This window comes from Pempheris klunzingeri, chromosome 8, assembly GCF_042242105.1.
Source record: "Pempheris klunzingeri isolate RE-2024b chromosome 8, fPemKlu1.hap1, whole genome shotgun sequence".
NCBI classification, from domain to species: Eukaryota; Metazoa; Chordata; class Actinopteri; order Acropomatiformes; family Pempheridae; genus Pempheris; species Pempheris klunzingeri.
Window position 1 is genome coordinate 24659657 of NC_092019.1, and position 72089 is coordinate 24731745.

Consider the following 72089-nt stretch of genomic DNA (forward strand, 5'->3'; position numbering starts at 1 on the left):
ACAAACACATCAGTTATGGGGGGGGGTTTAGAGGGGCTGGCTAAGTGGACGGAGACAACACACACATATCTGTGCGAGGCGTGGTCGGGTTACCAGGTGGTGTGAGGGAGAAGTGAGGGAGCAGTAAAAATGGATGGAGACATGCTCGGTCGTCACACCTGAGCAGCCAGGGAGTCTGATAAAGGTTGGATAAAGGATGAAGTGTTCCTTTATGAGACTTCTCCTCCTTCGTGAGCTAAATAAACTACTTCAAACCCTCTCGGATCAGCCGGAAAAAGCATCGTCACGAGGCTGAAAACGCGCCGTCGACTTTTTGTTCTCACAGGACAGAAGGCACCAATATATGAAATACAATGATCTTGTAGACCATGATGCATTGCTGTAAGCTGCACGACTGTATATAAAGTAGTTAAAATGAGATTCACCTTAAACAGCTACAGCAGAAAAATGGAACACACACATGAATGCAGCAGTAATATTAATCACACAGAGTAATGAAACTCTGACAGAGCCGCCTCTTGTGGGCCGAGTGCCTTCACTTATTCTGATACTTTCACTCTAGAGATGAAGTAGACAGCGTTTTTGCTTTAACGTATCATTATGAAGTTAACGTTGTGTGATGGCTGTAGGATTCTGGCACCATCAGCGTTTAGATTGGTTCCCTACATGCTTGGCTTTCACTGTGCAGTTCTGTCTGCAAGGCTCCATTTATGACACCAAGGAAGTGGGTCACCACACACACACACACACACACACACACACACACGGTCCGAAATTAACATAAGATAGTATATAAAAAATTATATTTTGGTGCCTTTGTAGGAGTGGCCCAAAGATACTTAGTTTGAGGCTTAATTAAAATCTTGGCCTATGAAAATACAACCAAATGATTCTTCTTGCAACTAATAAACGTGGACTGAACAGGACAGGCTGGGCCTCTTCCACTGGTTCAGACTTGGTAATATGGTTGTCTCTTGCTTAGTTAGACACCAGTCAGGCTGCTGGCGGTAGCGTTGGCCTGGTTGTCTTCGCGATAGTGTAATTACTGCTTGGAAACACTGGAGGGAAAGAGTCGAAAAACCATCCGCTTTCACGTTAAATACATTGATTTAAAGTAAATGTATGTGATGTGTTACTTAAATGCAGCTCTGAATGCAGGGCTTTTACTTGCAGTGGTGTGCCAGCGATCATACTTTTCCTTCTGAGTCCTATGACGTCCTTCGGGTGACGCACTGAACTCGATTCCACGTGCTGTGTGTGTTTTAAAGCCGACTGCCCGCTGCTGATGGAGCTGACTAATCAGACGTGCATTAATATGGAAATGCTGTAGATCATTCCGTTACAGGCTGTTTTGTACTGCATGGGTGTGAGCGGTAATGGATGGGCGTCCTGTCTCTCGCCTGCTGGAGGTGGGCTTGATTGAATGGCGCCGGAGGAGTTGAGGAGCGAAGAGAGCAGCCAGGATGGATGCAGAGAGGAGTCGCTGAGCTCTGCTGAGATTTCATCGTCTGAATCACGAACAGAGCTGCAACATGGCTGTCAGCATGATGGAGGTCCTGTCGAGGGGGGTGGGGGGGGTGTTCACTGGACCAACGGCCAGATCCACAGCTGCTTCCAACTAACTGCCCTCCTCCCATTCAATGAACTTTACTGGCATCAAAGTAAAGCGAATATTTCACAATTCAAGATGAGACAACAGTGATTTTTTTACTAAATCTCATCCTCCTCTTCATCAGCGGGTGACTCAGTAGCTGAGCAGTGCAGGACCTTCGTTCTTCCTTCCTTCCCTCATCCCTGTTTTATTACTTTCCATTTTCACATTCTTATTCTTCCTTCTTTCAATATCTTTCTTCATCCTTCCTTCCCTCTTTTTCCATCCATCTTTTTAGCTTCCTTTTGTTTTTATGGTTCTTTCATTCCCTCCTTCCTTCTTTCTATTTTTTCCTGTCTTCCTCCATACCTCTATTTTTTCTACACTCCCCGATCCTCTCTTATTTAAGTCCTTCCTTCCTACCTTTTTTTTTTTCCACCACTTCCATTGTTTTAATCCCTTCTTCCTTTCATCATGCCTCCCCCTCTTGTCTCTCCTCAGGTCCCAGTCATCCACTGTAAAGAAATGCTTTTCACATTCTTTCCTCACTTCACCTAATGTGACCACTTTAACTTTCCACACTGTCCTGTGTTACTGCGTGTGCTCCCGCGTTGGGACATCCTCGTTTCTAAAGACCGTTGCGGCGAAAACACAGAAAAAGACATAGACACACATTCACATCCACAGCAGATGAGTCATTCCCTCCTGTTCTCCACCGATGATGGAGCACCCATTAACCCTCAGCACCCAGCCGCCTCCAAACACAAATAATCAGCTCTGATGTGCCATCGCGTCCTCCCTACGCCATAATTGAAGAAAATTGTCGGGCCTAATTTGGACCAATTCACCCCATTACTAAACTCTCTCTTACATCTAATCCAGCCGCTTGGCACTGGTAATGTAGACAAGGTTTGGATCTCGGTCCTGCTGAGTGAGGGAGTCTGTAAAGATTACAAGACCAGAAAGATTCGTAGCTTCTGATGTCGGACGTCGTATGTAGTGGTTCGCTGGTTTGATTCTGTTTCAGTAATCAGTCCTGTTTGCAGCTGCTGTTTCGTAGCAGCCAAGCTTTGATAAACTCACTGTACTGTACTTGGCCAGCACCAAGCAGCAGACAAACTAGCTGCTACAGAGCTGGATATTCCCCCTCAGGGGTAGGTGGAGACCAAAAACAAAGCAAAAAGAGGAGTGATTATTGGACTTATGTTCATCACTTGGAGACGAACACATCTGCAAATGAATGATAATGTTGCTCTGTAACTGCTGGGAGTGTCAATATGTGACTGTTTGACAACATTTCAGCTTCAATGACTTCACACAGAGAAATGACATCCGGTCTGTGTTTCTGTAATCTTGTTGTGGAGTTCCGCTGCCCTCTTGTGGCCAAAAATCAATGAATGCAGCTTTAAGTACAGCTTTTAGGTGCGGAACTTTGTACTTTGAGAGACTTTCTACCTCAAACTTTACCTCCATTATATACTTTAGCATGGGAGGTCATTTTCGCTTTGTACTATACTTGCTGTTCTAGTTTTTACCTCTTATATTTGTCTGGTGCTGCAGTTACATCAGACAAAACATTTTTAATATCTTTCTACCTTTCACCTGATCTGGGGGAAAGTTAAACTTGCCAAAGTGGACTTCTGGTTTGCACGTAAAACGTAAAAAAGGAACTCTGTGGATGTTTGAGGTGCTTTTTACTATGAAACAATGGATGCACAACTTTTACATGTAACAGAGTTATACTTCCACTGATAGTATGATATTATGATCTTTCTTTCTTTCTTTCTTTCTTCACTGGATTTGAGTCTCGCTGCAGCTCACAGGCATTACTACCTCTGTGGTAAAGAAAAACTTTTATTTCGGACTGCTGAACGAAACCCTGTTTTCATCTGCAGTGAGCTGCGGCAGATCTTCACAACATTGCCACTCAACACCAGGTTGCTCGCCTCACGGTTGTGGTTGACCACAGCTCCACCGTGGGCCCCCGGCCCGTCCACATTTGCAGAGGCTGCAGCAGGCAGATGCCGCTTCACACTGGCTTACTGACCGACTTGAATCTCCAGCAGGTTGTTTCAGACGTCGCTGTCAGCGAGAGATCCCACGTCCTGCTGAGTCTCATTTATAAGGCGAGCCTCAGCTGTGTGTGGACCACTGACAGCTCAGGAGGGGTGAAATGTGGAATTCATTTGGCCCTCAGGAGCGGTCAGCTTGTGGGGATGTTGGAAATATGTGGGAGTGGGTACGGGGGCCAGAGAAGACAGAACAATTTGTATGGTATTCAAACACCACCACACAAGCCCGAATTAGTTATTCCCCAACAGTGTTCATCTCTGTCATCTTTTCCTAATGCCGTGTTTATCCAGCAACATTTGGTTTCCAGAGCTCACAGGATTTGTCTGTTGCCTTCAAGTGCTGTGGGAAGTTCTATAATTATGCAATAAAAGCACATTAAAGATGCACACCTGGACTTTGTTAGGTGTCCAAAAGTCCCTCCAGCTTTCTGACTGATGTTTTGGAACTCAGCTGCGTGGAAAATTTTGGATTTGGGGACAAAAGCCACAGAGAAGAAAATAACAATACATGACTATTTGTAGTATCATTTGCTTGTTGTTGGATCTTATTTAGTTGGAAGCAGTGCACTGGCATTCTGGGCATGCTCAGGATGGCACCTCACCAGAACACAGATGTGTTTCCCCTCAGTGATTCATAAGTTGATATTAACCAAATGGGATATGAAAGTTCAAGTCGTTTTTACACCAGCATTTTACAGGGAGCACATGAAGGCAGCATAAAACCTTATCTGTATCCTCATCAGTAAAATCACCTCTCCGTTACAAACCACTGAGGTTTTTCATTTTCTAACAAGTGAAGTGCTTTTCTCAAACGCATTACAGTGTTGGATGCTTTACAAGAGGAGCATGTGTCATAAAATTTCCCCCTCTTGGATTTTCCCAGGCCGACTTGGTCTCTAAACCTCCTCCAGACCACCAAAATCACAGCCTAAACCCCCAAATCCTGTGTAAAGTCAGTTTTCTACACACTGACATCACCCCCAACGTGTTTACACTGCAGCTGTGATCTCACAACAATCAATTCAACGTCCATCTGTTGCTGTAATATGATGACGCGTAATCTGAGCATTGCAGTAATTGTGGCTGTATGGAGAAGGAAAACGTACACATACGATGGCTTAGATTTGAGTATTTGTTTTAAATCCGCCATGAAATGCAAAAGCGATCTCCACCAGGTGGCACTGCTGTTCACAGATGGTCCCTCTCTGAGTTCAGGTGCAAGTAAAAAGAAAATCTTAGGTGACGTCCGGTGCTGCCAACATTTACATTACATTTATGTTTATTCTGTTAGCGTTGATGGGGATAAATTGAAATCCAACCCCGACAGCATTTGCGTTGTGGTTTTAACTGCCGTGACACAAACAGATGCTGAATCCCGCTGAACAAATCCCAGTGAGCTTCATGCAGCGGGAACCAGACGTTGTGGTTTGCAATGACTTCATGAGGTCACATTCCTGAACACCTTCCCTCCTGATTCATGACTGCGTTATTGTGCTTGGCATCCCACCTCGTGGAGCCTCCTGACCCGTCCAAAGTCCTCATATTCTTAGTCTGCTCTCTTGACCCCCTCGCTGTGTTTGTTTTGTAGTCTCCAGGAAGAAGTGCTTTCTTGTGGTGTCTCTCCGTGTGCCCCTATGTTCGGCGCTGCTGGCACGGACGTGCTGCTTTTATGGGGATCCAGATTTGGGAATCCTTTGGCCAGGATGGACGAGGACGCTGGAATCTAAATGTAGGGTTGTCACATTCGTGCACATTCATTTCCAAACCCAGGAACACTTTGCAGACACCACAGAGAACGTATGTAAGGAAAGGCGCACACACCTAGTTGGGAGCACAGAGGCCAGACTCTCAGACTTTATTTGAGCATCGCCATTTTATCCTACTTCACACTGAACACAGAGGCAAATGTTGTACTTTGTCATCTGCAAAGTAACTAGTATCTCCAGCTGTGGTGATTCTGAAGAAGATGAAATGTTCCTTTACTGGTTGAGAACACTTCTCCTCCTTCTTAAGCTAAATAAACTGTTTCAGTTTCCTCTTGGATCAGCTGGGAAAGGCATCGTCACAGAGCTGGAAACAGGCTGTTTTTCTGAGCGCGTGACAGGTTGACAAATATATGTGATGATCCAATAGACCATGATGCATTGCAGTAGATTAAACTACGCAATAGGTTGCAATGCAGTCCAGCACAAACATTCATGCAGCATATTACTAAACCAAAATCTATCACATATAGTATGTATAGTATAGTACCATCATGCATAGTAGTAAATTCTAGAAAACCGACTTCTACCTTTGACACTTTAAGTACAGTGTGCTGATAATACTCCATACTTTTGCTGACGTCCGCTTTTGACCGCAGGACTCGTACTTGTAGTGGAGTATTATCACAGAGTGGTACGAGTACTTTTACTAAAGTAAAGGATCGGAATATTTTCCGCCACTGAATACCAAAGCTGTAATCAGAGCTGAGCTTGGCTGGTCGAGGGGGCGACATTCTGTCTGAGTCTGGCAGACCTACAGACAGTCAAAGTGTGGGATCTGGCTTTGGTCTCCCTCCATGCAGCACCAGCAGTGGCGCTATCTAAACAGGACCTGGTCTGAGGCATCAGCCAAGGCCCGTGGCTCTGGTTAGCTTTAAGCTAGCAGAAACACATTACAGCAGCTACAACAACCAAGACTGAGGCATCTGGCAGCACCCACGACCACAGGTTAATCACTGGCCTAGGAAATTAAATGTTATTTTTTTCTTTTAAAGATGACAATCAGAGGTCAGAGGGTTTCGTGTCTTTATTAGAGGTTTGCCGGCGGAGAGATGACTGGAGGAGACAGATGGGGAAAAACATACAACAAAGGTCTCCATGTGGACCCAAACTGTGGACACAGCAACTTCAACTCAATAGGCCACTGCAGCAGCACACGGCAGGAGTTTTAAAAAGCTCTGTTCTCCCTGTCAACGCTCAAACCCAAGACAGATCTTTCCTCTTCAAAAGGCTGACTGCGGATGACTTTTTTTGATTATGAAGGACACAAAATCATCCAATCTGAGAGTCAGACACAACTGAAACTATTAAATCAAAAATGTGTTTTCCTCTTGATGCTGTAATTTCTACCTCGTCCTCGGTTTTATTCCTTGTTTACAGCCGCGTTTGAGAAGAAGCACTAAAATCAAACTTAATTATTTTTGTTATATATTTTACATTATAAACTGTATTTGTTATTCTCTTCGGTCTTTTATTGTGAAGAGTACTGAGACACTGATTTTATTCTCACAATAAACTTCCTCACAAAATGTCTAGAATAGAATAGATAAAGCCTAACTTACTAACTATTATTCCTCACCCCAATCCCCCAAATACAAACCTAAAGGACAGTCAGTGATGAATGGTTTTTACATTAATGATCACTTGTGGATTCAAAAAGGGTTGTAAAAAGTTGTATTAAACTTGCCAAAGTAGCAGGTAAACTATGAAGTGCTTGTGCAGACAAGTCCAATATGGCCCCCCAGTGGAGACACGATGTCCAGCAATCACACCAGGTCTGACTTATTAACCATGATGTCCACCAGGTGACACTGTACTCAAAGAAATACATCGTGTACGCTTCTTTCCTCTAATTAATCCACCTCCCTCCTCTGTAACCAGAATAATAAGACATTTACTTTGGAAGGTATCCACTTTATTTAACTACCTCAGGCTGCTGAAGCCTCATCTGAACTTCAGATAAACAAGCAGGGCGGTGGCTTTTGCCCCCCCCCCAATCACCTCCACAGGAAACATGTCAGGTGAGGATCTCTGAATGGCCCGAATGAACAGGACGAATAACCATAGTAAGCAGAAACTGTCCCAGTGTCCTTTAACATCCAGTGGCGTCAGGTCTGTGTCAGCATGACCCCACACACTGTAGTTTATTTGGAACCAATCCCACATGCTCCATCCTGCTCTTTAATGCACAAAATGTGTCTTAACCTGCTGCTGAAAATAGTCCCAAACAAAAGCACTACTTCTGTAGGAATGGATGCCAAAGGCAGGACAGGAGAGTCAGAGGGCACTGGACAGACTGACAGGCTGGTGCGGCTTTTTCTATGGGATCTGTTGAAATGAACATAACAGAACATACCCGGAGGTTCAGTGAAGAGTGAAAATATACAGGAGAGAAGAGCAGGTGGAGGAAACATTCAGCTGAGTAACAAATCAAAAGGAAAACCCTGAAGGAGAAACTAAACTTTCACACACTTTACATCATTTGTCACTGGGGGTTACGATCTGCAGAGAAGTCCCTGAAACACAAGCACACGTTGTGTGGAGTTCTTTACAGGAATCTGAATCTGAAGATGGAGCTGCTCTCGCCCGAGGCGGCTCTCTATCAACAGTTGGAATTCCACTGAGCTGCAGAGGACGGAGGAACGCAGGAAACTGGAGATGCCCTGGAAGTGAGAGAGGCGTACACAAAGCAACAGGGCCTTTGTGGCCGTCTTAGGAATGTTCCGGCATCAACACTTTTAAAGACTCTTTGATGTGCAACACTGTTTTTCCCCCTCCTGTGACAAATACATGATCCTGGGGGCGGCTGCAGTCAAACACAAGCATTAATGCTGATATTCCCAGACTGTTTGTGGTGTTTTACCTGAGATGGAACAGCCCTGTTGTTGGTGCAACTTAACCATGATCTAACTCAATAAGTGATACAGAGGAACATACAGTGAGTGTGACAGACAGCTGCCCTCCACATGTAACAAATGAGAGTGATTTGTGGTCAGGTGATCTGCAGAGGAGGAAAGATGCAGCATGACCGCCAAAGTCCGGGGCCTTGTTTTCCAAAAGCATCTTACAAACGTCCTTCAGCTTAAGAAGTCCAGAGCACAAACACAACACAAGACACAAAGTTGAATGATGAACTTTGAAAACGTTTCTGTGAGACTGACACAGCAGTCACGTTTTTAGACAGCAGAGGCTGCGACGAGGAAATGTTTGTTATCTGTGTGCCGGCTCTCTGGCCCGTCTGGTTGTGCGCTCCCAGTCACTGTAAAAGCTGCCACCTTAGTCCTCAGGGAGAGGCTCCACAACATGTGCTTTGTTTGGCACTACACATTTTCCACACATTATTTTCCATGGCCTTCTGAATTGCCAACTACTGCCTTCACTGCAAAGCAACCCAAGAAGCAGAAGACATATTCATCAAGAGGAGAGAGCAAAAGAGGGGCTGAGGATGGACGCGATGAAACACAAGTCGACATCTGCAGAGGCTTTCAGAGAAAATGAAGCTGCTCACTTCATTTTCCTCTAATATCTAACTGTGTAGCGGTGGTTTGATAGCTCGTGTCATGGACACAGTGTTATTATAGCACCCTTATAAAACATCCACATGTTGTACCTGTAGGTGATGAGATGCTAGTTGGATGTGGCTAATAGTTTAGCCTGCTGCTAACCGTACTACTTCCTGTTCATGTTTATGCAGCTTGCCAAAGTTTGAGCGTCGAATCATAGTATATCATCTCAAAGGGCTGTTTGGACGGGACCTAATAGACCTAATGTGGTGTGCGATGTTGTTATATAACCAACTTATAGGGGCCTTTAATTTCTGGAAAATACCGTTAAACTAATTTGATTTAAAACAAAAATATGTCGCAGATTCAAATGTGTTCAGTCAACATGTAGCAAAAATATGTTTCCCATTTTAATCATCTCATACAACTGTCCATCAGTGGCATGTTTGCGGAGGGGAAAGTTGTCATGACCACTGTGTAACTCTCTGTCTCCTGCCACGGCTGCTCTGGAAGAAATACTGGCCACTTTACCAACCGAACATGTTTCCAGAACAGAACACTGCATTCAAATTGTGGTTGATTATAATAAAGAGCAGCTTAAACTTTCCCTGCCAAGTTTTGTAGCAGAAAGCCTGCATTACAATGAGTAACAACGTTTGCTGAGTTGCATTGTGGGAAGTGTAGGATTCTGGGTTTGTGGAGCTTGACTCATGCTTGGGACTAGAAGTCAGAATATCTCGGCCTCTGTTGCTTCCATTTTTTTCAAGTGTGTCTCTCTTTGTGGGAGTGCAGTCCTGTGGGAATATCTGTTCTGTAATTGATTAGGTGATAGGTTCAGAGCCGAAAAAAAAAACATCATCGTCTCATCCCTGCAGTGTTCATGAGTCACGTTGAGGGGATTTTCTGTTGCTGCTGCTTCTCTTCATGCCTGCAGAAGCTGTCCAACCAGGGCGGGGCTCCTCTCCCGGATCAGGGCTGAAGTGATCTCAGCGGCCCTCGACAATGACCTCTCCCAACACTCGGTGTCCTGAGAGAGGAGGAGGAGGAGGAGGAGGAGGAGGAGGACAGACAGAGAGGTCATTTGTTCAAGAACATGAAATTCCACACAGACACTCTACCAGCGCGCCACCGTGCTCCTCCTGCAGTAACACACTAAGACGTCAGCGTGCAGACTCACGTTAGTTCATGTTTATCTGCTCTCTCATTCGTCACGACTCCTTTCGAGTCTTCCAAACGTTTGTGCACCAGCGCCTCGGTTCATGGGACTGACCGCAACATCCAGTTAGTGTTAGCGGCCGCTCCATTCTCATGCTGTTCCACTTGTAGCAATGACAAACATTAGCATCAGACTTAAGACAGTGCTGATATGACAGATGGTAATAAGGAAGAGGAAATTTAGCGTCAGCTGACGTTCTCTTTAAAACTGACAGCATTCATGAAAATATGCTGAATTCTGAATGTCCCAGGAGGATGCGCCTCCCGGGAGAAGAATCCTGAGCTACTTTCCTGTTTGAGTCAGCTGGAAGGTCAAATAAACACAGCGCACAGCAAACGGCTCTCTTAATTCACCATGTTTCTTTCTTCATTTGATTGTAAGAATCACAAAATGTGGTGGAGGATTCTCGTGACTCCCATGTTGTTTTATGGCTCGTTCAATCAACACACGGAAGCAATTTCCCACAGCGCGGGGAAGAAAAAAAAAAAAAAACGCAGCAGAATTAAGGCACTTTAGCTTTCTTTTTTTTCATAAATTTGTCTTAATGTCGAGTCCTCTGAAGCCTGAGAACCAATAAGGCCTACTTTGAGATTTATGGTGCATGATATTGGACAGATCTATGCTAAACCACACGCAGACCATATATTCTCTCATTCACTCCGTGTGTGTTTTTTTTAAAGGCGATTCACTGTTGTGGTTGTTTTGCTCTTGTGATTCCTCTCTTGTGTATCTCTTTCTTCTTTTTTTTTTTCCTCTGCAGACCGCCTGCACAATGCACTTTTAATGGTTTTCACTCCCCTGACTCCATTCCTTAGGCTACAGCGACTCCCTACTTTGATTTAGTTTCTTGATGAGGCCTAAGAATGACCTGTTTTCCATCTTTCAAAAGGGGCTGCAGTTGAAGGAGCTTTACTTTGTTTTAACCACAGCCTTGTTCCTCGCATAGATTTATGCTTCGTGCTCTACCTGGACTTTCTCATAGATGGATCGTGGACTTCAATAAAGCTTTTGATGTAGCAGCACGCATAAAGGAGAAAACCTAAAAAAAAAAAAATGAGTTTCATTTCTTCAAACTTTTAAAGGTACAGTATGTACGCTGAGGAGACAAACAAGGACGTACACCACAGAGGGGAGAGAAGGAAGAAAGGCCTGTGATAGATTTTGGTTTCATGAGTGTGCGGCTTACAACTCGTTTCAGAATTTTGAATGAATGTATTTCTTATTTTCCAAAGGCAATGTTTCCACAGTTCAGGTTCTGAGAGAAAAAAACTTTTAGGATGAGTAGAGATGTTTGGCAGATGTAACACTATCGCTGGAGTGTAAAGTTGACCAAAGCCAAGTGGGAGCAGGAAAGAGCTGCGAACATTAGCCTTAACACCTCAGCATCCGGGAGCAGCCTGCACACTAGGGGAATGTTGCACAATGAGAAACCTTCCACAAGTTTTTTATGGGGCTTTTCTTTAACATGAACTTCAGGATGTGTTCCTTTGCCTGGGAAATAATGCTGGGTTACTTTTGAGGATCGTAAGTTAGTTATCCCGGAACGCTAATGATCGCAGACAAAAATACGGCTTAATCCACTCCTCACACCTTTTTTCTTGAGTCTCTGATTCTGGAAAGGTGACAAAATGCAAACAGAACCTCCAAGTATCTCCCTTGTTACAGCCCCATTCACGCCACTTTTTAGGGATGCCACCGTGCTCTCAGATCTCAGCAACAGCAGCCACTCTGACATATCACAAAAGGAAAAGCACTGGTGGAACTAATGACATTAGCGATGGACCACACCGGTTACCTGAATGCAGCCTTCATTAGCATCCTACTGTGAGGTGTCACAACATCTGCTGTGGAAAAGTCTCTATTGCTTTGGCAGCGCTTTCAAAGCAAATAAAAACTGTGGCTCAACCGGCGAAAAGTTGTTGTAATAAATCAGAATTATCCTTTAAAAACAGGACTGGAGCTGACGCCTATTATTTCACCACAAAAACACCAAACAATCCTTCACTTTCTCCTCTGGGTCTATAACCACCTTTATCAGCCAGCTCTCAAAAGGCAGATTTGCTTAAAATGAAATAAAATAAGGGTTTAAGAAGGCTTTTCAAAGAGCTTTAAATGTTCTTACATCAAGTGAAGATATATTAAAAATGGGTCCCACTAAGATGGCAAAACAACAATGATTTGTGATCTGGAACATCCTATTTAACAGATCTGGCGTCCAAAAACATTTTGCATTGCAAGTTTGTGTCAGCAGTTTAACACATTTGGAGCCAACTGGATGACAAAAGGGAGAAAGGACTCTGTCCCTTCTCCATCTTATAGCCTCACTCCACCGGCCAGCTCCTAGCAGCACAGAGTGCAGAGGTGTGAGAGCGCTGAGCGTGGAATCGGGCCTGACCGTGGTTAATGGGAGCGAGAGACCCGGGATCCAGAACTCCCGTAGCACTGTTCCCTAATCAGAACCAGCGGAGGGAGGGAGGGGGGGGGGGGAGTCAGATGACACGGATTTTCCACACCAACCAACTGAAAGGGGGACTGAGGCACCGGGGTACAGATCAACAACTCCAGCCCCTCATTGATTAAAGCAAAAAAAAAAAAAAAATGATGGAATTAAAATATGATAGCTTTGAATGGGCTCCAGAGACATTCTGTGTCAGCATCTACAATCCTTTCTTAATATGCTTTTAGATTTACAATTGGCTAGACCTTTAAAGAATCAAAAGGAAACAGGGGGGGGGGAGGAATGAAAAACAGCGAGGCTCTCTTGTTTTCCTTTACAACGTACCCAAGTCGTTGTTCTGTGGTTTAATCACTAGTACGAGACGATGTGGAGATGGGCCCGTACATCTGTGAGCAGTCAACAATGCAGCTGATAGCACAATGCTGTCAACGTCTCCTCAGGAATATGCAGAGGTCCCTCGGTGAACAGTGAGGAGCTCCGGGTTGGAAATCACAGTGTTCTGGTCAAATCTAATGGCATCATTGTTTACAGCATAAGCAATCAGATCAAAGCAATATTCCGATTGTTATCTAAAAGCAATTACATCTTCACACGGAAACTATGTGAGATGTTACATGTGTTTGGAGGAGCTAAAAGGCCACGGGGATGATAAATGCAATGAGCGCGATCGCTGGCTGATTACCACCCAAGTGCATTGATGAGGACCATGGGAAAGTCACGAGAACTCTGGGTGTCTTGGGCATATTGGAGACAGCTACAGCCATCAAACCACAGCTAATGACTCTTTTATAGAGGGCTGTTTTCTTATAAGCAGAACAAAAAAAAACACTTAAGTTTGTGCACGAGAAAATAAGAAAACGCAAAACAAAAAAAAAAGCAAGTCAAGATCACCAAGGAGGATCAAAGTTTTAAGCCTGTCTAAGCCTTAGTGCTGAATTATTTCCACTCCAGAAATGCAGCCTTTGAAATATGAATCATGCTTCATAAAACAGCATTATTAAATCAAGTAGTTGCTTGCACAGTGGAACACTGTAGCTTTAAGTAGTCACAACTGCCACTCAGGCTTCAACTGTGGTCGAGAAAAAAGCACGACAAAAGGGTAGAATTACCTAACAGCAACAAACTCCGAGGTTTCTGAGACATTTGCATAACTAACTGCTTTCAGGCTGAAATCTATATGACTTGAGTGAGAGGAGCATGTGAGCTGACTGATCGGCGCTCAGGGAGGAGCTGTGCTTCACTCCGGTAAGTGGATGGTCCCGACAGACGACACTTGGTACCTCTGCTGACCCGGGCCGTGCTGCCGTTGGCGGGGGCGGCGAACCCTCCGGGCTCGTGTCTCCCCTTTCTACTGACGACCGTCCGGGATGAATGAAGCAGCTTGCTAATGAGCAGCTCACTGGCTCAGTGTTATGGGCACGCAAACATGCGTGAGAAGGACTACATGTGATGGGACACATGAGACGGCGTGCATGCCAGGGCTGGGCGATGTAGGAAAATAATGTTATTGCTATTATTAACACCAATATTGTGAGTTAAAAGTTCAGCATCTTCTGAATTATTAATTATACACGAGCTATAAATCATCCTACAGTCTGAGACCTCATACTCACCTTCACATTATTTAATCCTCACCAATGTGTGAGGATTAAACAAGCTGAACTGATGCATTGATGCTTGATAGGATATCTTTATTTTGCCACTGAATTGTAAAAACCTTCAGTCACAGTAGAATAAATGATCACCCCAGGCTTAGTTAACATGCAATAGAATCATCATAGGATAATTTATTAAAATCCAAGAAAGGCCAAAGCACCGCAGAACACCAGGCCTGCTGTGGATGTTAATATATGATCTCTGGTCAGTCACGGTAATAAATCACACAAGCTTAAGTGCGGAAATATAAAAAAGAAAAAGGTCCGATAGTAACATGTGAACATGTTGATTTAACTTGTTCATAAAATCCCAACAACTCCCTCTCCCCTGACACACCAGAGGAACAGTGCGAACATTGGTTTAGATGATAAATCTGACTCTTACTGATGAGTGATGGGGATTAACAAATCACATTACATTAGATATTAGATCCCGTTAGTAGTCAACAAATCCCACCTATGACTATGGCTGCCACTCTGAAAATGTTTAGATAACTCAAAGCCTCGCTGTGGACGTGGAATACGTGAACATGTGGACTGCATCGCCTGGGTCGTTTCACGGTGCCGCTTTGAATCGGGTTCATAAGGAGTCCTGTTCTCGGATACTTCGCTCAGTGATCCCTGTCGGGTGGTAAGCGGCCCGCCTCGCACGCCGGTAGTCTGGTTTTTAGCCATGCAATCATCATTCACGGCCTTGTGACGCATTTTTTAAAAGAAAAGATTTGCGGAGTTGTCTCGTGTCGTAGGGACAGCAGCAAGGTACCGCACAATAAATGGCTTTGTCGAGCATCTTCTTGTCTAAACCCAAAATATTTGCAGACAGCCGACGTCCTCTTCCTCTTCGACACTAGGGTCACCTCTCGCTGTTTGGCGTTCGGTCCTGCTGATGTTCTCTTGATCTACTCTCGCTTGCTGATGTCATGTGGAGCACGGGCCAGCGAGTGTGCACATGAAGCCCGCAGGGGTAGATTGAGTAGCAAAACACTTTAATCACAGCTTTTTGCGGATAGAATATTTCATTCTATTACACTGCAGCGTTGCTTTCAATTAATCATTCAGCCCGAACGCACGCATACGACTGACAGAACACATGCACCGACTGGGCAGACACACACACACAAAGTGGTGGAATGTGATCCTGGAGGGATTTGCGTGTCTCCAGAACTTCATCGTCATCATCATCACCATCAGAGCCTATGTCCCCCAGCATCTCTGTCCTATTGTCTCTCCCCGCAGAATATGGAGATGGAGGAACTGGTTAGCGTGCGCTGGGGGCTGAGCGCTCCTCACTGTGGCAGCGCTGAGACAAACAGAACTGGGGTGGTGTGTTTGGACAGACATGAGATAAAACCTGAAAAAAAAAAAAAAGGCGTAACTGAGCCTTGGAGATGAAAACCACAAGCGAATTAGTCTGATTGAAGCTAATGGGCGCTCCTCACCTGTTTGCAGCGTGGAATTAATCTTCATATGTTCCAAAGAGTGAAATTTTGGACTGAAATTTATTCATGTGCCAAAGCCTAAGTGCAGCCGGCAGGAGGGTATTTCATTTTATTTAAGCGTGCTTGTTTTTACGAGACTCACTTCACTATTATTAGACACGAGGGAACCTCACTTTCCACTTCAATATGATTAACTGCCACAAATCCTCACTTAAAGGATTTCCCAGCCAAAAGTATCATCATTTATTCACATTAGTGGAAGGACTATCACCAGTAACGTATGCCATATTAAATGGGAAAGCGACACATTTACATTCTGAAACACAACACTTTTTCCACTGAGAGCAGAGCGTCTGCTGCATCCATTACTGACACATCCAATCCCTTGGTGGCCTACATGGCATTTATATAGTTTCTTTTGACAGGTTTAAAAATAGAGACTGTTAGCAAACAATATATGAACTGGTATCAAGGGGAAAATACCACTGGGTAGGAGTCATAGATGGACAGAGTTCTGGGGACTTTAGGGGTGTTCATTTTTTTTTTTTTTTTTTACTTCTTGTACCAAGAACCTAGATTCCAGTCCAACAGACGAGTCATACTGGGAAATAGAGTGACAGCATTGTTTAAATGCATGAACAATGCAATATATAATCATTTGACTGGGCAGTGGCTAAAAGCAAAATGTTCTCAATCACTCCCATGTGTACGAACGCACAAACACATGCAACAGCCTTGTTATTCCAAACTGCAACCACGAGTTTATGGGATGGAACTTCAATCATTAGCTTCTATTTTTGCTTACTGTTTTTAAGGGAGGATTTTGACAAGACGTAAGGCGACAGGTCTTTGAAACACAGAGCAAAGGGGGACCGGGGGGGAAGAACGGGGGAGGAAAGCATCGGCGGACCACACAATAAGCAGTCCTCAAACTCTCCTCTACTCTTAAATGCCACAGTTGCAATCAACCTTTCCATCTGAGAGGAATGCACAGCAGCACTTCTGCCACACAAGAAGAGTCTGCTTTGAAGCTTAAAGGTTTCAGGCAATTAGGACCTTTAACAGTGACGATTTGTACGCCTCTGTCATTCTCCCGAGATCCCCAGCCCCAAGGCTCGCTGCTGAGGGCTTCCACTTCTGTTCCCTTCATGAAATGCCAGGAGCGCTGTGTCCTAATTGAAAAACAGCGTATGGAAAAGCCTGGCGCAGAGCCCAAGCCAAACTGGAAAGAGTTGTTAGAGTCACACCAGCTACCATAACCAAAGTGGCCAAGAACATTTACTAAGTTTTTATGGCCATTTTTCATCATCCTAACGTTTTACTGTCACTGTATTTGTGCCTGTGACATGAGCGTGCTGCAGTACTGATAGCTGGAATATCCACTTGAGGGCAGTATCATTACCTGCATTAGGGCCCAGACGGCGCTCTCCGCTCTGGGAGTCTTAAAAGCCGAAAGCACCACCTAACACGAACTACACCGAGCATTACTCCGCTTCTGCTCTCTAATAGATGAAGTAATTTCTCAGAAAAGCTCTCCCCAAATGACCTGTGTTTTGAATCCCAGTGATATAATACAGCTAAAAACACCCAGTGCTTTGGTCTGGGAGAGGATAGTGTTTCAGGGCTTCTGACAGCTTGTCCCTGAGTGGGTATTGTGGTCCTCCTGCCCTTTCTCCCCTCCGTGTATCACTGCAGACAGCCAGTAGCTTGGGGCTAAACTGCAAAAAGAAAAGGGGGTAACAGGTCCAATTACTGGCCAGTCCAAAAGTCTGATTACAGCCCCAAATTTTATCCCATCACAGTGCTGTAGAGGCTCATTTAATACAGTGAAGAATCCTCAAATCCTTTAGTAAGTGTAGAAATATCACTGGGGAAAAATACACCATTACAAGTAAAAGTCCTCCTTTTAAATCTTTAACTCCGTAACATCCAATGTCCCCGTTTTATTTCCCCTTGAAGAGCTTTAAGGTTGGAAAAATCCCCGTTGGTAATTCCACTCTGCCTGACAGTATCATATAGATTCTTTTGCAGCTTGTTCCAGCTTTTTATTGAGGGAAATATTCAAACCCAAAACTTCATGTTTTTATGGCTGGAAATATTCAAGATGTCTCGTGCAACGTTTTCTACACATCTCCCCCAAAATTCAGCCTGACATGTTTGGTGTCTTTGGAAACTAAAATCTGAAATAAAGATGTGTGTGTTTGAACATTTGGCTGCACAATGTCAGTTTGCCTTGACTGAAGTAAACAAGTATTCGCCGCAAAAATAAGTAAAGCAAAAGTACTAATTGTGAAGAGGAGTGTCGAAGCTTTCCGTGAAAAATTGTGTTCATTTCTAGTTTTGGGGGGGGGTTGCATGCTTTTAGATCAGCTCAAGAAGGAAGAATTCATCAGAAGATGTTGTGCTGTTCTGTTCTTATTAACTTTCTTAGTACATATCAAAAATCCTAATTATGAGGACAGCTAAAATTTAGTTTTGCTGCTTTGTGAAAATCGACATTTTCAGTCTCTAGGAGATTTTCATGCTTTCAGGTCAGTGTAAAAGGAAAAGACAAGGAAAAGGGCAAAATGAATGCACATAAGGCCGGAGGGAAGGAAGAAAGTAGGTATGAAAATAGAGGATAGCTAAAAATTGGACTTCAGTACTTCCTGTGCGACTTGAAACTTCAGTAAAACTTCTTATTTAGTTTCCACCTATAAGAATGAGTCAAACACTGACTGGAGAACAGTGTAAGACAAAGGGACAGAAGAGAAATGATTAGCTGAGATGAGAATGAAAACCTCCACAAAGTGGTTTTAATATTTACTGCTGCGCTTTGGATCTAAACAACCTTCAGGGTACATGTCATGCTTACATCCAAAGTTCAACCATAAATATAAAAAATGTGCTTGGATCCGAGCTGAGCTGAGAGATGACAGCGATATCAGCATCGTTTCATACTTGTTACAGCTGAAGCGTCTCCGGGGAAAGTGTTTTATTGAATTTCGCCGAGGTATGTAGTGTCGCTGCCTGAGTGTCTGTATTTTAGATACCCGTGTCGTTCCCACTCTGCCTCACTTCATCTGAATGAGGATTGTAATGTAGGAAAATGAATAAGTCTGAATCCCACCCTAGTTTTGTGCGGCTGTGAGTTTCCTCAGACTTTCCAGGCATAGAAAAAGCAAACTTTTGTACTGATAACTGCTTTTCAGTCCCCGTTGAGGGAACAATTGCTGCCACACAACCTTTTCACGGTACACTGGTAAAGCTCTTTCAACAAGGGTTTCCAAAATATCCTGTCTGGGGGCGTCCAGTGGGCAAACATAGCACTTTGTTAGTCACGTCTGATGTGCGATGCCTCGTTCTGTGTACCCTCTTCAGAGAAGACAAACCCTGCTCAGAATGGGCCATCGAGGAAGTCTGTATTTCCACTGGATCCCTCAAACTTTTTCAACAAGCTCTGGTGAGAGACGACTTTGTTTGAATTCGGCTGACCGAAAGACATACCTCAAAACAGTAAGCAGAACAATGGATCTTTAGTTGAGAAGGTATGAATGCAGGGGTGGGATTTATGAACTGGCACATACCAAATACCACACGCGGGGAAAGAGAGAGCCCCAAAAGCACACACCCCCTCCTCGGATGCCTCATTTACTTATCACACTGTATCACTTACACCGAATCAGGGAAGGAAAATACAGCCTATATCCTGGCCATCCGAGGTCAGCTGCAGGTGCAGGACTATTTCACAAAAGACGACATTTATTACAACCTGGTTTTCAGCAGCACACATCCTAGCCAAGGCATAGTGCCCTCACTTCCATTCTTAATACAAGCATGAGATAGTGATCACAGTAGGCCGTGGGCCAAACATACAAACATGGGTGCAACACTGTGTTTTTGTACCGCTGTCAAAATATCGGTGTACCACAGACTAAACATCAGGGGGTTACAGCCAGCCATGTGCTCTGACAGATGTAGTGTGAGAACAAGAAGGGACCGCTACAAGAAACTGTTAAGGAAAATCATTTTCACACACTCTGGGACTGTGAGATTCATTAATTACAAGACCAGATTTGAGTTCTTGAATGCTACCTTGAAATCTGGTTATTTATATAAATTTCCTATTGGAGTTTAGTTCAGAGTAGGAAATTTGACCCCAGCACTGGGGTCCAAACCTCAGAGCTAAAAGTGGAATGAACCTTCCTGGAGAGGACCTCCACATAACTCGCTTGGTCATTACCTCCTCTTAAATTACCCTGTTTAGTTTTCCAACATTTTTTGGACCGTTGGGCCATGAGTTAACAAACAAAAGCTTGATTTACATTTGTGTGTGAAGGGGCTTCAGCAAAGCTAACGTCTGAAGCCAGTGAGATCCTTTACTCAGAAATGTAACTACAAGTCAAGGCCGCAGTGGCTACAGAGATAGCACATGCAATTAGCAGCTTGTGTTTTCTTCTACAGGTTTCTGATGCCAGTGGAGATCGTTGAGAGGAACGTGAAACAGAAACCCAGCTAAATTATTACATTTTGGTGAGGATTTGCACGCAAAAGCTCCGCCATGAGCCCACTGGATGTTTTGGTCTGTGACCAGAAAGCAGTTAACATATTTTTTCAAAATTGTACAACATTCCTGTTGGTGTGGCACAGTCGAAATATGAATTTAAGTTTGGCGTCACAAGCACATTTTCGAAGGAGAGCTATTTTGCAAAATGTGATGTCTCGTGGCTGTTAGTGGATCTAACGCATAACATGAGAAATTCAAAATGATAGATTTAGCACTGATCTCCAAAAACCATAGCCCTGTCATAGCCAGTCAGCATGATGACCTGCTGCATGTCGATCCAAACACAGATTTCAAATGTTCCTTTTATTAAAAGGATTTTGATTGTTTAGCCTTGGCAGAGGTGTGTGTCCTCTGAGTGCTTTCTAGTTTGCCAACGTGACTGAAGGAGCGGGATAATTCACCAGCCTTAGTTTTGCCAGCATTTCGGGGCATCTGGTGGTATTTTCCCCGAGTCTGAACACAACGTGTGCTAGTCCGCAACAATTTTCCACCACGCCCAACCAGACAAGCATGTGTACCGAGAGGTCCCTGCAAACAAAAGCACTTGCAGAGCAGGAAGGTGAGCGCCACAAAAACTATTTTTTCAGGCCTGTTAAATGAAAAGCCTGATCCCTGCAGAGCTGCGCTTCCCCGCGATATAAGTGAAGAGCTGGAAGAAAACTCAAACCAGGACTACTGTGGGTGGTCAGAAACAGCTCGAAACCAAGTGGCAAGGCAAACATACATGCATGTTTTGCCCTTACTCTGAGTGATTGAATGTTTACAAACTAATTGTGAAGAGCTGGCTTACATTAATCTTCCATAAGTACATACCGTCTGTTTGTAACACTAAGTCTCTCCTGGAATGTAATTTCCAAATTGTCTGTAAGAGCCTGCATCAAGTCACATCAGCCCAAACAGCGCGCTTGCTGGTCTTTTTAATCTAAGAAATCAAAGCTGAGTAAACAGCGCTTTGGTATGTCTAATTCCTTGAGCCAAACTCCAGCGGTCAAGTTTCACACATACCGATACACATCTGGAGCACTCTCGGCACGGAGGATCAGGCTTGATATCCTGCACATGTTGCCACAGTGCGAGTCTCTCCCAAGGCTCTGACCCTAACACCCTACAAATACATCAGTGAGGAGGGGAGTGATCCCCGGGCTTCTGTCTGTATGGAGATGTAAGGATTCCACCGAGGGAGCAAAGTGCACAGATTCACATTACCGGGGGGATCTTAGATAAAGTTTAAAGACATAACAGGCTGAACAAAGGGAAGTACTTAGGCAAACTGCAGGGGAACGACTATGTGAAAGGGAAGAGGGTTTACATTGGACTGTTGTTCTGCCGCTAAGTACAGTGGGACGACTCACCAAGCCTGTCAGCTCTCCCAGAGACGGTGGTGGGATGTCCAAAAACATCTTTAAGAAATGCCACATCACTGCTTTCTGCAATATTTTGTTATTTCACAGCTGGAAATAGGGTCTTTTAATAAAGTTGGTCTTCTATGCAGCAAAGAGGCGCAATATTTTTTGAACTTCGTTCTCCATGACTGGAGAAAACTGATACAAATGACTGTGGTATTCCAGCAGACAGAACGTACTGTGCTGCACGGAGCTTGACTCTCCCTCCTCCAAACACCGTAATTCCATAATTCTGTTTTATTGCTCGTATACGTAGCACCGAATATCTACCAGCATTAAGGATTAATATAGCTTTCCTACAGTGGGCATAAAAAAAAAATTAAAATAGAGAAGTACAATCTACAGTCCAAACGTAGTTCGTAGTTGAGGAATGTGAAACATTGTTCATTTGCATATACTAACCACACTGTAATTATACAAAGCTGTGTAAAAACTGGCAAGTTCTCTTTGAAGCATCATTTCTAAAACAGCCATTTGATATTAGTATCAATTCTTCTTAGTTGTCAACCAGCCTTGACTACCCAGCGAGACTAATGCGTGCCGCTTTAGCCATCACATCTGTCTCATAATGGAGAAAATTCCTCATTTTGAGAGAGCCGGATGACGACAGTCTCTCAGAGCACATTGTGAGTTCCAACACTCTTTCATCGCACAAAATATAAGACCAGCCGCTCATTCATCTGAGGACAATTGTTGGATTTACTCAGAGAAAAGGTCAGGAGTGTGCTGAGACAGCAGAGACGGTCGCCATAACTGATCTCCCTTGACCCCGCCAGGGTGCGAATACACAGGTGTCACAGCACGGGCTTCAGCCGCCTGTGTAGGGTTTCAACTGTCTGCCTTGTTGGGCCTAACATGATAAGCTGTACGTCACCTGACGGTAGCAGTGTGAGAAACAGTGTGCATGGAGACCTCTGGAGAAATTATTTTCCCTTGGTGCTTCATTTAGAAAATTCTTCTGGAGTGAGTAATTCATTTTAAAGGAAATTAACTAAAGGACCAGATTTCAGTTATGGAACTTTGCAGTGAAACCTGATTGTTTATGACTTTCTAAACTCTGGCTCACTTTAGGACTCTTTTTAGCCGTATTATTTCTAGCTCTAAGGATGGCAGTGTCAGTCAATTAGCCAGTTCATCATTTCCAATTGAAATATCTCAATAATTATTCCTTGGATGGCTGTGAAATTTTGGACATTGATCCATTAGACTTTGTCTAGCAACACCTGCAGGTCAAAGTTCAAAGGAGAAATATCATTGGCGGTTCCTTGACTTTCTCTTTAAATTTTCTTCTACCGCCACCTCTTTGGTTTATTTAGCTCAAAGCACCATGGTGCTATAGCACAACCTCACAGAGCTGCTAGCGTAGCTTTAGACGACAATTCTTGTTTGAACAGATATTCTTTAAATCAGCAATTCCACAAATTTCTCATCTCCGTTTCCTTTGGAGCAGTACTGTGCCTCCTCATTAAGACCACTCGCTTATTCAGCGGAGGACAACGGTTGGATTTAGCCTGAGAAAAGTCAGGAGTGTGCTGAAACCACAGAGACGACACTCTCCCCTGATCTCCCTTGACCCCGGAGAGGGTACAACTCCACGAGTGTCACAGCAAGAGCTTCCCTGGGTCGTGTATGGTTTCACCTGTCTGCCTTTCAGGCCCAGATCTGAACAGGTAGAGGAGAATAGACCTATAGAGTCCTCTCCTTTTCTTCCTCCCTCCCCTCCCTCTTCTCCTTTCTCTCCCTCTCTTTTCTTCCCGGCCAGCTAATCTCTTCTCAGGTTTAGGATTCCCGGTCCGGGCTCTTTGAGGAGGAGGAAATATGGGGTTGGGTAAACATCAGGGCTCTCACTGCGGGGATTACAACACCCATATATCACCGTGACAACTCCCTTTTCAGCGGATGACAAGTCGCCAGGACCCTGTGTGAGGAGGGATCCAATGACACTTCCTATCGCCACTGCAGACACTGATAGCGTATACCGTCACCGTTTTCACAACATCGTGTCAGTTGACGAGGATCCGATGTCTGCACCTTCTAAGCCAACATCTTTAGATCGGTCTGAGGTTTTCACACATTATTGCACCTGATGTTTGGCTTGTGGGCATCTTCAGATGGGTAACAACACAAACGGAAAAAGACTCTGGAGAAGTGCTTTGATCACACGTCTCTTCAGAGAGACCGCTGTTCATTGTCCGTGACTCCATTTCACTCTCTCCTGTTGATGAGGCGAAGTGGCATGCATGGCGACATGCTGCTGGGTGTATTGTGCCTCAGTGGTTGGGTGTTACTCTGCATAATGTGAGACCACAGTCAGGCCTCGTTTGAGAAAATCCACTTTTTACTCAAAAAGACATCAGTAAAGGTCAGTGAGGTGGATCATTTTTCCAACCTCTCTGGGACGAACACAGTTCCATGTGCTCATGCATTTTAACTGTCAAAGGTTAAAATTCAATTAGTCAAATGGTTGTGCTTTTCCAAAGAGGTGGGTGCGTCCAATAATTCCTCTGAGTGATACATAATGAGAGGCAAGGGACACTTAAATATTCTCCATGGTTGTTCTGGACAACAACCAGTCACAGCAGAGAAGAAAATGAAATCATTTTGGGAGGAAACGAAACCTCAGATTTTAAAGTAGATTATATTTAACAAGGTTTTTTGTTCAAAAACCTGGAAAATACACACAAATCACTCTCGGTTTTCAAAAAACACTCACAACATAATGCCTCACTGATGTCACTGAGCACATCTGTCATATTATTAACCACGTTCTTTCACAAAAGCTGCCTCATATTCATTCATTCACTCACACAACTTTATATATTTTAATCTACTAGTCAGTTAGACACCAAAATGTGTGGACTTCATCCTTGAATTATAAGTGCAGAAAGTGCAACTTTTTCACTTTTATAGTGGCCATGTCCCTGTCCTATCCATAAACCAATGGTTTTAGTTGTCTACATCGTCTAACTTACTCTAATTCGTTTTCTAAACAGGACGCTACTCTAAATTTAGCAGAATTCAAGACATCAGAGTCAACTCAGTGATAATGCATGAACTCATTTTTTTAATAAACACTTTTCAATATAACTTGCCTACAAATATGAAAAAAAAAATGTCCAGGGCTAGCACCTGGCATGTGTACACAGCGTCTAAAGTTCAGTCTGATAAAAACGGAGGATCATTTTATTCGCTGTTACTTATCGATCTTTACACACTGTGGAATGTCGACGGACGCTAGCCCAGACAGGTGGACTATAAAACAAGATTAGTGTGTTAGCGAGGTATGCTGAGCCTAAAGCCGGGGTTTTCACTGTCATGGCTCTCTTGGCTAACCTGGCTAACTTGTGTTGCAGACATAAACTGGTGTGGATCAGATTATGTTTACGGTTTCCTTTTGAATTGGCTGCAAAAAGTGCCGCCCTCTTTTCTCTATCAGCGATTCTCAGCTGATTTTTGATTCTACATCTGCAAACTTATTGAGCTGTATGTTAGCGGTGCCTCTGAATACAGCCGTCCAGTTACAGTAGTGCAAACTGTAGCATTGCGTTGTCATGGGAACCTGTAGGTACATTCAGTTGGTGTGAAGAAAATCTGTAACATTAACGCCCACACACTAACAAATGTCAGATCATCCATACACTTGGGACTGATTGTTGGTGCCTCATCATATATTATTTATTGTTCTAACTTGGTGTGTTGTGCACATTTGGCTTTTCTAAATTTTACTGTATAAAACTTTATTTCATTCCACGGGAAGTTACTTGTTTAGCTCTATGCTGCTCCCAATAACCGAGCGTAGGCTGCTGTGGTTTAAGCTGTCTCTAAGAGAGAGAGTGGAATATGTTGTCTGCCAATAAATACATACTTTCTCATCTCTTAATTCTAATACTTAGAATACAATGTTGTTAAGAACAGTTGAATAAATACATAATACTACACGATAATCAGAGAGCTTCAAATAGACCCCATAATCGGTGATCTGTAACATTGATCGGAGCCCCATTAACACACACTTGACTGCACAGAGCCTCACACACATGTTAAGCAAAAATCAGAATTTATACACACTCACAAACTCACGTTTAATGGCTACGCTGCTACGGCACATTGGAGTTAACATCTCAGTAATGCGGACTGAGTGAATGTTTCGTGACACAAGCGGAGCTGTCAAATGTCACAGGAAGGAACGTATGTGTTAAACTGCGGACAGCAGCATAACTAAATGTTTTCAGTCTGATTCCCTCCCAAAGATATTTTGAGAGGAACAGGAAAACTTGACCCTTCTTCACCGGGAACAGAAAATGTAATCCAGGATGTTGTGTCACAGCGAAAACACAACAAGTCTGGATGTTGAAAACGCTGAATTTCATGGCCAAGAATGAAAGAGTCGTGCCTGTTAGTCAGTTATATAATTGCTCATTTAATCACGGAGTCGTCTCAAATGTTTATGGTTTTCAGCGGGCCGGTTTTAATTAAAGCAGCAAACACTGAGGACAAAAAACTAAATAAAAGAAAAACTGCAATTTTAAGTACAACAAGCGATCTGCACAGATTTAATGCATCTTTCACTAATCATACTGATTGCCTGAAAACATTCACTACGTGTGCACTATTGCCTGCTGTCAGATCCTTTTTATTAAAGCCATAGAAATAAAACAAACTTAGAATTTGCGAGCAATATTCATATATACTGTACTGTTGACAGAGGAAGAGTTGGCAGGCATGAATGAGGCCATCTGGGAAGAGTTATTCTCATTATAACAAAAAGCTAACAGTAATTTATATGTGGCTGTATTCTGCTGTTCCACTATCTCATAACGATAAGCATTTTATCACGGTGAAACACGCAGCGTCTCCGTCCACTCTCCTCCTTTTCTCTGTTCTCTCTTAGGAGTTGAAGCAGGATGACTAATTAACAGCATTAGTGTCCATAATTCAGAGGAAAGTCATGGTGTCCAACATCCGATAACTGAATCAAATCCATATGTGGTCCGGCAGCGTATCACATGCCTCGCTATCAAGAATACACAGCATCTCCTTTTAATTAGGCAGCACTGTGATGCCAAGGCCTCCACTTCAGCTCACCGCTTTCTATTGCAGGAGTGAATAAGCCCGACCTGCTCAAACACCCTGTCGCCTGAGGCACACGGGCTCTTACAACTGATTTGTGACATGATGCGGCTGCCAAGAAACCTTGTTTATCACTCTGCTTCAGTCAGTCGTGAGCATAAATCATGATGGATGTCATATTCGAGGCCAACGATGCCATGAATATTCAACGTCTGCCCTGCGCATCTGGCCCAAAAGGTGCAATTTGACTTGACGGCTTTGTTAGCTTGAATACAGGCATGTCTTAGTGTGCTGGATGACTAATTCTAATTCATATAATCCTGTAACTACTGAGAAGTCAGTTATGGATCCCAGGTCGACCACATCCACCCCGATGACTCCATTACACACTCGGAGGGCCTCACAGCAGATTCCTGTGACACACCGCTTAACCGGTGGTTGGTCTGCAGGGTGCTTTAGACCTGAAGCACCTTTGCATCCCTCTGGCATTCATAGTACATCACGCTCGGCGGAAGGTGAAAAGTTGACATCCTACCCTCTCAATCACTCCAGCAGGCCCACATTTATTACCGCTCGCACAAATAACAACAGACACCAGTCCAGGAATACGTGCGCACTCGCACATTAAAATGTGTGATAAAAGACAGAAACCTTGCCTGAAGCATGACAAGACATTGGAACGAGACACTCAGAAGACATTTCCCATTCTGTTTTGTTTGGCCTCTCTTAAATATGCATTCACAGCTCAGGAACTCTGAGCTCACTTTAGGAAGAAATAAAAGAAAAAAATGAAGAAGAAGAAGTAGAAGAAGAAGAAGGGGAGACTCAGATCCTACCTTTGACTGATGAAGCTGGAGGCCATAGAGGAGAACATTTCGGAGCTTGGCTGCTGAGGCCAGGTCCATGATAGCTGCTGGCTCTACCGCCCTCCCGCTGATGGACAGCTCATCTGAACCGCTCAAATGCACCTATCAAAACAAAGGCCACCACACCCAATCAGAAACAGCTTGCCAATACTGAGGATCTCTTACCAGAACAGCAATTGTGCCCCCTTTTTGGGAGCAATTACGACTCATTGTTCAAGCAGTCGTTTAAACATGTTGCAACTCAATAGGCCTGTTTAGTTAAGGTTGTGTGTTCAGGCCTGAGCTCTGCTGTGCTCACAGTAAACACGCTGCCCGATATACAGTTGTGTCTGAGGATATAATGATCTCTAATTCACTTGTAAATCTTTGGAGCCTCTGGGGTTTATTTGCTACAATTAAGGCAGCATTATCCAGACACACTGGTTCACATTACTGTGTCATCCTTAGCTGGTTTCCATAACCGTACCACTGACAGAAAGTTAATTCAAGATTTATTCACTGCAATTATTTTGTCACATATCCTTAAAACTAAGGCAGCGAGACACGATAGTCAGGAGAATCATTTCAAATGTGTCAAGACATCTGCTCAAAACGTGCAATTATTACAGTTCCACTTGAATATCAATCAGATTTTCGCTGTCATCGGGTGAAGTTTGAAGACTCATTAGTCAGCACATTAGCAGGTGTTAAACTTCCAGGCCACTACTTCATGTGAGTCTGTGGAAACACTGATGCCACAGTGATTTGTGTGCCAAAAATATGAAAATATGAAAATATGAGTTCCAAGACACAAACTCGTACACATGCACGAAGACAACGGCATGAATCAAATGTGTCATATCTTGTAGTGACCTTCTTGAAGCCAAAAAGGTTATCAAAGGATGGATGTTCTGTTTCTATTTCGTGTCGTTACAGACGTTAACATGTAGTAACTGCCCAATAAAACCACTCGTGTCTATCTTAGGCCACTGGGCTGTTCTACTGGGATGGAAAGTAGACCTACACTGAAAAAAAATCCAGATTAAAACTGCTACTTTGTACAGTGTACTGTGCATCTTTAGCTCTTTACAAGCAAGGCACACATCAAGGTGTTTCTGCAGCAAACTACTAAAAGGTCAGTTGATTGTCAGTACTGACAACGGTGACATATTTATAGCCTCACCAGAAAGAAATAAGAAAGAGTTAAGATAAACAGACTTTTCTCCAGCAGTCGAAAGAGAGACACATCCACAACACCCTGACTTTGCTGCTATGAGTAGCAAACAGGTGGTGGCCACAAACTCACTTACACTGACCGTGGGTACCCTAAAACAATAAAACTGCCACACTTAATCTAACGCATGGTGCACAGTGAATACTGTTTCGTGACAAATGAGAACAATGAACAAGGCGGAGGTTAAGTTTATCTGACTAAGTAGAGTTCACTATCGCACTTATACAATGACCAGTTCCCAATGAAAGTAAAGGGTGACTGTTACTCATTTAGTTTCTTTCTTTCATGTCATTTATTTGTAGGTAGTGTAGGTACCCTTCAAACTTCAAAGCCTTTAACCTGTGATTGACAAGCTAATAGAATTGTTGGCAGTACTGAAATATGTCTGAGGTGTCCCAACATGATTTTATCCTGCCGGTCAGTCAGACAGCATTTTCTGGGGCGACTATACAGAAAAAGGAAGACATAGCAAGGATTTATGATACCTAACAGCAGAACACATCTACTGTCCATGTGACACCAACAGCATGGGGTTGTTCTTTGAATAGCGATGGTCATAGCACCTTGTTTTCACAGACAGTTTGAAGCCGTGACCTCCATTGACCAGTCTGCTTCCCTGCCCTGGAGGCTACCACCTACACTTCAAACTCAGTCATCCCTCCACTGATCACTACCATGTGATCCAACCTGGGATAAATAATGGGCTCTGTGTGCAACCTAACAACCTGCAAAAAAAAAAAAGTTTGGAAAAGACTTTAGCGCTGAACTGAGCCACATCACTTAAAACCGTGACACTCTGGGGCTGCTTCAAGTTTCTTGTAGCCACAACTTCCCAGACCGGCTTCACACACATTCTAACGTGACCATGAAATCAGGTTAGAGAAGGAGAGAAAAGTAAACGTTGTGTGATCTGTTAAAAAAGCCGTCTGTCTGACACTTTCAGTGTTTCATGTAGCCTCTTCTGATATATAATCTACATCATGTAACGCAGTAGAACTGTAATGAAGGAATATTTTCATTGTAGATTATTTCTTCTTCAATTCTTTTTTCAATTAATCAGTTCATTTCAACCTATGAGCTGTTGGTCAGTCAACAGTCCGAGTCCCAAGAGTATTCCATTCACAAAGATATAATCTTTATGAACAGATATCTGCATGTTAATGCAGAATCTGAAGGAAACTGTCAAGATTTTGGTATCGGAAGCATTTTTTGCAGTCCATTTGTAGTCTGAGTGGTATTGACCAGTCACGTTTGAGCAGGCTTTGGTAGCATCAGGGTAACAGTCCATGTAGGGGAAGAAAGATGCAGAATGCCCCCAGGGGGTAAATTGTCATGAGACAATATCTGATGGATTCCAAGATTTCAAGGAAAGACGGCAAATCCACACAATTGAGGATGTGGAACCATGACTGACTGATCATCACAATTCCAGTTCAGTCAAAATGGTTGTTGATTAATTATCTGTTGATCCATTACTCACTTAACTATCACTTTCAGCTCTGTTTTTTTTTTTTAATTACAGAGCACTACAGGAATTAATAGAGTAGAGGAGAGCAGACTGATGGAAGAAAGCCACGTGTAAGATGTTGATCTGACGACCAAGCCGAAGCAGTCTGGAGTTCAGGGTCTTGCTTTGCCGTGAAATCGTGTGATTAGTAGATGACCCGCTCTACCTCCGGAGCCACGGCATGAATATTGCAGTTCAGCATCAGTATTGTGGATAGTCTCTAACATTGTCCAACTCTTGTTATACATCATTAACACAGCGGGCAAATTAACCCAGTGCTCATGAGATTCAAACAGAATTCTCTCTCTTCTTTTTAACTCCACAACTGTGAACGTGAATAGTTCTCTACTCAACAGGTTTCTGTGGCTGTTTAGCCGACGTGGCTTCTGTTTTCACTTGAACCAAAATAATATGAGCTTCGAGAGGCTTCAGTTCGCCCACCGGAGTGCATTTGCTGGAGTATAACACAGAAAAGAAGCGGCGAATGGAGCAGAGGAGGAGCAGAGTGCAAGCAGACCTGAGCAGAGGGCAGCAGGACAGAAACATGTTCACAGTGGGAGTTGTGGGAACTCTGACATGCTTTTGTTTTGGTGTGGCAGGGAGTCGATCCTACTAAAACCCAGCTTCAGACTGTGTGTTTACACATGTGAATCCATGAGTGTGTGTGTGTGTGTGTGTATATTTCAATCTTTATTAAACAACTCACAGATAAGAGCAGGGGCTACAGAGTAATGCTGCGTGACATCTGCAGTGATTGAGACTTGTCGGACCCTGTAAGTTTATTTCTTTCTTATTACCTTGTTGCATTGTTTTGGCACTTGCTCTTTGCATTACTCTGAAGAGTTCAATTTTCCAAATTAATAACAGGATAAACAGGCCCCTTTCGCAAATGTTTAAATGTTTCTTGAAGCAGATTTGATCAGTTTGTTTTAGGTTTTTCTGTCTGCGAGCTCTCCGGTCAGAGTTTCTCCCGAGCTGCGGCGCTCCCCCTGGGAGGTGTAGGGTTTCCAAACAGCTACAGAGCTCATCAAGAAACCCGAGGTGGACTGCAGGTGACGTTTTTACAAGCGTAAAAAAAGAAAAGATTTGGCTCACTGTGTGGTACGTGTACCTTGAAGAAACTGAAACCATCCTGTGCCAGATGTCTGTGTTCACGAACATGCAAAGGAAGGTTCATTTGAAGTGTGGGAAATGATGCCGAGACATGTTTCGCTTCCAGGGAACGCAGACCTACAGTAGCTCTTTATGCACTTACTGACTGAGATTTTCAAGGAGACACAGGGTCTGATAAAAACCTGATGCAGGCTGTTCCACCACTGCAAACTTTTAGGAGGTTTTCCTTACACGTTTGAGCAACGATATGTAATAGTCGGACAGAAATTAACTCGTAAAAGCTAAAAATAGTTAATAGTTTTTGCTTTTACGAGTTGGAGTTATGAGTTAAATAGCTTCTTTTAAAATTATAATCACTCCGTGCAGAAAAATGAAGACACAACCTGTAATAAGTGCAGATTCTCAACTTTTAAAGTTTTTTTTCTTGAACAGAAACAGAAGCTGATGATGTGCAATAAAGACGGATGAGTTGATCATGTTCAATTTCCATTACCAGGATAATTGTGAATCGATCACTGTCTCGCTCGCTAAAGTACAGTCCCATATTGACTTCCTGAATCATCTAGAAAAGCCACAGGGGGGAGCCTGTCATTCCAAAATCACCACAGCTGAAGGCTGGCTTGCCCATTGTATCACCCACAAACAAAAGTTAAATGACGAGTGGAAATATTCCCAAACTGAGGCAAACAGGGAGATAAGGTGCCCGCCTACAGAACCTGCCTTAGGAAGGTGAAGGAGTTACATTATGACAATCTGTGTTGAGCTAACGTTAGGTAGGTAATGTTAGCTACAGTCAGGTAATATAGCTAAATAGCTAATTGCCTGGTTGGCATCTTGCCCGAAGCCTGGCCAGCTCACAAAAGTTAAATGACCAAGGTTTCTAGGTGACACCTGTCGGTCTGATGAAGGGCCACAGTGGTTTTTTCTTTACTAAATCGGGTCCAAAGTACTACAGTTCAAGAGGGGGGAGTTATGGTTTATGATTACCTATGCGGGGGGGGGGGGGGGGGGGGGCTCATGATTATTATTATTATGATTATAATAACAGGAACCACAATTGTTTTTGAAGGGATACTAATACTGTTTTCCTCTTATAGTTACAGATTTATGCACATGTACTTGTGAAGCCTGCTGTGTGAGGTGCCTAACACAAATCACAGCAGTAGAGATTGAGAGTTTTCAAACACACATAATAGAAACGAGTTCGATGAGGTTTTCCAGGTTGGCCTCATTACCGAGCTTGATTTTGGTGCCGGATAGACAAAAAGTTGAGATCGGTTACAAATTCAAATATTAGTTTGGTCCCTGTAAATTCTCACACCAGACTTGCAGTGCAGTTGACAGGTGATGGCTCCTGTGGATGCCAACGTATGCAATTCTTCTTGGTTCTTCTGGTTTACTAACTGGTTCACTGGTTTTAGACAACAAGAACAGCCAACTCACTGAAATATCTCAACAGCTATTTAATGGATTGTCATCTATACAGACAATCATGATCCCCAGATTATGTATTTTGTCTTTTTGTACAACCAAAGCTGCAGCTTCCATGTGTGAACTCACCCAAATGACGACTGGTGGGTGGAGAAGAGCCCGATTCGCTGCCTCTAAATCCGTCAGTAAGGCCTCCAACTCAGACAAGCAGGATCCATTGACCTGCAGACCAAGGAAAGCAAAAACTTGATGACAGCTTTTGAACCAAAGACGATTTTTTATTTCTCAACGATAACCAGCAAGATAAATATGCAAGAAGCTTTTAGAAAAGTTGTAGCTCGAATGGGAACTTACAGAAACCTGGATGAAGTTCCACTCCTTTAATAGGTACCTGCCGTTTTCTCCCAACAGATCTGGGATGACGTCCAGCTCCTGTAAGAAGGAAACGCTGATGTTTAATATTCAGCTCTGCTTGTTACAGGATGCTGAGTGATAACACTTAAAGCAATGCTAGCAAGTCCCAAAGCATCTGATGTCGCATGACTTCAGTGCTTAAAGGTTAAGAGCTTTCTGGTTTTTGTTTCAGCCGCTTCTTCAGTCGTTTAGTGTGAGAGTACTCCCACCTGTCTTCCTGCCATGAGTGATTTTATAATTAGAGGATAAAAAAAAAAATCTAAATACACTCAGGGTTTACGCAACTGAGTGGCTGATTACCTTCAACTGTAATCAGAAGCTTATTAGAACAAATGGAAGGGATGAAAAAAAGAAACTGGGCTCCTTTATACTTCTGAACTGGCAGGAAAATTCTGTCATATGCAAAAGCCGGGGACAGCGATCAGACACAAGCCAACTTAAATTTCATTACGCTGCAAATTGAGTCAAAGGCCGACGCACAGCCAAGAATCGTAAAAGCGTTTTTGCTCAAAGAACCAGGACATTTAGGCCCTAATGTTTCCATTCAGTTCAAGCCTTGGCACACGCGTGACATGAGGCAACCGGATAGTGCGCCGTGTCCACCATGTCCGTTTTACATTCATCTTTGTTGGTGTGCCTCTAATTACAGCCTGGCACTGCAATTTCACACACGCAGGAAATAAACACAGAAATAAACATCCAGAGTCTGAGTTTGGCATCGAGATACAGTTGTTCTACGCATTAAAATAACAGAAGGTAATTGAAAATGTGAAATGGATATGGGAAACATATGTCGGAGGGTTAATTGTTCTTGAAAGATAACTGCCCATGGCTTCAGGAGGAAAATCATTTCAGTCCGAAATGTAGATTTGCAGCGTTTAAAAAAAAAATGGACATGATCTAAACCAGGTTGTGCATGAAATCCCAGAGTCGGAATGTTTATTTGAATTTAGGCCTGGAGAGCCAAGAAGCCACAGAGGCTCGACGACCGAACCACTTCGAGGACACAAGAAAAACAACGTTTCAGAGCTCAGCACAGCAGTCAGCTGCTCGCTCAGATGAACTGTGTTAGATAAGTGCCTGAATACGCTTTTAAACATGAAAAAATCCCAATAAAGTATTAGGTATTTAGGTACAATGATGCTAACGTCACAATAACAGCTGATGTTTAATGTTTACCATGTTAAGTGTCTTGCATGCTAACATTTGCTAATTGGCATTATACACAAACTGCCATTCAGGCTGAAGGACGTTTCAAAAGGTATATGATCATAAATCTAAACACTGGAATAAATTCTGACCTGCTGAAGGAGATGGATGAAAAGTTAGTGGGACATCAACATGTGAGCCTGATTTCATGGCAATGCATCCAACTGTTGTTGAGACATTTCAATAAAAAACGTACAAATGAGGACCTCATGAAAGAAAAGCCTGGAGATCAAAGCCTGGAGACCGGGAGGCTTCATCCCCTGGACTTCATCACGAGTGGCCGTACAACATTCAATGGCAGCCCGTCCAGTGGTCGTTGAAATAGTTCAGTATCAACCAAAGTGGAGGGGACGGAGCGAAACATAGACCAGCATCCCCATCCTTTAAGGCATTTTTATGCTTTCATTTGAGTTTCTTGGCAGGCAAGGGGAGCAGACGAAGGTTTTATAAGTGAGAGAGAAAGAGAATGAACGCAAATCATGATGCCAGATTCAAGCGTATGTAGAAATCGCTGCTAGCAAAACTCTGAACACATTACTTATCATTATCAGTAGCTTACAGACAACTCCTTTGCTGATGTGGTGTCTGCTTAACAATACTCTGCTCTGTCTAAATGACAGACCCTCGTATAGGTTGAGGTTAATCATTAAAAAGCTTCACTTGAGTTGATAGATGAGTCTGAGAATTATCTTTGATCTGGTTATCGTACATCAACATAAAAGGAGAAGTCATAAGGGAGAGAATAAAGTGGAGGTAATTTGGCCTATATTTTAGAGGGAATACTACATGTTTATGTACTTAGCTGCCCATAAAACATCTACTCGTCTGAGTTCAGCCTTTGATCCAAATTCACTGGAGCCAAATGTTTGAATAACTTATAATTATGTACAAAAGGGGACAAGTAGGATAGTGTCGGACGGCAAAAACTGGTTTAGCACAGAAAAACTCATAGATAGGAAAATGGATCCTCGACAGATATTCAGTATTTAGTACAACAGACTAGTTTGAGTAGTAAATGTCTCATGTCCCTTTTCTGCATGTCCTTTCTCTGTGTGTCGGAAACATTCAGACAGTTGTGTGGAGAGATGCAACAATACTAACACTAAAATTCTCAAGGGATTCTCGCCATGGTTTGTAACTTAAACTACCGGTCTGACAAGCGGTAGAAAAGATTCACAGTGTTTATACTTTCACAGAAACTATCTTGGTCACCATTTGTAGTCATTAACGGCGGTAACGCAACAAGAGCAGAGATTGCAAAAACGTCTTTGGGATTGTAAACTGTGAGTCACATAGTTTTGTATCCTAACATAACGCTTCTGTTAAAACTGCTTCTTTGACAGGCCACTTTTTCATGTTTTACAATGAAATAAAGGTTAAAAAGAGATCATTTGAGACATTATAAAAGGCATGGAAGCACTGTATGTTTTTGCTCCATCAATATACAAAAGTTAGAGGACAAACAAAGGTTTAAAAACTCTTAACCCTTGTGGAATGTGGTATTTCCAGCAGTCAACTTCATTTTTTCTACACCGATTCTCCATCAACTGACAACTTTTCCTTTTTCTCTGTAAGCCTGGATTTAAACTGCATCAAATCCCGAGAGAATCCCTTAATCACATTCTTACTGTGAGTATCTTCCTCTTACTAACACATGCTGCCAAATCCTCCACCTGCGCACACACACACACACACACACACACACACACACACACACACACACACACACACACAGACACACTACACTACACTATACTACACTGTCAGTTTTCAGCTGGGCTTGAGCGGCCCAACCTTGCTTATCCCTGTATTGGATTCATGTAATGGCACTGTGACAAAGGTAATTCTTCATCTTCCGCTTCTTCCACTCGCCTTTCATCTCCCTCTCCATTCTTCATCCCTCCCGAACTCCCTGAAAAGGATGTATCTGGTTCCGAGCACACGCACCGGAAAAACACAGCCCTATCAGCCACCTGAGCGCAGACGGGAATTGTTCCAATCAGCCGTTCCAAAGAGGCCGACACCGACCCCAATCCGTCTCTGGGGCCCGGTCCAGCACCGGACAGCGAGATCCGCCCGCTTGACACCGGCTGATGAAGGACTTGGAGCGAGTTTAAAGGAGGATGGACTGTTTGGATCATGGCGGAACATGGAAACACATAATGTGGCATGCTCTGACACCCCCCTTCCACTGTCAACAGCTGCACCCGAGGAATATATATGCATCAGGATGATGCAGGAAACATGTTTCTGTACATGAAACCATGTGTGGGCGATTTGTCAGCTCTGCTCTGGAGAAGAGCAAAAGGTGATGGGCATGAAATACAAGCACATAAAGGAATGGACACAAGATCATAAACACCTGCACAATCTCATGTGATCCAATACAAAAGCCCAGCCTCGTTTCATTTTATTTAGCTAGGCAACAGAATGACTGCACAAAAGGAGAAATGCTGGAAGAGTGTTGTAAGAAGTTTCCATGGACGTTTTGATTTTTGACACATTTATTTGACTGTGTTGCCAGTGGAGTCCACCGTACCTGCTGTGGATCTACTGTAAGCCGTGTAAAGCTGCTGCCTGTCACTAAGGAGCAGGCTGATTTTTCATTAAGGCCAATCGTAGCTCACTTTCTTCTTTTAAACACAGCTTTGCGCAAAAGCTTTCTGACAGAGTCAAATCCTGTAGTCTACTTTGTGGCTACAAAACCTGTAGCCACAAACCCTTTTAACCTTATTTTGGGGGGCTTCCATTCTTTTTCATTCTTTGTATAGACAGACGAAAGGATGCTCCAGTTAGTGGCTTGGCTAATATGGCTTGCTTAAGGGATGCCCAACAGTTGTTGAGGTAAAGGAGAGCATTTCACATGTGGAAGCTCTATGTGGTCCGTGCCATCTGACTGAATATCTGCGACTGCCACTCACTTAGTGTTTTGCATATGGATGCTGTTTTCTATCGTCTATCGGGAAGAATTCTGCAAATTAAAAGGAGGATGTTTGCAACATGGGAATTTGATCTGCCCAAAAAAAAGATTAAGAGTGAAAGGGAGGGATATGAACTGTGGTGGAAAATGGGAGCTTGTCGAGTCTGACTGAGGACGAGGAGTGTGAGGAGGAGGAAGAAGAGGAGGTCAGAACTCATCACTAAACACTCTATTAATCAAGCTAACCCTCCCACAGCACGGGAAATATGACTGCCATCTGCTCTGCTGCGTGCAGGGGAGTGAGAGGTGGAGGTCGGGGATGGAGGGAGAAAATGAGGAGGCGGAAAGTGGCAGAGAGTGGATGTCCCAGACAGGCTCCATTAGAGGTCTGACTGCAGATGGCAAGTCTCACCAGCGGGCCACCCAAGTGGTGCTCACACTGAGTTTGAGGAGGTAGAGGAAAATAAAGATGAGGATCTTCATCGTAATGTCATCAGCATACCTCACACCGTAATCAGCTGTGTCTGTCCGTGCACGAAATTGCCATGAGGGACTTAGGGCGGCTGTGGGGGACAGAAGGGACCCCCCCTCCCCCCATCCAATGTATCAGATGGAGCTCAAACTTCCCTGTGTTTAGATACATTTGGTCGAGTGGAGACAGCATTCATTGTGCTAAGCGTAGTGGCATACAGCAAAAGAAGATATCCCATGATTCCCTGCGTGTGTGTGTGTGTGTGTGTGTGTGTGTGCACTCCTGGAAAAAAGGGACAACTGACTGAAAAGAGGCAGACAGAAGACACGGGTTCCACATAAACACCAAGACTCTACCATTAGTATAACAGCAGCATGTATGCTGTTGTGCTGGAGTTCATTATTTCAGAGTTTGTCTGGGGCGAGAAAAACGTCTATAAAAAGTCTCTCTTTGGTTTCACTAAAACTAATATTAGTGATCCTGGATGGCCAGTATCATGAAGCTGGTTATCACTTGTCTCTGATAACACTGAATGAAGTGTTCTTTCTCTGAGTGTCAGACTGTCACTCTTACCATATCGAGAGCTCCAACAGCCTTCTGGAGAGCATCAGCCACTGCTGCAGCTTGCGCAGATCCACCTGTGATAACACAGGCCGACTGCGATAGAGTCCCTGAAAGAGAAAGACACGTGACTCCTGTGGCACAGTGTGTAGGATTTAGGGGGATCTGTTGACTTCTATATAGCACCGGTTGAAAGACGAAGAAGAAGATGACTGAGTGCTGATACCGGCTAACCATTTGGCATTGTGAGAATTTTGAGAACTCACATTTTGACAAATGGAGAATGATACTTTAAAAAGACAAAGCAAGGGACTGTGAATCCTTATCAGCCAATGCAGCCTTTCCTACCAACGCTTTGCAACCTCACAGCTGGATGCCACTAAATCCTTCTCACTGCACCTTTAAGCTGCAGACTGTGATGTCAGTTTTCTCAGCAACTTAATCTTTAGCTTTTCCACGCCGTTAGTGGCACATGTAAAACAACGTTCAGCTCTGTGATTGGATGTTTCTTGCTGAAATGCACCTCCAGATTCGTACTTAACATCTACCTCACAGGTTTTAAATGTCCACAGAAGTGCACCTTCACTATTAACTGTGCTAGAAAATATCTGGGTCATTGGTTAATATTTTGTTCTGATGATGTAATTCGGAGAGTTTCATGCAGGACCCACTAATGCTGCAGAAGTGTGCCAACTGTCTCGTAACGTCGCCCCCCAAAACCAGGGGCTCCAGAAATAGCCGCTCCCACTTTGCAACTCTATGGTGAAATTCTAAGTTCATGGTCAGACACAGAGCAACAGTTAACTATTTCTGTGACATGAAGTTAACATGGCCAACTTGTGCAGCGCAAAAACCTTATATGATGCATCGCTTAAAAGACATCTATTGAAAAAAGAATTCAGAAGTGGTTTCTAACCAGGATACACACAACCACGGGTATGCCTGTATGCACACACACACACACACACAAAGTGGTGGATATGCATGCATGCATGTGTGAGCACACAGAAACACAAACACACACAAACTGAAACACTCAACAATTTCTCATTCTGACAGACGTGAGAACTTTCTTCCACGTCCTCTCTAAAAAACACACAATGAATTCATTCACATCAGAGGCTCTGGGAATAATCACTGTGCACCTTATGTCATCATCAAACAGGTAATTGTTGGTCCAGGTGCTGGCGGGGTGAAATATAGGGCTGTGTTTATTTCCATTTCTGTGATTGTGACAGTCTCCTTTGTCCTGACTTGCTTTCCATAGTATTCACAGACTGCTTGAACCTGCTCCAACCGAGCTGAACAATGCCACAAAGAATGTTTCCTTCTGAGTACAGTGAGGAGCTATTCAGCTCTAACTCTAATCTACCACACAAAGAGACAAAAACGTGTTCACTGCTGACCATTTAACCTGTCTGAGAGGACCTACTGCCTTCAGCTTTTCACGTATGCATGTCTACATGGATACATCATGTGTGTGTATAATATAAGAAGATGACAAATTCCTCTATGAACAGTACATACAGGACATTGTGTAATGGTAAATGTATGAAGAAAGCAACTCACCTTTGATAATGGACTCTGCAGCAGCCAAATCCCGTTTGTAGGTTACCTGAAGGACAAACACAGCTTTTATCCACAGATGTCTGACAGACAATGCAGATAGCTCTGGTTTTATTTTAAGATTCTGTGATATCTGCCTCTGAAAAATAACCCACTACTAAACAGTGTAGATCAATGGTTTCAACATGTCACAAAATGATTAATAGGAAAGGGAAAATACAAAAATATGTTTATTCTTTATTCTTTGGACAAAGCGAGAACTTTCCCAGGTGACCAGGAGCTATTTCAGAAGGCAGAACCTTACCTGAGTTTCCAGCAGAGGTCTCAGGTATAAATACAGTTTCTCTACCATTGTTACTGGCGCTAAATGTCCATGCTCTGGGCGTACTACTTCCCCCGTGGCCCAGAGATCATCGCAGCTAAGTTTGAAGTGCTGAAAGAACATATGGCATGTTCTTCTATCTGATTTGGCCAATCTTCACAGTTAACAGGAGCCTCATACAGGAGTGCGCAAAGGGAATGCTGTGCTCTTAATTTATTTCCCGCACCTCCATACACCCTGGAACTATTTTTGTCGGGAAGGGATCTAAGAGGGGAAAAATCACAACTCATACACAGAACCTGTGGCAGGGGTGAATTTATCTCTACCAAACGTTTGGGAACCACCGCTTGAATTATCGACAGTAACTGATTCATTGTTTCTGGAAAGAAAATATGCACTTCAGATTTTATTTAAATGTCTTTCTTAAATGCTTCATTCACCGTCATCTATGGAGACAGACATCTCCAAACCTTAGCACATAAAATCCAAACTCTTCATAGCTAGACATCACTAAGCCTAACTAGAAAAATAAGTCTTTTTGCATTTGGGGAGAACTGAAGTATTGAAGGCAAAAAGTTACATGACCTGACTGAGGGCTAAGTACAGAACATTTACATCTCCAATAATTCCTACATGCTAATCATGGATGTCACATTCAATACACTAGTGCTTCTTCTTTTGCCAGCACCCCTCACTTTTAATCCATGAGCTCTGTTTGTGCCCATATGATAAATCAGCAGTGGGCACACCGCTGTCCGAGCCAAACTGTCACCAACTCCACAATCCCCAACCCGAACCAGGCCCCTGGCGAGCTCACCTTCCACAGAGTTGGCGGACCCTGGATGAGCTTGGCGTTGGTGCCACAGTACTGCAGAGCCAGATGGAGACACTCGGTGCCAAACTCAAAGTCTGACTCACTGCACTGCAGATGGTGACACAACATGGACAATTGTTGACAACAATATATTTCCATCACAGTCGGTGGATCAGTGGTACACGATGTTGTTCCACTGCAGTGTTGCAACTGCATCTGTAAGCGCAACTAAATGCCCTGTTACATATACATACTGCACCTACTGACTGATACACCATGTGATAATCTATATTACACACATTTACACTACTTTACTGTCATTAGGATTGACAGTCCATGATAACATCAGCATGCCAACATGCCCACGATGACAAAGCCAGCATATTTTTAGCAGGTATAGTGTTTATCATGTTCATCATCTCTTTTAGCCTGTTACCATTCTAGCATTTGCTAATTAGCACTAAACAGAAAGTACAGCTGAGACTGGGACTGTAATGACATTGGGGCCTGAAATGGATATAATCTTGAGAAGATCATGAATGAATTTTCTTGGCAATCCATCCAACCTTCGTCTGGACACATCATGCCTCATGGAGGACCAAAGTTGATAGACCAACATCGCAATTCCTCATGGTAATCGAGATAATTGGGTTATTTCATAAGATACACTGTCAGGGGCCAATCCAAACCAAATTTCATGGCAATGTGGCCAATGGTTGAAGAGATTTCTTCTTCTTCTTACTACTTAGTACACCCTGCAATCAATAACGGCCTCCCATTGTTATTTTCAAAAGAATTCAGGGTCGGTCAAAAATTGCAATACAACATGTTCCTCTTTTGAGAAGGTGTTCCTGAGATCATTTGGTTCTGTGCAGCATGTTGTCGTCTCTTTGAGAGATAAAATTCCTCTTTAGGGTGAAATTTCTGCAAGTATTTCACTAAAATACCTTTCTGTTTGCACTGGGATCAGCACTGGTGTTTCAACAGAAGACAAACAGGCTCATAACGGGATGCTGACATCACCAGATCTTTCAGCCTCAGAGGATGATATTTTCTTTGGCTGATGGACTGTTGAACTTGTGACACTCTTGTCTTCTGAGTTAGAACTTTGGCTTTGTCAGTACGTAAGACATTTTCCCACATTGTTCTGTAAGATGTGATGTGCTTTCTGGTATAACTGTGGAACAAATGGCTTCTCTTGTATACAGAAGAAAGGGTCCAACTTTAGAGAGGGTAAGCACTTATCTTGAATCCTGGTGGTGACAGTGGTCGCTTCATGTTTACTCCTTTGCAAAACTGTTCGTCTCGGTGGAGCAACATGATCTATTTCAGGATTCTGTAGTGTTCCCCTACTTGAAATCTTCTTGCATCCCATTCTCAGTCTAAACACTTAAACTCCGGTGTTACTCACAGGGATTGATTTGTGTTGTTGTGACTTTAACTATTTTTTACCATAAATGTTTAGGTAGTTACTAAGAAAAGGGTACTTTACTGTGCTCCCCATTTCCAACAGACATAGTTTGTTCTAGTACTTTATTTTCCCCCATTTTTTTTAAGTAACAGTTTCAAGGCTCATTAGAAAGTAAAACATGTGGGTCTAGTAGATTTCATTGGAAAGACAGGCTGCACATACAAACTTGATGTTTTTTTAAACCAACAGTTTCCATAAATATGTTACCTGTTGCACAAGTATATGCGTGACTGTGGCTGCCCCTCTTGAAAAGGAACAGTGTCACTTTGGAGAGAGAAAAAAAATATATGAAAAATCTCTTTGTGCCGAACAAATGTGTGACTGAGCTCAATTTATTTTAAGTGAGTTCAAATCTTTGTTGTTTTTGCTCAGTGTTAAGTTGTGTCAATGAAAATTTCAAAGTTAAGTATTTGTGGATGTCTTTGTATCCCATGACTAAACGTGATGATGTAAACGGAAAATATTTTGACAACAATAATTATGGCGAAATCTCTGTTCTCGCTTTTTCAGAGTGCTCTGATTGCTTTTATGTGGCCTCTTTTGAGTGCTGTGAACTTTTCAGAGGGGCACTGGTGTCGTCGCTGTCGCTCCTTGGAGAAGGAGGAGAAGCTTCTCGTGGCCGTGCCTGTATATCCAGAGCTTTGTGGTAGATCCAACAGAAGCTCTCGCAGCAGAGACAGAGTTAACCATTATGGAGCAGATTGGCAGACACTGACTGTTGCTGGTGAGGGTTGTGCTCTTATCACCCGTTGTGTTAAAGTGTTAAGTTAGCTATCAAGCTCATGTCCATCTTTAGAGGTAACAGGTAAGCATGAGGGGAAGGATGCTCAGCAGCAGTCAGTGATATAATAGCATAGGAAAAAGCCCTACACCCCAGCATCCTGCCAGTGTTTTCCATCACACAGCACAGAGACAGAGGGGCCCCTTCACTAAGGCAGATAATTAAACTACTGTAACATGCGGGGGCCATCAAGAATTGTTGTGTTATAGATATGAGCAGAAATTAAACACGGCTTGTGAAGGAAATATGACTGTACTGCACTTTTTCTAAAAAACTTCAGGCATACAAGTACGCTGACTCCATCACACATAGGTCAGCTTATTTCTCACCGGAACATTTGGGGTAAATATAAGCCAGGTGAAATGTGCCTTAACAAAATCCATTACAGTATCATGAGACTGTCTGAAAAAAGATGACTAAAACATTAGCTGAGTTCCACTGACTAAATATTAACTAAAACAAGACTATCGTGACAACCACAATTTTCGGTAAGCGACTGAAATGAAGCTACATTTAATATTCCCCGTCAAACTGAACACTGGTGCAGTGTTCCATATGCAAGTTAGTGGGTGAGCTTTTAGGCCTTGAGGATATAAAAACTAAACACCTAAATGTGAAGTGCTAAAATCCGCCTGCAGGATTAGGGTGTTAACTGTCTTGTTAGTCTTGTGTACTTGCCGTTTGATCAATAATTTCCTGATCTGAATCAAGTTGTCCAATTTTAGCGACTGCCGTTTGCTACAGTTGACCATATGGAAGTCCAATATTCACTCTACTACCTCCGTTTTTGTCTCCACAAACTCCCGAAGGAACCATCAGTTAATGCTTTGCTATGTTCACCTGCTAGTTGCCAGCTCTGTCTCCTTGCTATACGGTGCTCAGCGGTACAGTAACGTACAGTGGTACAGCGGGTTTGTCAGAGATTTGAGCTGGAAAGCGTTGTCGGTTTCTGCTGCAGAAAACAAAGCTGATGACCGAAGCGAGACTAAAATAGAAAGGTGGCGAACCAGAAAACCAAAACACTGAGCTGAAAGATGCCCCACCGAACAGAGGGGCGATAATTCTCACTGACCCCTTGACTGGAGCAGCTTTGAACTAAGGTATTATAAAATATCATTTTAGTTTTTCTGCCAAAACCGTGTCGTCACCCACACCAGCGTTGAAAATCATTTCTCCTCTTCACTAATCTAATCTAACTAATCGCTAACCTTCATTACAATTACTTCATGTACTTTAGTTGCACTGATGAACATTTTATTTGTGCTTTGACTCACAGCTGGGAAAGCTCAGTTTGTGTAGATCACATGGAAGTTTGGATCGAGGCGATGAGCTCATTTGGATTAAAATACAGTCACGACTACAAAGACAAATCCATGCTACCTGAGATAATACCTGGGTAATATTTTATCGAGCTATAAAAGAGAGGGGTCTTTTATTCCAGGGACCCTGGAACAGAGGAGAGAAATTACAGCAGAAATACGCTCTCGGTCTTGAGGTAATTTAACCTTTAGCATTTTCTTCCTGTACAAAAGCTTTCTCGGGGGACTGGATAAAGTGTCTCCCCCTTTGTCCTTTCAGCCCTAAGTTCTTCTACTCTCAATGGATGTCAAGCTACAAATGTGCAGCTCTCACAGATTTTTCAAGAGCATGTCCTACAGTCCTAACCTGACACTTTCCCTATCTTTTTTGAAAGGTTAAAGAGGAGGAGAACAACAGGAGGAGACAGGGGAACACACTCTCAATCGAATCCAACCTTCTCTCTCTCCAGTGACTCTCTCAATTTGTCTTAATTTTTGCAGTTTTTCTGAGAAGGCCAACGCCAGAGCCAACAGCGCCCTCAAAGCAATCTGAAATTTCATATGTGTCAGGAATAAAAAATAACTGCAGACAAATGGGGCTCCGATTGGAGGCATACTTAAGCTCTTAGCTCAAAGTTTGCTGCGTCCTTCAAAAGCGTGGCAATCGGAAGAACCATCTAATGGAGGCATGGTTGAAAAAACAAACTCAAAGTGTCTTAAAAATAAATAAGGTCAACTCCTGCAACTCAAGTTTCGCATTAAATTGGCTTGGATCAGCCTGCCAAGTCTCCGCAATAAGCCCCCGCTTTCAAAAGGAGAAACAACACATTTACGGCTTACGTCAGAGGACAAATTCTTTCCATTTTTCAGGTACACATATTAAAATGCACTCAACTGCTGAGGCTATTAATCCGAATCCACCTAAATGTGCCATGTAATTTCAGGGCTCTTTCGCCATTTTTTCCAGCTGAGCCTTTGTTCACTTTTGTTCCACAGACTAATCCGCTGCAGTGTGGCAGAATATATTAATGTGTCATTTCTTTCCCAGACGCAGCAGAGGCCAAGTGAAAATGATAGCACCCACGCCACAAGCTCTTCAGAGTGAAACCCTGCAGGTTCTGGCACATCAGCCGAACAATGAAGGACTGTAAAGGCCTGTTATGATGTATGAGCAGCATAAAGTCCGTTGTCATCTAAGTAGTGTAATTTTTTTAGCATAAATCTCAACCTGACTGTCATTTCTTCAAAATTTGAGAGGCTTTCTGGAGCAACTATTCAACAGCAGGAGTGAGCGGCACATGCCTGCAGGATCTGATGGGTCCATCCTGCAATATAAATCTTTATTTTCACAAATGTAGCTATTGTAGAAGTCACACTTATGGTTGCATGTGCGCTGAGCAAACCCTGGATTGCAGCAAATATACGTATGTCCCAATAAAAACCAGTGGGATTTCATCAGTTAATATTTTGTTTGTTTTAATAAAGAGCTGGATCTCCCAAATCCTTCTTCAGCTAAATGAAAACAAATCTGAAATCATTCCTTTTGGTCCACCCCAGTTTTACAAAAACATCTTGGCTACCTGTCTACAAATGTCAAACCTGCAGCCAGAAGCCTGGATGTTATATTTGACAAAGAACTTTCATTTGAAAAATAAGTAATAAAAGTTGTTCAACCATGTTTTTAATCAACTGAGGAGTATCTCTTTTTCTCAAGAGGGTCATCCATGCTTTTATGTCATCTCAGTATTCAGGGTTCAGCCAAAAAACGATCTTCAGCTGGTTCAGCTGCTCAGATTTCACAAATACTAGAAGACACGATCCTACCAGCCATGTTGTGGCCTTTAACGTTTTACTCATCACCTTTAAAGCACTTCATTGTTTAGCTCCCAGCTGCGTTGCTGATTTGCTGCTCCCCTATGAGGCAGAGCGCAGCCTCTGCTGTTCCTAAGACCTGGTTCAAGACTGAGGATGATCTGGTTTAACAATCAAGGTCCCTCAGCTCTGAACTTCCTGCCAGAGGATCTGAGGCCGCAGAATCAGTGACAACTTTTAAATCACCTCTCAACACTTAAGCCTTTTCTTAATGCACGCACACTGTTTTCCTTTCCAGGTCCAATCTGTTTTATCATTATCAATGATTTCATCGTATTGCTGGGAATTTCATTCCATTTCAGTTTTTTGTCATTTTAATTGTCTTATTATATTTGTCTCATACCAGTCCAGTATTGGTAGGGTCATGTACAGCACTTTGCAGCTTATCTACTATAGTAGATAGTGGTCAGCATGCCCTCAGTTTGGAGGAGCAGACAGGAGATCTGGTACGGACACTAATATTGTGGTGTATTGTAGAGATATTTTAGCCACCTAAAAAAAAAGACCAACCCAAAAAAAAAAAAACCCAGAATATTTTCACTGGTTTATATTCCCATCAGAGAGGCTTTTGCTTCCTTCCTTTCCGTCTACGCTCACTTCAGCGCCACCAGACTTCATTGAGAAAAACAGTGATTTTACCTTTTGGAACATGGGAATAGAGTTAGTGTCCAAACTAACCAATTAAAACACCAAAGTCACACAGTGACACAAACTCGAGGCGGCGGCAGACCAGAGTAAAATGCAAAGTAAAATGCCTGACTGCGCTGATTTAATGATAAAGTCATTAACAATCAACATCTGCAACATCTGACCTCTTGTGTATTAAAGGTAAGTTAAAGAGCGGACTCTACCCTCTGGTAGGCTTGAGAGATGACCTCATACGTGAATCCTTGAGGCATCTCGCTGGCTCTGTACTTGGCTCGCTCCAGAGAATGATCCAGATAGCCCTCTGGTGTGGTGGCTATCACCGTGGAAACGAGAGGTCGGATGGCTCCTGCTGCCTGGGAGACACAGCAGAAGATTCAGTAGAGTTCAGAAGAATTACTTTAATGAAGTTTGAGAGTGAAAGGCTGTGACAGTAGAAAATGTCTTATCTATTACTATGTAGGCGTAAAGTGTGGAAAAACACCTGTTTTTGTTGTTTCTCCTGAAAAAAATTGGTTTTACAAGCAGATTCATATAGAAAAACACATAGAAGACTAAAAATGTCTAGACGGCAATATCCTGAAGTCAAAAGTCGAACGCCTGAGCAAGGACTATTTTATTACACCTTAAGTGGGCACAAACCCCAGTTTCTAAAGCAAATGTGGTGAACCCTGTGCTATCTACAAGACATTTCAAAGTGGAACACATTCAAAGTGGTGGGATAGTCACAAATAGAGGTGAACAGACACAGGTCCACACTGGGCAGCAGGGAATGAGCTGAAGGTGCATCAAGTCCATTTGGAAACACATCAATCTGACCAAAGGTTTGCAGTGATAATAAAGTGTGTGACCTCACAGATGTACAGTCCAGGGAGAGGAACAGAGAGGAAAACTGGAGTCTCCAGGAAGTTCTGAAGTTCTGTCACTGAAGAGTCACAGTAAACATCTGGACTGACTGACATCAAAACCGCCATATACAGTAATGTTACATCCCCAATGGTGATACTTCTTTCCACTTTGCATGTCCACTATTGATGATATAAGATGTAAAAAGTGGCTTTCCTGACTATAAATCATGAGGACTATGAGATGCTGGCAGTATTTAGTTGTCTAAATGACAAAAGTACAAACGCTTGTACTTGTCTGCAATAGCTGCAGGGTAATCCTTGAGGGCAGCATTGTCAATTGTCAACCCTAACTTTAAAAATACCAGAGTTCTTTTTTCCTGCTCAGCCATAGCTGCACGTTTTCAAAGCGAGGATATTTTTCCTGATTATACTTCGAGTCAGCAGCCATATTAAACACGATAAGTCCATCTTAACCAGCACAGCTGGAGTACGCACGGCTTGCACTTCCTCCCTCTGAAATTCTAAATAATCAACATATCTGAGATAATATTTTCATCTCACTATAGCATGATTGAAGACAGTTTCCCCGGCCTGGACAGTCGGCCAGCGTGTGTGTGAGAGAAACGCCTCGCGAAACGGAGAGGAAAGCAAACATGTGTTCTGCGTGTGGCACATGCCGTTAAAATCATAATCAATCTGCCGCTTTCCAGAGGAGACAGGCTTCCTGCCACGAGCGTGGATGCTGGCAAGATAATGGAGACCAGACCGCCTGCTGTGAAAGGCCATCCACAGCACACACACACACACACACACACACACACACTCACAAACACACCATAACCGCTGGCCTCGTGTCAGGGGGCTCTTGCTCTCTTTACAACCTGTGCGACCTCCGTTCTCTCTGCTGCCGAGCCTCAGCCATGAATCACTACGAGGCTAACGTGGGTGTGCTCGTCACATTCGGCCCAAATGTTTTTCATCCATCACTGATGAAATAAACGCCACCTCCGCCAGGAGCGAAGGATCTGCCAATATGATAAACAGCTCGTGTAAAAATGGAGCGGCCCCCTTGTGCAAAGGGGCGAGCTGAAGGTGCGATCACAAGACCTGTTTGTCTTCTTCGGCCTGAGCCCAACTGGAGAACGTAACTGTGTTGTGTTTAAGTGTTTGGTGTGTTTGTGTTCACACTGTGCGGTGAAAAATGAAGCACAGGGCGCACACACACACACACACACACAAGTCATGCGTTCCTTCTGGTAACCTGTCGTCCCACCAGGTGAAAGGTTTGACTCCAGCCGCTGTGATGGATTTGTTTACCCTCGCGCTGCAGCTGACCACGTCTGGTTTTTGAAGTATGAGCTACAGTGGAGATTTGATTAGCTGCACTATGCTTTCCAGGAACGAGGGACTGACAGCATTTTTGGAGCTGTTTTCTCTTTTTGTAGAAGGGTTACGATCGCTCTCTGGACTGCTTTCCTCTTGGAAATGGAAACATCCAGCCCGTATCTGCTATTGGAAAAACTGACAGTCCATAGAGGTTACACATCTTCAAGTCATATTTGCAAATGGGAGCTTTGGAGATAACGTTAATTACGATCATGTCCAAGTTTATGAAGCTTTGAACGTTTCCTCAAGGCAGAGGGACCGAATTCAGTGTCTGCAATGAGTAAAGGCCTCATTACCTCTGATTTCTAACAGACATCATCTTCTGTCTGCTTTATTTTGCTGGATAAAATATTCATTTTTATATCCTCCCGCTATGCAAAAGGTTTCCAGATTGGCTACAGTTTAGAGTCATGAAGTGACAAATGATCATGTGTTTAAGGGCTACAACTAGTGGTTATTTTCATTATTGGTTAATCTGCCAGTTATTTTCTTCATGAATCGATTGTTTGGTCTAAAACAAGCATCCGAAAATAGTGAAAACTGAAACATCCCAGTTTCCCAGAGCTGATGGTGACTTCTTCAAATATCTTGTTTTGTCCAACCAATAGTCAAAGACATTCAGTTTAATATCATATAACAACAAAGCTGATTAATCGCTGTCAGCTATTCTCTGATAAGTAATTCATCTTGAGCCATTTTTGACAAACATACTGAACATTTCATTGTTCTAACTTCTCTACCTCATCTTACATTACAGTAAATTGAATATTTTGGGGTTCTACACAATAGTCAGGCAGCTTGAGGACATCATCTTGGATTCTGGGAAATTAAGATGCCATTTTTCACAATTTTCTGGTAAAGATAATTCATTAATATTTGGTAACATAAATAATTGTTAGCTGCAGCCCTATATAAGATACAATGCAGCAAATGCTCACATTTGAGGAGCTGGAACCAGAGAATGTTTGGCTTTTTTGCTCGGAAAATTATCATTATCATTATTATTATTAGTGTTATTTTTATTAGTAGTAGTAGTATTGTTATTATTGTTTTGATTATATCTTGATATATTGATTTAGTAGAATTAAGTAGTTTTGCAATAATTCTGACAATACGATTGACTAATAAATCATTTTGTCTCTTTGGTACCAAAGTCGTCACTTGTCACCAAATAAACCAACAGACACAGTTATATAATCTAATACAAACACAACAATGCTGAAGAATGTCAGTATCCAGGTGTTTCAGTTAAAACAGCTTTTATCATACTGACCCCTTGTTCCTTGGCAGCCATGGCTATCTTGTACAGAAAGTCCTCTTCCACAAAAGGCCGCACGGCATCGTGGATGATGACCACCTTTGGTCTGTGGGCCTCCTCGCCCAGAGCCAGGACTCCGTTACATATCGACCTGTGGCGAGTGGAGCCGCCTGGCACCGCTCGAACCTTCCTGTGCTGGAAGCGCTGGAGGATGTCCGTCATCAGGTCCATGTTTTCTTTGGCAACAACGACCACAATGCTCTGGATCCATGACACCCTGCAAGAACACGTCTGCTCAGCAACATCTGTTTTGTCAGGTGAGAGGTTAGAGAGGCCAGGGAGGAGAGACAGACCATCACACTCACCCTGAGCTTCCTACATTTAGGAATCAGGGCTGCAACTAGTCTATAGATTATGATTGTTTCATCTGGAGAAAGTGGAAAATGTCTTATTAAAGGTTCCCAGAGCCCAAGGTGACATCTGTTTGTATTGGCTGATCAACAGTCTGAGAAATCCTCACATTAGAGGCCAAGACCAGCAAATGTACAATGCAAGAATGTTAAAACAACAAGCTAGTTGTTGTTTCTCCCTGCTTCCAGTGTTTCTGCTAAGCTCAGCTGAGCACCTGCTGGCTTTGGTGTGATCTCATTCTTCTGACCTAATTCAGCAAGAAAAGGAATGAGCGAATTTCCCAAAACGTTGAACTAGTCCTTTAATAAATGCCTTAAATGATCACCAAATAAAATTTGATTCCCGCTGATTGATATAATGAATGATTTCAAAATTATGCAAAATAAAGTTACGTGTATCGATTTGGTGCTTGTGAGTGAGCAGGTCTGGGACTGTGGATCTGACGCTGACGACCCATGACCCTCCCACGCTGGAGCCCGTCTGTAATCAGCGGGGCCACACAGGCAGCATCCCTGCTCTCTGGTCCCAGGATGCTGCTGCGTTCATTTCCCGACAACACGTAAACAGTGAGAAGAAGCTGCGAGGAAACGCGTCTGATTCTAAACACCGGTTGTTATTGTATCATTGCAGCGACAGTCGGGCAGTGATCTCAGCGCAGTGTAAACACCCACGCTCTATGGCGTCTGTAATCAGCAGGCAACATCACTGTGTGTCCTCCGCTGGTGGAACAAAGACACAATAAACACAAAACCTGCACTCTACATTCAGGAAGTAAGTGAAGTGAGTAAGCTTGATTTATAGATTTCCATGTCCACCTGAAACTGAGTGATAGGACGATATATACCAAAGCCACAGTGATTCGTCAACTGATTTATTCTTCAAGCAAGAATTCCAAAAGTGTGATTGATGATTGATGATTTTGCCGTATATCAACTAATCGGTTAATTGACCACTCATCGCTCTTGAGTCTTGCACAATATCAAACTGGATATCTGGACAACTGCACTGGCAAACTAAGGCGTGTAAAGACGTCACCATCGACTCTGGGAACCTGGGATGTCACACTTTTCACTTTGTATGTTTTATAGACCAAAGGGTTCATTGATTATATATAATAATATAGAGCGAAAATGAAAATAATCTACAGATTAATCAGTACAAAAAGTAATGGACGGATGCAGCCCTTACATACACTACTCACTAAAAGTTAGGGATATTCGGCTTTCAGGTGAAATCTCAGGATGAACCTAAAATGCATTCTAAACTTTCCAGGTGAACTTAATGTGACCTTCTCTAAACTTTTGAATGCACATGTCCAACTGTTCAGTGTCTCAGTACTTTCTGCACAAGTTGCTGTTCTCTAACAAGAAGCTTAACAGCAACATTCACAACAGGTTTGATCCATGAATCCACCAATACATTTCCTGCTTCAGTTAGAATTGGTATTTAAACAGTCCTCCTCATCCTGCTGTTCACATTCTGACATCATGAGACCAAGACGACACCTAACAGTTGATCAGCAGCACCTCAACACTGGAGGCTTCAAACAGGAAGTCCTCAGACGGAGGTGTTCACTGAGCTTAGAGGGTCACAGAGTGTCATCAGGAGGTTGGAACAGTGATACAGAGACTGGAAGAGTCACAGAAAGGAGAGGAGTGGACGTCCTTTGGCCACATCCCAATTTATTGAGACACTGAAAATGTTTTGTTGTGGTATACCTACCACTGTTGTTAGATTTTCTTCAAATAAATTGTTTAAGAAGAAGAAATTACCATTGCATGCTGATACTTAAATGCCCTACTTTCATGATATAATATCACTGTAGCATTCACTTTTTACATTTTCCATATATTTCACCTGAAAGTCGAATATCCCTAACTTTTTGTGAGTAGTGTATATCGTCATTTTGTCATACCTACATCCCTGAGTGTGTTCAGCCACGGGGGACAATGTTAATCGATGAGCAGGATTGATTTAAAGTAATAATACATTTTGTATGATTTCTGCATTACTATGATGACGGAACTGGATTTGTCAGATAGTTCATTTGCCGGATCGGCTGAAGATGGACATTCCCATCTGGTTATTTTATCAATAGTCTCCTCATAGATTGTTCAGATCATTTACTATATCACAATACATATATTGTAATATCAACGAATCCATTTTTTCCCACAACACTACCTTTATCCTCAGACAACGGAGGTGAATGACTGAACTCACAGCAGGACCAAAAGTGTGCAGCATTAACTCCATATGAGAAACGAATGCATCTCACCCCTGGGCTTTCACAGCGCCTGCAAATGTGTTTGAAACAGTATAACGGATGAATTCTCATCACAAGGAACCCTTATCTTGGTGTTTCCAAAGCTTTGAGGCCCATCTCATGGCCTTCCTCAGGAGTTAGAGGGGTTCAGCTGTTATGGAGACAGTTAAGCTCTTATCACATGCCATAAGTGTTGCATTTTATTTTAGAGATGTGGTCAGATGATACTGAACTAGTCCATTCATAAAACGGTTTGTTGACTTTTCTTTACTTTAAACTTTTAATGCTGTGAGTCCAACAATGGCCAAATAAAAACGTATCTGCCTGGTCCAGGGTTAAGTCTCGTTTACATAAGTCATTTACGTGAACTGACCCTTTATTATTTAAGCTGGAGCAGGTGACACTGTGTGACAACTTCATACACAGATTAGTCTCATTTCAAACAATGTAACAACTCTGTTCCAAAAAGGCATGCATTCAAATCTTAATTAAGTAAAAGTGCAAACATATGAACATCAAACTGTAGTTTAAGCTGCTACAGGTGGGGCTAAAACTAGTTACTTTATCCTTTTCCTGCTGGGTAGTTTAATGATCCCAGGGTGAAAGTCAACATAGTTTTATCTCAATCTATAACATTTCCTTATAAACTATTTTAGTGTACTTCACATTATTATAAAATGGGGTTAGGGTTAGTTATCTGATCACTTAGTTGAGTACAATAGTGCTATAATAGTAAAGTAAATCACATGTACTGGATCAGAAAGATAAAATATCAGAAAGTGAACCTATTTCAGTGCAGAGGATCTAATTTGTGAAGCCAATTAAACTGTGACCGCTTAGTGAGTAAACGGCAGCACAGACACAGACACACCGTCAGAGGAAGCGGAAGTCCGGACTGAGTGACGGTTTGTTTCCGTCACCTGTCCGCTTCCTGAAACACATTACGGTCTACTCTATCTCCTATTTCAGCCTGCTCCTACCTCTCGAAAGCCTGGATAGTGTAGCTTATGAGCGGCCGGCCCAGAAACAAGCAGAACTGTTTGGGTGTCTGTAGTCCGGTTCTCTCTCCAGTGCCGCCGGCAGGAAGAACCACAGACACCGGGAAGTCCACGCTGTTTCCCTCCCGCTGGTGGTCGCTCTTCCCGGCTTCGTGGGTTAAGAAAACCCCAGGATGAGCGGGCCTGTCCGGGTCACAGTTATCGCGCTGCATGTTTACGTGGGTAACCTCCATCAATTCGTGGGTGGGGGTTGGAGAAGGGGTCACGGCAGGTCATTCCTAAATATGTGCATGCCCAGGTAATGCGCGAGGGGGAGGGGGGGGAAGCAGCGGCAACGTGGGAGACAGTTGGGAAACACCGCTGTCAAGTGGGATCAGTTTAATAGTGTACTTCCGGCAAAGGATTTCAAAATAAAACCCTCGAGGCTTGTTTGGTTTTTACCACTAATTACCTTAAAATGGAAAACACATTTATGGTGGAGTACTTGTTACTCTTTAACCTTCAGTAAGTGTTTTTAGTGGTGGAAAACTATTTGAAACCACAATTACAATATTGTCACAATAGTACATGTGAAAATGTAGTAGGAGGGGGAAGGGAGGGGGGGTAGGATCTCTGACAATATGAAGTCCCAGTTCAACAGACTGTATTATAGTGTCCATTTAATATTCAATCCATGAGACATAAAATCTGTTCCAGACTACATGGTAGAAAATCTGTTTATAATCTGTCTAATAGTATTTAATAGTTTTGGAAGAGGCTGATGAAGTCATTCAGTGCAATTTACTGCAGGAGCAGATTTAAAGAAAACATGTTTCACTCAGCAGGATTTTACTTTCAGTTATGTTTCAATCAGTTTTAATTGATACTTGACAATCTTTGGAAAAGTGGAACTACAAACAATAGGTGCTACTAGTCACCGATCGAGGTTTTCCCCAAGTTTCTCGCTACAGAAAGTAGGTTGTAGTAGCGAGTTTCGAGAAACCTTTAAGTCATTCTAAGATTTAAAATCCTTTTTTACTTAGGTTCAACCAAGTCATCAAGAATAATATCCTACGAATAAATATTTAAACATTACCTAATGTATTTATTTGTAAAATTCTTTTTCAATATTAGCCTGACTTGAGTGTGTATGCCGCCCCCCCCCATGCAGATGGAACATCTTTGTCATACATGTTAGAGTCTCCACTGATGACAACACGTGTGATAAGTGATATATTTATTTCATATGAAGTTATTACAAGACTGACTGACGAAAGCATTTCCAGATTCCACCCACATGCTGATGCCACTTTAGCCGAGCTTATCATATCATTTGTTGCCACAGAGAATATATTACATCATACATCACCGTATATCTTACATGGTCAAATTTTATACACATGGCCATACTTCAAAGGCAGGTAAGAATTTGATATATGTACAAGTATTTACACAGGACCGTTTGAGATGTCTGGTGTTTAGTGGTGTTGGTGCCTAACAGTTGACGACACAACTCCTGCACGGAAGCTGAATATAGGAACACATGCATGTGGCTACGTCTGGGACAATGTGGCCTGGCTCTGGGCTCCAGAAAGCTCTGCAGATTGTAACCCCCACCCCCCCTCCCCAGTTCTGTTCACATTATCATTGACCACATGGATTCGAATGTTAAGGAAGGTCCTTAGCGTTGCCTTCTGGAGTTCTCCATCGCAGTGAAGATCCAGCTTCTAAATCAAGTCCCAGTCACATCGAGAGATAATCCACAACCGCAAGCTCTGGACGGCGTGTCTCAAAATAACGGAGACAAAACTCCTGTAGGTTCATGTGGATTTAGAGTCTGCATGCCTGCCGGCTCTCAGGGTTCAGTCTCGTGCCAGTTGTCACTCAGCCGGTTCTTCCCCAGCCTCCTCTTGCTCTTGGGCTTGTGCTTGTGCAGGAGCTGCGGCGACAGAACCGGCTCCTCAAACTTGCTGCCCGACTCGTTGTGCTGCCTCGAGTACCGTTTGCACTTGCAGGAGGTGACCACGGTGATTTTGTACGTTCTCGTGCTGCCGTCCTGGCACTGCAGCTGGATGCGCTGGGTGCGGGTCTTGTCGTTGACGCACCGCCATTCCTGGCCGCTGCTCCGGCGGCCCCACGTCTTCCTGCCGTAGGTGCCACCGATCCAGTTTTGGAGCATCTGAGCCGGGAGACACTCGCCAGTGCACACCAGCTCCTTGATGGGGTTGATGCTGGTGCAGTGACCATCGGAGATGTACTTAGTGGACCTCAGCTCTCTGCATCCGATTTGGCTTCGTTCTGCAGAAGAACACAAAGAGAAGTGTGAGAAAGAAGAAGACAGTGTAATCCTGGACAGGGCTGCAACAAACCAACAAACCATTATTTTCATCATCAATTCATGATTTTGTCCATAAAATGTCAGTAAGTAGTTAAAAAAGCTCTTCATGTATGTTGTTTTGTCCACAAACAGTCCCAAATCCAAAAATACTCAGTACACTATCATTTAAGACAAAGAAAAGTGGCAAATATTCAGATTTGAACAGCTGAAACCAGAGGGTGTTGTTGTGTGACTATTAAAATAGTTACCGGTGACTTTGTTGTCTGACTCTGAGTTGCCCAAACAGACAAAATGGCCTTCCACTGTCATTATTTCATCCCGATATTGAGAGGTTAATACATGATAATAGCGGATTAGTGCCCGGCCCTTCGGTCTGTGCATTATACTGGTTACTGGATGAGCCCCTCTGTATTCTGTGGGCACCTCGGCATATTGACCTTTCTGCTTCACTTGAAAAGTGAAACTGTTTTTCTCAGCGTGGTAGGAGTTTACCAGAAGGATTACATCTGCAGCAGCTATGACTGCCGGTGTTATTATTCTGCTGCAGGCTACAGGCACACACCCCCCCTGCTCCGTCCTCCACCGCTGTAACCCAAGCTCAGGTCCATTCACACAGCCCCATACACCTCAGTGACAATACCATCTGTGACAGGGTTGGATGAATGAATAGGGTTGAGGCTCCGTCTCTCAGCCCCCCCCCCCCCCCCTCCCTCCCCTCCTTGCTGCTGGAGAGCTCAGAGCCACAATCGGAGGCTTCCTGTTTACAGAAGAGCACCTCCATTGAGCCGCACTGACACCCGGCCTGGGCGACAGCCAGCCAGGTGGGTGTTACACTGAGTGTTGCCTCTGAAACAGTGGGAGACACACAGCAGCAGAGATGAGCTCACGGGGGCGGGGGGGGGTTAATATTCCTAAAGCAACCCTACTGTACGATGTCTGTGCTTAGTGACCTCTCACAGAGATGTTTGTTTGTAGCTCCACAGCTGCAGGAGTTCTGTCATACATGACTCTAAACTGTGTTGATGTCCTCTACAATCCATGAGAAGAATGACTAAATGCTGACGGCACCATGATGGGATTAAATGCCTGATTAAAAGCTCACTCATGTGGCTCTCACAGGTGAAGAGTCTTTAAGTGTTACACCTCAATCTTAGATCACAAACCTGAATGAAGAAAATCTAATAAACGATGAGGTGAAACGTGGAAATTGGAATTAGAACAGCTTGGGGAAGTTTTTTCTACAACTTCTGTCCTGGCATCTGTTACTCATTCTGCTCGGGCTCCATAAACTACTAAAGGTAGGCAACTGGACTACAATAATCCATTAGCAAAGCCTAGACAGATTGAAATCAAATAACCCCAAATTAAAAAATAACACCAGGGAATAAAAAGGGAACAATATGAAAGACAAATATTCTACACCCGAGGCTGAGCACTTTTCTAAAAATAAAATAAAAAGTAGCTTAAAGTACACTTAAGCCCCTGGAACTCGTTCTGGAGCACAACACACGCGTTACAGCCCCTACAGGGATGGAGCAGGAGCAACCAGAACAGCATCCTCCCCACCACCACCACCACCACCACCACCCCCCCAGCAGGACGCGTCCTCCTCACTCACCGCCTCTGTCGTGCGCCCCGCCGCCCGCTCCTCTCCCGCCGGTCCGTGGGCGGTTCAGGGTCACGTTGCTCTGAACCTCCGGCACGGGCGCGCTCACATGAGAGAAGAGGAGCTCCGTGGCGTCGTTCTTCAGGGCCTGGCAGCCCCTGAGGAGGATGCACAGGACCACCAGGGAATGGCACGACTCGTACGCGCTCAGGTGCATGGTGGCTTCTGGGAAGAGGAGTGCAGGAGAGAGGTAGGCACGACTGGAAGAGGACTGACTGATGCTGGGTGAACTACATGAGTGGTTTTATACAGCTGGCCCGCCTCTGCTTTGGCAGCTACTCAGGTGCGTGTCTGATGGGAGGCTCTGATTGGTCCCCACCAATGCGCGCTTGTAAAAAAAAAAAAAAAAAAAAAAAAAACCCGCCCACTGCTCTTATTTTGGAGGGTTTCAGATTTGATCCTGGATGCTGGAGAGGATGCTTGCGTGATCCATGATGATGATGATGATGATGATGATGATGATGATGATGATGATGATGGGATTAGATGCCTGACTCGTTGGCACATTAACACGTGGTTTTAACAACAACAATAGATTTTGTGAGGGATAAAATGAGAAACTCTTGGATTTACTTCTGTTGTTTCCACAGTCCACCACCCTTCATCAAGCCGAGTACAACTATTCAATATGGACACCAATAAATACCAGAAAATAGGAACTTAAAGGTAGAATGTGAACAGTCAGGGACGACGTACGGCTGTAATCAGGTAACTTTTAGAATTCCAGGCTGATTCTGCTGAAACCTATTTATAATCGTAATATCTACTGAGAAGGCAGGACAGAGGTAAGACTAAGAGATCTAAATCTTTTGTATACATTTCTTTATCCCTCCAATGTAAATACCCCCCCCCCCATCTCTTTTTGCACTATTTCATCTGTGCACATTCTGTCTTTCTGCACCTTTTCGTTGTTTTTGCACTGTCCATGAGAGCTGCTGTTTTCATTTCAATTTCGTTGTGCTTCGTGCACAATGACAATAAAAGAATTCTGATTCTGATTCTGAATCTCTAAACTTACTTAGCAGACGTCAGCTTTAGTCTGTCTAGTTTAGTTTAGTTGGTCTAAGTGCAGCAGCTTCTACATTTAAAATGAGACAGAAACGTCAGAACAGATAAAATCACAAATCCTTTCCTGCAGTTTCCTGCTGCTTTGGAGCAACAAAGATATTTCATAGCCTAAGAAACTGCACCTCTTTGTTTAGAGACAACAACAAAGATCTGAGGCTGCTCTGGCTTCCAAACTGACTGTAAATCAGATTATTATGCAGTCTGAGTCTTTAGTTTTAAAGGAATATTTGCAGGTGATCTGTGGCGCTGGTTGCCGTAGCGATGCTGTGAGCTAGCAGACAGCTTGTAGTGAGTCCTGCTGTGAAATATTCGGATGCTTCCTTTTCCGCTCTAGAAACCAGAGTTTGGCTCGTGTGTGTTTGGTTCGTACCACTGTAGCTTCCCCCTCTTCTCATCCTCGTGGTTTCCACATCAAAGCAGATGGGGAAATGTTTCCTCCGTCACTGACCTCACCTGTGCTGTGTTTCCTTTCCGCTCCTTTCTTCAGCACTCCTGCAGCACTTTTGGAAAACCAGAGAGGAAGTTTGTAAAACTTTCTGCTCGTCTCTTGGGACCCTGGACGATAACTTCACTTTTTGATGCACAACGTCATCATTTTAAATCTCAGAAACATTGAGATTGTTGTGACTTCTCTGATGCCGATGGTGTGCAGAGGATGGGAGGAAAAACGACTTGTTGCATAAAAATAGGTTTATAACAAAAAGATCAGTTGTCTAACAGGCTCCGTGGTTGCCTGGAAAGAGTATCCCCTTGCCAAATTAACGTCTTCCCCGAGCTTCTCTGAATGTCATCTTTTATACCTTTTACCATATGGTTTCCCTCAGTAGTAAGGCCCAAAGAGGTCTTGCCCTAATATGGAGGGATGTATAGAAATTGTCCCTCTTGGGAAGTCACCACATCCTTATATGTTACTATTCCTCTTGGGAAGTGATCCTGCAGCACCCTGACCTTACCTGCTAACACATATGCATCCTCTCTGACTCTCTTACCTAAACATTCACAGAGAAGACACACACACACATACATATAACATAGCAGATGCACATAACACATCAGATGGCACAAGATGAAACTCAGCATTCCTCCCTCTGGTCCCACGCAGAAGGGAACTAACTCTTGCGTGCACAGTGAAGGTACTGTGGTGTACTGTAGCTGTTGTGGAAACCTCCCGTCTCCACATTTGTCTCCAGATCGGCAGAAGAAGGAGAGTGAGGAAAGAAGATGGGAGCAAAGAATGGTGCACACGATCACCCCTCCATCCGCATGCTGCTTCTCAAAGTCAGAATACTGAAAGATGGAATTATTATGTACTGATTATTATGGAAGAACATTGTCCTGGTAAACAGGACAACAATAGGAAAAGCTCTACCCTTGACAAAGCCTTGACATGTTGTATTTTGCTAGGAATGTTACATATTTTCAATTAGCAGAACCAAATCATCCAAAAAAAACAGATGCAGAAAAACTAGAGCTATCAATCACGGGGCAATTTGGCTGGATTTCCTCTGAAACAGTGAAAAGCCGGAGCTCTCTGACATCTGCTGATTGACTTTGTGTGTCAGACAAATCACAGAGATGATTGCAAACATTGCGCGACCCCGGTCCAGACCACAGCTGCTCATTAGTGTCCTCAGCAGCGATGGGACATTAATCACACATGTGTACACAGCTGATTTATTTCAGACACCCGCTCGGGCCTTACCTTCTGCTTAGTTTCCCCATCATGCTGGATCTTCCCCACGTCGTGACTTGCCTCTCAGGTGCACGTTTAATTCAAGAATGAAAGCTGATCTTGTCTGCGTGTAATTTGCTGTCTGTCTGTGTCATCCCCCCCCCCCCCCCCCCCCTCGGCCCACCTCTCAGCCCCTGTCAGCCACGCGTCTCACGGTTGGAGCGCTCAGACTAACTGGAGTCTTTGTGTGTCCGCTGCACAAAACAAGAGGAGATATAATTACTTTTGTGGGAACATTCAATCCACGCTTGTCTTACCGATGTGAAAGGAGGCGTCGTGCAGAGACACTAATTGTCACTCATGTGAATGAAAGCTGATCCGCAGATCACTTGATGGTTTTATTATCACACGAGCACTTCTTTAAGGGGCTGTGGTCCGGACAGCGGAGTGGGACCTCTGACTGAAAGGTTATCGTGTTCACCGGTGATGGAGGAGATACTGGAATGTAGCAACACCACAGTGTTAAGATAACTGTTGACACACAAATATCTGTAAAAAATGTGTTTATTATTTTAGCTTTCAAATGTTGTTTTCAAGATTTTAGATCAGGAAAAAAAAGGACTTAGGAAAAACATAAAGAAAAGAAGAGAGAAGAAGGATGGAAGGATTAAAAGGAGGAAATAAAATACATAAGAAAACAGCAGGAAAAGATGAAGATGAATGAAAAGAAGGAAAAATGTGAAGCCAAAGAAGAGAATAAAAAGGGATGCACTCAGCGATGCCAAAGCTACATTGACACACCTGTCAGCTTACATTTGGGTGCTTTTGGTCAGAGCCTGTTTTTCATGGTTTGGGCTCCGTAGTTCCACCGAAGGGAAACCTTAATGCTACAGCAGTGTTCTTTCCACTTTGTGTCACCAGTCTGCATTTGGCTCTTCGCTGTTTCAATATCATAATGGCTCCGTGTGCAAAGCCAGGTCCTAAAAGAAATGATGAGGAGGAACTGGACAGAACCCTGAACCCAACCTCATCCAGCACCTTTGGCCTCATGACAAAACACCAGTGGCTGAACCCACTGACACTCTTGTGGCTTAAAGGACAACTCCAGTGCTTTGAAATCTGGGCCCTAGTTTTACATATTTTGTGTTTCTATACTGTGCTTTCTATACTAACCCTTTAAAATGCCAAAGTCACACAAGTTAACTGATCGACCAGCAGCTGCTGTGTTCTGAGAGGTAAATGTCTGTTTTTGTCAGTGGAGTCTGGTGGCTGTGAGCAGAGTGATTCTGGTTTGTAGGGATCCTCTCCATAAAGTTGACAGCCACTTAGAATAACACTGTGAGCCTGTCAGTGGAAGAAACAGGCACTTTTAGTGGACCTACTTTGATGGGCCACTTCCAAAACATTTTCTACCCATCCGTCATTTCAAACTCATGACACGCAGAAATAGGGTCCAGGTTTAAAAACACTGAAGTTACCCTTTAAAACTGAGCCGGCTCCTCAGCAGTCTGTCATTAAACTCACACTCGGATTCTGTTTTTGTTTCCCCTCTCTTTTGTTCCTCCTCAAACGGCAGCACCAGAGGCTCATTCACTCCACTTCCGAGAGAAAATAAAGGCCAACATGGCCAGCTCTTCTCAGAAGACTATTTACACTTTGACGCCCCTCTGAGCCTCTTATGGGACCGGGTTCAATGAACGCTGAAAGGTGAATATGATAGGCCCCGGCTTTTGTGCTTTCACTGAGCAAAGAAACAGAAGGCCGAGAGGTGACTCCCTCTCACAGAACAGAAGAAGCTCTGCAGCGGGAGCTGCCCCAAACCCTCATGGGAAATGAAAGGTGGCTGGGTTAATAACATATTGACAAGCAGCATGGCAGGAGTGTGTGTGTGATCAGGAAGCGCCCACATGCAGCAATGTGAGGTGTGGCGAGGGCGACCGGAGGGGAACAAAAGGAATGCACAACACCTGGAACAAAGCCAAGGAAGAAGGGTCAGGGTGGCAACAGAGTTCGGCAAAGATCCCAGCGTATGATTGGGGGGGGGCTGTGACTCATTCGCTTGTGTTCCTCTCACAGACTGATCCTGTGTGACAATCAGTGGTGCTTTTATTAATATAAACCAATACACTCATGGTTCTCTCACGTTTGATACAGCAGCGTGTCTCATAGGATGCCTACATGATACTGATGGGCTAATTACACTACACCTGACAGAAGAATCTCACCTTCAAGTCAATTTATGAGCTTTTTTTAGGAGCCTTATGACTCATCTCGGGGTCTTCGGATCAAATAGACCTGCTCGGGTGTCATCGCGTCACGTAGCTGTTGAAGCCATTTGTATGTGATGGTTTTGAACTGGCCCTCGTGTACAGCCGAGGTGTGTGTGACACCTGAATCTTTTCTGTCCTGCTAATGAGGACAATTTAAAAAAAGCCAGTAAGCAGACCTTGAGTTTAACACTTAGACAGACTCACATGATACTTCTGGCGATACAGAATTCAGTATTCTGTGATATGTGTCAGCCACACAGGACCACCAAAAGAGACTTTTTGTTCTCTGAAATCTACAATATAATGCATTTTCCATCCAAAGAGCCAGGAGGCAATTTTCCCAGCTTAGCTTAAATAATTGGTGCAGGGGGAAATAGCTAGCCTGGCTCTGACCAGAGTTAGCCAGCGCTCAAGCCTCACAGCCAGATGAGCTGGGTGTATGGACGGACTTGTTACAGCACGACACCCTGTAACACCACAAAGTGTCATTTTTACTTCTGTTTGTGCAGATTAAACCGTTAACATACATCATGCTGATTAGTAAGGCATTGGTGGGCAGTTTCTTTTAACTGTGGAGAAGATCAGCCTGGTGTGTGTTCCTGAAAATGCTCGACTATTTTAATGAGTAAACAGTAACAAGTCACTGCAGGAGTCAGATAAATGGCCTGGAACAAACAATATTTCACTCTAAAATGTGCTGAAAGAAAATACCAATTAAAAATTCTCAAATCTGCAGCTCAGATTGTCTTAAATACAGTATTTTAGTGAGTTATTTCCACTTCTGGTTTCATCTGTATGGAGAGATCCATTTCACAGAATCACTGCACCAACTTGCTTTTTACAGATCTTCTACCTCTTTCTTTAAAGTGTGTGTCAGTGAAATCAGCTGCTTTACTTGAACGCAAACAGAACCTGAGCGTGAACACACCTCACAGCACCCCAAACCTAACCACACAGACCTGGTGTGCCCTGTTTCTTTTGGTGAAACACTGCCCTCTGCTGGATGTCCTGTGAACCTGTGTAACCTCCACCTACCACTGCCCTCACACAGGTCCAACCAGAAGAAAGCACATCTCACTTTTTGGAATAAAACTGAACTATTTTTGTGTTTTGCGGTGATTTCAAGCACAACGGCAGCTTCCTGGTCAACAAAGGTTGCAGAAGCTAGAGCGCATGAGTGTATCTTTTGTTACTTTTTACCTGTATTTTCTTCTCTCTAAGTTCAAGACGTTAAGCTCTCCACTCCACAGGTGTGGAATCAGGAGGGCTGCTGGTGATGATGATGATAAAAAATACACACCTGTGAGATTCTCTCTATAATTTCACAAATAAGAGCACATTAGACACATTAGATGACACGTGCGTGCTGTTTTGCTGATGTGTGATAATGATGACAGATATCACTGCATGTGACCCATCAGTGGTGTGGCTGTTATAACCTGCCACAGTCATGTGTAATGGCTTAATGAGCTGTTGGAGAAGCTCTTCTGTGTGATATAATTTGTGAAACTTGACAGGTCTGCAGTGCAGTTTCAAGCCTTCTGGCCCCCGTAGACACCAGCGTGTGTTTGGTGTCTTTACAGAACGCTGTTGTGCACCAGCGAGCATCCTCACATTGTCGTCCACATAGATGTCGTCGTATGTCGTCACAAAATGCTGCTTGTGTGTTAATTGTATTAAGATTTGTCAGTTGTATGGTCTCCATCTGTTGTGCTGTCAGAGGTGAGGGCAGCGGGGGGGGGGTCCAGATGACACCCAGGAGCGTCATGGTGTCCTCAGTCTTCTGCAGGCAGGAAACATAGACCACAAACTGGTGTTTTTCATTACCGTGGCACATTACATGGTGAAAAGATGTTTGCAGTCAGTTAATAACTCTGTGGTCTGCTGAAAATGAATTAGTGATCATCCAAAACACATTTCAGTACATTTTGCTGTTCTGTTTACTCTTTGAGTCTGAAGACAAGGAGAACTCAACTCAAACTGTAGTCTGCTCCTCATCGCTGTCCTAACTGTGAGGCACAGAGGGAGATAACACTCACCTATCAAGGTGAAACAAACAGGTGCATGTTGGTGTTCAAAAAACAAGACGTTATTGTAATTATTGATATCATTACAGCCCATGTTCATCCTCATTAGGTCCACTGACAAAGAGTGTCTTTACTTCTAAGTCCAGAACTTCGAAATCAGTCACGTTTTCTTCAGTATCAAAGTAACACAGTGGAAGTTGTCCTCATTACAGACAGGAGCTCCTTTGGCATCATTTTAACGCCTCAAAATAGAAACAAATGTTAAAACACTTGTAGGCCACAGCTACATTATACTTCCTGTTTACATCCCCCCCAACCTACCAAATTATGGGAATTGTAGTTCCAAAACAGGGTTTTATCATCAAGAGCTTCCCATGTCTGATCATCACTGTAACACAGAGATAATAAAGATCTGACATATGGAGTAAAATGAGGAGAGTGCTAGCAAAATATGGATATGAAGAAAAAAAAAAAGAAAGAAATGGATGAACTGGCACTTGGATGAAGTTGGTCTTTATTTAACATGATTAAGGTGTTTGACATACTGAGCATCGGTGTTCAGGCCTGGACAAACAAAAAAAAACAAAAAACATCTCTGTCCATTCAGGCTGCACAATAAATGAGAAAATATCCAAACCAATCCAGTGACATTAGATGAAAGACATGTTTCCCGTCCCGGTGTTCTTGTGCTGTCTATAACAATGTTTGATCAACATTTTGAGGAAATAAAAAGACTTTTGTTACAGTTTGGAAAATCCTGAGCATTAAAGTCATCCTTCACAGTACACTAAAAATAAAACTCCTGTTTGTGTCGTTTACATTTAAAAATATACATTTTTGGTCGATATTGTGCAGCCATGCTTTCCACTCGCAATCTGCCATCCGCTCATCGGTACAAAACAACGTCTCGATAACAAATCGAGTGTATTGCAAACAAACAAGAGCGCTGGTCGGCTACGCAGTCGCTTCTTTCCCCTCACAGGTTGCTACAGTTTCTTAAGGCAGAATTATTGTTCCATCATTTCCGTTAGCTCGTCGTATATTACCCACAATCCCTCCCCAGTGACCTCTACCACAAACACATCAGCCTATGTAATTCACATTCACATGACAATATCATCTGAAAAATGAACATAGAAAAATGACAAAAAGATGAGCACTGTGGCACGAATCTTCCTCGTATGCTTTAGTGTCTCCCTGCCTCCGGGACAGTCTCAGGTCGATAATAAATATGGGCTCCCATCTCCTGCTGGACCGGTCCTGGTCTGGCTGTCAGTCTCTGCCAGCTGGCCCTCTTGTCTGCGGCACGTGGATGAGTTCTGTTACAGAGTGTTGCGTCTTCCTCAGTTGTCGGCGGCCGGGGCCGAAGTGGAGTTTGAGGTTTCTGCTGCCGAGTTCGAGGGAGAGACCTCGCTGTTGGTGTCCACAGAGAGCTCCTGCATGGAGTCTGTGGTCTCCTGGACCGCTGTACTCTCCTCTGAGACACACAAACACACACAGAGGACGGTTAAGTGTGGCCTTGCTTCGATACTAAAGATCGAGCCGAGCCACCAGCACTTCTTGTGTTGTTTCATGTTTTGCCATGTTGGTTTTAATGAGCTTCACCTTCTCATGACAAAGTGCAACCTGGACAGGAAAGATTCAGTTTTCCAGACCTTTTACCACAGAGAATTTAAAAAAATTATGTTTTAATGGGTGATTCGGAGTTTGACGTTCATCTCATATCAGCGCTGGTTAAAAATCACCCTCTTGTCGACACATTATGAAGCAATCACCTGTTATCGTGTAACAACCTGTGGACGGTGACCTGAGCGTGAGATAAGTGGAAACCCTGTTGCAGTGCTTTACTCTGTGTCATATTTTGTGTCATAGAGAGATGAAGTACCGCTGCTCTGCTGCATCCTCAGTTTAGCCGATTCTGCTTCCTGCTCCTCCCTCTGCCTTTGGAGCGTCTTGCAAACTTTCTTGTGGGTGAACCAGTGCATCTTTTGGCAGGCTTGGCCACAGTAGATCACCTAGTGGCAAAAAAAAAAAAAGTTCAACCACATAACAAGCCGCAAGCAAAACAGTTTGTGCATTTTCATTCTTGGTTCATCTCCCATTATCTGATAATGGCAAAAAAAAAAGAAAACATTTGAAAGATCTTCAGTGTTTCATAAGGCTCATATTACCATCCTCTTACTTACCATTTTACAGATAGAGCATCTTTTCTCAGCTCCCTTCTCTCCACAGGAGGTACAAAACTCTGCGTCCATGAAGCCGACCTGACCTGTGATGGCCTGAGTCAGCACTGACAGGGCTGTGGGGTCGTTACCCTGTGATGATCGAGAGGAAGGAACGCAAGGAAAAGATGCCCAATTAGGCAAAGCACCACACCCTGATGTAAAGTGAGTCTAAAGGAAGCAACCAGGCACTCAAAGTCTTAAAGTCTTCAATTTCAGCTCTACTGCAATGTGACTTTAAAACCATTCATCCAGACTCACAATGTCCACAGGGGCGATGCTCCGCACCAGCTGCTGCAGCAGAGTAGCGTCGCAGTAAGGGAACTTGCGGACGGACTCTCTGATAAACTTCTCTTGGTACACGGGGAAGCCATCGGTGTCTCGTCCCTTCAGCAAACTGCAGGACGGAGATCGAGGAGATGAGGCATTTTAGTTTAGGGAAACTTTCAGAATGAAGGTCACTTCACTTCACAACTGTTATTATGGTACAAAGAGCTTCATGGGAATGTTCTGAAAGATTCATTGAAAGGTGAGCTGTGTTAGAACAGACAGCGCTCCAGTCAGTCAGACATTAAAACCCTTTAAATACCTCATAACTGTCACCATTCCTTCAACGTACAGCAGCTGCACAGGAAGTGAACTCTGCCCTGTTTTGTTGTTGGCAGATATTAAACTTTACATTCTTAATGAATAGATTCTGATGTGATAATATGACCTCAGACACAGAGCAACATTCCCAAAGCCTGGTGATAGTTACAATAATTACACAAACTTTTGCTTCAATGCAACACATTAATGTAGTGTTTAAACCACAGATGTAAATGATCCACAGTGGATCTATTTAGGCAACAGAATCTGGAAAAAGAAGGTTCCAGGCTCTCTGGGTGCTCCGGCTTCCTCCCACAGTCCAGAGACAAGCAGGTTAATAAGTGACTCTAAGCTGCCTGTAGGTGTGAGTGGCTGTCTGTCTCCATGTGTCAGCCCTGTGACTGACTGGTGACCAGTCCACTGTGCACTCGCCTCTCACCCAAAGTCAGCTGGGACTGTCTCTGGCCCCCCCACGACCCTGATCTAAATGACATCTGACGCTGGGCTGCTTGTCTGGAAAAGAATGGAGTGCAGCAAAAGTGTTTTCTACTGACTGAAGAGAAGACATTTTTGGAACTGCAATCATTTATCTCATATGAGGAAAGTTATCCTGGGGTAGTGCCATTAATAACCACAGAGGTTATACGTAGTTATATAAGGAAATATTAGTGAAACAGCTTGATGTTGTCATTTGTAAACAAAGAAAGGCCATAAATCCATGAGTACCCCCCCCATGGCCTCACCTCTTGATGAGGCCCTCCAGCTTGTCCTCGCGGTCCTTGAGGAAGGAGGCACACTTTCCCAGTACGCAGCTGATGTAGTGCATCTTCATGGCCAGCACCTCGTTCATGTCCTGCTGTTTGATGCACTTCTCACAGATGAGCTCCATCACCCTGCGACATTTGTCCAGAGCCTCCACCTCTGCCAGCAGGGGGTTCTCCTTCACCAGCATCACCATCTGGAAAACAACAGATACCATCTGCAACAAAGATCTTTGTCTTCAGAAGAAACCCTCCCTGCTCACGTGTATTTGCTGTGTCATCTTGTCATGTTCCCTGCCAAGACATTTGTACTTTTATTTTCCATCATCCAGCTCTGCTGTCAACTGCAACTAACAATTCTTTGTATCACTTATATAAGATGAATAGAAGATGTCAAAGACAATGACAGGTGTCCATTACGCATTTCCACAGAAGAAGTGATGTTTTAAATAATTAAATTAGCAAAATGGATAAAACAAATATCCTCTATACAATTTCCTACCTTAGCAGCAGCCTTTAGATAAAACAAAAAACTTTTTTCCCTCTTCTTCTCCTGGACTAATGCAGAAAGAGGATTACAGCCACCTATTTGATTGTATTCTAAACAATTTAGCATTGTAATAATCTATTAAAATATGCAGTAGAACCAGGAGTATCATCCTTTTTTATTCCACGCATACCTCTTCCTTCTCAAAACCTGCCGCCTACATTACCCACAGTGCAACTCGACTGCCAACCCCATTAGTTCCCCTTTAATTCACTGGCATAAAAAAATAACAGATATTCCAATCTGGTGATTTTATCAGAGGTTCTTAAATGAATGTTCAGATAATTTACTGACCTATACTCTGACTTCAACACTTTTTAGCCACAACAGCAGGAAATGATCGTTGATGTCGACAAACATGGTGAACAAAGCAGCTTGAAGTGGTGTATTTTTGGCCCAAATGAAATATTATTTCATACTCGAGGCCAAAGAGCGTGCTGCTTTCCAATCCAGCTAATCACTACAGCAGCTCGCCTTCCTGCCCCCTCCCCTGCTACATGATGGATGATAATCAGTGGAATTGGCTGCTGGTGTGTCTGGATGAAGAACCACTCGTACAGAGGATGAATATGTCTCTACTGTTAACATTCCCAGAAATATACAAGTGGACATCAGAGGACGCAGAGCTCGGACATCTGTTTAGCTCTGAACGCTCTCTGTCCAGCAGTGTACCTTGACTGGGTTCAGGTTGGTGCTCATGATGACCTTGTGCAGGGGTCCGGCCAGTTTGGAGGGCAGCTTGGGTTCCTTCTCCAGACCCTGGGTCTTGGTGTAGTAATCCAGCCTGGCGCGGGAGAAGAAGTTGTTGATGACTGTGACGCAGTCGTGTTGCCCTGAGGAGGGAAAAGACGAGGCGACTCATTTTTCAGCATGAGCGAGGAGTGTTTGTCACGTGTTTGAGTTTAGTCAGAGGAGATAAAATACTTCATCGGTGCAGCACAAGAGTTACAGTTTGCATCACGGCAAACACATTCAAACTGAGGAACCTTGTGCACCAACTTCAGACCAGTTTTGCAGATACATGAAGGGAGGTAAACACCAGCTCATTGACGAGTCTGTCGCTTAGTCTGTTAAAAAATGCTCTAAAATAGAAACAAGGGTGAAGAAAGTGAAATAAAGTCTAAACTATAACCAGATTTCATCAAGATGGTGGCATTACTGGTGGTGAAATGATACGAATATTGTACATTCACAAACAACACATCTGTTAAATGTGGGTCTAGTTACATTGAACAGTGATCATTGTCTAATGGGAGGCGTCCATATGTGTTTGGTTTTTAGTCTCTTCTGCATTATTAAGTACCAAGTCCATATACTGGAGCTTTCAGAAAAATCTGAGTTTCTTAATTATAATTACATCTTTGGTGTTGATGTGAATGGTATTTACAAGTGATAATTCCAATATGACATAAGCTTGCCCCCCCCCCACGGCCCTGAAAGATAAGCCATGTAGGCTATGGATGGATGGATAAGCACAGAAGTACAAAAACACACTAACACTAGCAGTTTTATCCTAATACTGTTAACTGCTTCAACATGCACTAATTATGTTAGTGTGAATGACAGCCTCTCTGCCATTAGCCCAACAAAAGTTAAACCATCTATTTGGTAATCATATTAAGGAACAAAATGACCAGGTAAAAGTTCCTTACTAACAAAGAAGTGGTGTGTGATCCCTTGCCTGTGTGTGTGTGTGTGATGAAGAACCCTTAAGAGCACTGGACTGTCACATCCACACGTACCAACAAAGGCAGCCATCTGTGCGGCAGTCCTTCCGACAGAGTTAACTACGTCCGTTTCCGCCCCCGCGTCCAACATCATCCACGTGATATCAGTCTTACCTACAGGCACAGAGGAAGGAGTCACAGCTCAGACTGCACAGACCAGGAGATGCTCTTTTATTAGTATTATTCCAGGTTCCCACTCCAAGTCAAGTGTAATATTCCCTGACTTTTCCTTTCCATGACTAAAAAGATGAATTTCCATGACCTATAAATGTAACATTAGAATAAAAAAATCATTTTAAACCCACTTTAGATCAGGGATCTTAGACTCCGGTCCTCAAAAGCCACAATGCTGCAGTTATTTGATCAGAAACCCGTCATTTAGTGAGTGAAGCTCCTGAAATGTACACTTTCCTGGCTTGTTTTCTGACTTTGCCTCACGTTTTCATCGATTTGGCAGCCAGAAGAGAATGAACATTAGAGCGTGAACTACAGGTCAGAAATGGTTGCTAAGCTTCCCTACAAGAACACACATAAGACTGGGAACAACCTGAAGTCAGTAACCTGACAAAAATATTGATTTGGTGAATAAACAAATTCATTTCACAGGGGCGCCCAGTAGCTCACTTGCTACATCCCCTTATTTTCAATGACTTGCCCCAATAATTTAATTTCCTGACTTTCCATTAATTCCATGATGCATGGCCTCCCTGTATTATTATTAATATTATATTTCTAATGATATTGCTGTAATGACCAACTCAAACAGTTAGAATATTTACCCGACAGGCCAGCAAACATCAGTGCTGTGTATCCATGCTCATGTTCGTTGCAATTCACATCAGCTCCGTGTTGCAGGAGCAACTTGC

General features: G+C 43.3%; 3 protein-coding genes and 1 long non-coding RNA gene across 4 annotated transcripts in view; 1 reads left to right on the forward strand and 3 right to left on the reverse strand.

The window, feature by feature from the left end:
• Positions 1-9302: 9302 nt before the first annotated feature.
• On the reverse strand, positions 9303-54591 carry crppa (CDP-L-ribitol pyrophosphorylase A). The gene is made up of 10 exons (XM_070835843.1): positions 54341-54591; positions 50699-50960; positions 47398-47547; positions 41128-41232; positions 39992-40037; positions 38435-38532; positions 33201-33278; positions 32976-33068; positions 27553-27684; positions 9303-9956 (listed from the first exon to the last, which is right to left on the reverse strand). The coding sequence occupies exons 1-10, from the start codon at positions 54589-54591 to the stop codon at positions 9852-9854; spliced, it is 1320 nt and encodes a 439-aa protein (XP_070691944.1). The 3' UTR covers positions 9303-9851.
• LOC139205584 (uncharacterized) lies at positions 18609-29456 on the forward strand. Its single transcript, XR_011584464.1, has 3 exons — positions 18609-18689; positions 19058-19139; positions 29376-29456. It is a non-coding gene; the product is annotated as an uncharacterized lncRNA (long non-coding RNA).
• A 968-nt stretch (positions 54592-55559) lies between the features above and the next one.
• On the reverse strand, positions 55560-58543 carry sostdc1a (sclerostin domain containing 1a). The gene is made up of 2 exons (XM_070835738.1): positions 58294-58543; positions 55560-56635 (listed from the first exon to the last, which is right to left on the reverse strand). Exons 1-2 carry the CDS (start codon positions 58496-58498, stop codon positions 56193-56195), a joined length of 648 nt encoding a protein of 215 aa, XP_070691839.1. The 5' UTR covers positions 58499-58543; the 3' UTR covers positions 55560-56192.
• Positions 58544-65886: 7343 nt separating this feature from the next.
• Positions 65887-72089, reverse strand: part of ankmy2a (ankyrin repeat and MYND domain containing 2a) — a 7797-nt gene continuing 1594 nt past the window's right edge. The window contains exons 3-10 of the mRNA XM_070835490.1: positions 72003-72089; positions 71239-71337; positions 70169-70329; positions 68932-69146; positions 67862-67997; positions 67565-67693; positions 67264-67393; positions 65887-66855 (exon numbers count right to left, since the gene is read on the reverse strand). The exon at positions 72003-72089 is cut by the window's right edge and continues 52 nt beyond it. Of these exons, the coding sequence (XP_070691591.1) occupies positions 66722-66855; positions 67264-67393; positions 67565-67693; positions 67862-67997; positions 68932-69146; positions 70169-70329; positions 71239-71337; positions 72003-72089 (1091 nt within the window). The 3' untranslated portion in view covers positions 65887-66721. The remainder of the gene's footprint in view (positions 66856-67263; positions 67394-67564; positions 67694-67861; positions 67998-68931; positions 69147-70168; positions 70330-71238; positions 71338-72002) is intronic.

Bases quoted from the DNA above. Each gene is read 5' to 3' on its own strand.
- crppa (XM_070835843.1), bottom strand. From the start codon at position 54,591: ATGGAGGTTACCCACGTAAACATGCAGCGCGATAACTGTGACCCGGAC. The intron at 33,279-38,434 runs GTAAGAGTGACA...TCCTTCTTACAG, and splicing joins CTGTTGGAGCTCTCGATATG to GAGCTGGACGTCATCCCAGA. The intron at 27,685-32,975 runs GTGAGTTCACAC...TTGTTTTGATAG, and splicing joins ACCCACCAGTCGTCATTTGG to GTGCATTTGAGCGGTTCAGA.
- sostdc1a (XM_070835738.1), bottom strand. From the start codon at position 58,498: ATGCACCTGAGCGCGTACGAGTCGTGCCATTCCCTGGTGGTCCTGTGC. The intron at 56,636-58,293 runs GTGAGTGAGGAG...GTTCTTCTGCAG, and splicing joins CGGGGCGCACGACAGAGGCG to AACGAAGCCAAATCGGATGC.